General features: G+C 39.9%; 1 protein-coding gene and 1 non-coding gene across 2 annotated transcripts; one reads left to right on the top strand and one right to left on the bottom strand.

Annotated features, from left to right (window-relative positions):
* Nucleotides 1-9,162: 9,162 nt before the first annotated feature.
* Nucleotides 9,163-9,265, bottom strand: LOC126002214 (U6 spliceosomal RNA). The gene has a single exon (XR_007492979.1). It is a non-coding gene; the product is annotated as a U6 spliceosomal RNA (small nuclear RNA).
* Nucleotides 9,266-32,082: 22,817 nt separating this feature from the next.
* On the top strand, nucleotides 32,083-63,593 carry LOC126001715 (dehydrogenase/reductase SDR family member 2, mitochondrial-like). The gene is made up of 8 exons (XM_049768968.1): nucleotides 32,083-32,219; nucleotides 40,458-40,635; nucleotides 41,409-41,510; nucleotides 42,654-42,724; nucleotides 61,495-61,546; nucleotides 62,692-62,826; nucleotides 63,152-63,207; nucleotides 63,482-63,593. Exons 1-8 carry the CDS (start codon nucleotides 32,083-32,085, stop codon nucleotides 63,591-63,593), a joined length of 843 nt encoding a protein of 280 aa, XP_049624925.1.
* The last annotated feature ends 8,496 nt before the right edge of the window (nucleotides 63,594-72,089 follow it).

Raw genomic sequence — 72,089 nt, 5'->3', positions numbered from 1 at the left:
GATGGTGAGGCTCATATGCACACAGCAAGAGGAGTGAAGCTTTATTCCCAGTATATGCTGTATATATTGTATAAAATGTAAACCAAAGGTAAATCAATACATTTTAATTTCAGTTTTCATAATAATGCTAATGAGGGGCCTGAACAGTGATAGGGCATTTGTCTTGCATGCGGCTGACCCAGGACAAGGACGAACCTGGGTTCAGTCCCCAGCATCACATATGGTTCCCCTCGCCAAGAGCGATTTCTGAGCACATAGCCAAAAGTAACCCCTAAGCATCACCGGGTGAGGCCAAAAACAAAACAAAAAATGAAACAAAACAAAAAAAGAATGCTAATGAGAATGTTTATTCAATTTAATTGTAGTTTCAGGAATTTGAGGAAATTTGTATGCCTCCTCCCCCCCCAAAAAAAAAGTTAATGGGAAAATGTGGTGAACCATACAAAAATCAGAAACATCTACACATACTGGAGCAATGTGCATTATCCTGCATAAAATTAGAAGGAAAAATATAAGACAAAGCACAAGTCACTTACAAAAATTGATGCACCAGACTTAATAGCCAATTTTATTAGACATCTTATAACACATATAGCTAACAGCACGAACACCGAACAGAATAATTTCCTAAAAGAGAAGGAAAGCAAATGGAAGTATAAAATGGGATCAAGGGACTTGCCCAGACCAGTTACTGAATTTATGTATTTAGTTCAGTCCTATGACCAAATCCCCTCGAAAAAAAAAAAAAAAAAAAACTCAGAGAGCAGTAAGATTACAATAAAAAATAAAATCTTTTTTGGCCAAAGAGATATAGTACAGGGGATAATTTATTTGTCCTGCACATATTTTGACCCCTGTTTGATCCTCAGCACCATATGTGGTCCCTTAAGCACCACCAGGAGTGATCCCTAAGCACAGAGCCAGAGTAAGCCCTGAACACCTTCAGGTATGGGCCTATCCCCCTCCCAAATTAATTATTTAAAAAATCAAAGTAAAATTAGATTTTCCTTATAGTTTTTCTCTTTATAGCAACTGCTATTAACATGTGTGCTGCAAAAAAAAAAAAATAGAAAGCCACTGAATTCATTTACCTACATATGTGTCTTTATTTATATCCCATCTCTAGGTACCTCATTTTCTTTGCACCAGAATATATTGTAGACATCTTTCCCTTTCAGTACTAACAGATCCATCCTTTTTAAAAACAGGTGTATTTTATTGATAAACTTCAATTTAAGGGCCCGGCGAGATAGTACAGCGGTGTTTGCCTTGCAACAGCCGATCCAGGACCAAAGGTGGTTGGTTCGAATCCCGGTGTCCCATATGGTCCCCCGTGCCTGCCAGGAGCTATTTCTGAGCAGACAGCCAGAAGTGACCCCTGAGCACTGCCAGGTGTGGCCCAAAAACCAAAAAAAAAAAAAAAAAAAAAACCAACTTCAATTTAAATTTCCTACCAATAGATACTTAAGTTTGCTTTTAAGCTATATTATTAAACAATTGGGGGGGGGGGGGGTTGAGCCGCACCTGGCAGTGCTCAGGATTACTCTTGGCCCTGGGCTCAGAAATCATCCTGGCAAGGTCAGAGGACCATCTGGATGCCAGGGATCGAACCTGGTCAGTCCTAGGTTGGCCACATGAAAGGCAAATGCTCTACTGCTGTGCTATCTATCTCTCCAGTCCCTTATTAAACAATTTTAAATTGTTCGTTAATAAACAGTAGCTTACAACCATCTTATACATAAATTTATGGAAAATTTTAGCAAGTGTATTCACAAAGTAAATCCCAAGTAGTGACATTTCTCATTAGAAACACTTAAGAATAAGCAAGCACTTAAATATTCAATAGAAGCCACCAAATTGCTGTCCCTAAGGTTACAACAATATAAAATTCAATCAAAATACCTAAAAGTTTCAATTTCCTCCATACTTATGGCAAAGTTGGGCATACTGAATCATTTTTTATCCAGTGTAAAAGTTAAAAGACTATATCTTATTGATATTTTGATCTACATATTTTTACATATGACTGAGATATTTCCATAATTTAACAGACCATTTATATTCTTCCAGTGAACTGTCTGTTCTTATAACTTGCCTATTTTCTTCTGAGTTGTTTTACTTGCGCTTTCATTTGCATGTGGGCTATTTTGCAAATTAAGGTAATTAGCCACTTTATCATATGTTCTGCAATTACATTTTCACAGTCTGTCTTGTCTTTTGCCAAACAGTTTTAAATTTTTACACAGTGAAATTTATCAATCTGTTCATTTATAGCTTCTGGGAAGAGATATTTTAGTTTTTACTTTGTGACTTGGAGGTCTAAGTGCTTTTCTAAGAGGTTGAATAAAAGTAAAATGAATGGGGAGAAGTGGACTTGAAACATTTGCAACTTAAACTCAGAATCAAGAATTTTAAAAAGTGACCTTTGGGGTCAGAGAGATAATACTGGGGGTAAAGCACTAGCATTGCATGTAGCAATACTTGCAACCATAGTTCAAATCTCAGCACATGCACATCTGGTTTTCAGAGAACCACCAAGGCTCACTCCTGAGCAAAGAACCAAGAATAAATAGCCCATGAGCACTACTGGGTGTAGTCGCAAAACAAAACAAAAATATTTAATAAATATTAAAAGGTGGTTGGAGTGTTATAGCTTCTGACCTAGCAACCCAGATGTCGTCAATTTAGGGGCAGCTACATCCCAACAAAGTCTGTTGGATCCTCACTTCAGGAGAGCTCTTAAGTTTACTGGGAAGCAGCCCTCACTGGCTATGAGATATGAAAAAACTCTGGACACATTAAGGAAGATTAACCATGAGGTAACTGGACTTCAGAATTACCTGGACTTTTGGAGATTTTCATCATAGAGTATTTATTGAGGTGGCAAATTAAGGTAACCAGGACAGAATGCCCCACTGGTGATTTACTTGACTGGTTTGAAAACCCCATACAGCAGTGAGGATGGTTGAGTCTAGTCTCCATTTTGTATTCAAGAGAGGAACCCAGTGGAGCCTGGAGACCGCTGAGTGCTATAGAGTCAAGTCAGGTGACTCTCTGGATTCACTTTTCCTATCTTGGCTGACACAACAACCAACAACCAACATCCATGTAAATTCTGTGAGCATGGACCTGTGGGGCAGAAATTTGTAAGGAAAGTTACATGCACACCTCAATCCATTCCCCCTATCCAAACTTTGCTATTTTAAATGTTGCCAAACTTGGGTTATGTAAGCTAGAAATGAGTCCTACTGTGGTTTGTTGTTTTTTTTTTCTGTTGTTTGCAATTCTCTTGCTGAGTTATTCTGATTCTGTTTTCTACTTTATTAGCATGGGTACTCACAAATAGATCTAATTTGATGATTGGAAGATAAGAACTGAGATGGGATGCCGGAGAGACAGCATGGAGGTAGGGCACTTGCCTTGCATGCTGAAGGACAGTGGTTCGAATCCCAGCATCCCTTATGGTCCCCTGAGCCTGCCAAGAGCGATTTCTGAGCATAGAGCCAGGAGTAACCCCTGAGCACTGCTGGGTGTGACCCAAAATCCAAAAACAAAAACAAAAAAATAACTGAGATGGCAGAGGAAAAATTCTAGGCTAGTTCTATGGACCATTCTGTTAAGATTGCTGAGTAGAAACATGATCTTTTCAAGTCATTCTACATACAGCAGTGAAAAAAGTGGCCTACCAAAAATATCCTATTTACAATGAAAATCACTTCAGTAAATTTTACGTGTGTTAATGGTAATACAAGTTATCATACTATATTTTACTTCATTAAAGGCAAACAACTTACAAATGCCATAACAGCTAAAGAAAAATGGAACAGCAACTTAAAGATAAAAACATTGCCACTGGCACAGAAGGATACTGACTATTTCTAATGGCTCTAGAATCTCAAAAAAATGATTAAAAAATTAGTAAAAAGATTCAAGAAGCAAGTAATAGAACAGCAAACATACTGCCCAACAAAAGCAAATGTAGGAAGTTGATGAAAATCTTTTAATACCAGTATGTACAATTACAATGAATTAAAAAACAATTGGAAAAAAGTGGGCAAGCAAATCAGTGACCCAGGTTGAGACTGGTGGGGTAAAGGACAAGGGATTCTTGTTCTCTATCTCAGCCTGCAGTTAGATGCCTTCCTGTTGGATCAAGAGTTCTCAACATTTTATCTACCTCATCATTAAACCCATAAACTATGTAAATATGGCTTAGAGGCTAAGATCCAACAGCCTGGAGGTATCCTAGTGCTGATGACCACTGACTCTGTGTGAATAGGCAGTTGTTCAACTTCTCTAAGGTTCCATTTTCTTTTTTTTTTTTTTTCTTTTTTTTTTGTTTTTGGTTTTTGGGTCACACCCAGCAGCACTCAGGTTATTCCTTGCTCTATGCACAGAAATCGCTCCTGGCAGGCTCAGGGGACCATATGGGATGCCGGGATTCTAACCAATGACCTTTTGCATGCAAGGCAAAATGCCTTACCTCCATGTTATCTCTCTGGCCCCACCATTTTCTTATGCTTAAAGGTAGATACGGTATAAGCACAGTTCAGTAGGCTGGAGCACATGCTCTGCAACCAGTAGGTTCTGGTTAGGCCCCAGCATCATATGGTTCCTCAGTAGTGCTGGATGAAACCTAAGTACAGAGCCAAGAGAAGTTCCTCACCCCAAAGTGTGGCCCCAAAACCACACACTTAAAAAAGAATAAACATGCAAATGCATGTGTAAATAAATAAAAAGCAACACTACCTACCTCAGTAAATTTTTACAGAAATAAAAATGCCCAGCAATTTCTTTTGATAAGAAAGAATTCTTATCCACTGCTGGTGGGAATGCTGCCTGGTCCAATCTCTATGGAAAACAGTACAGAAGGTTCTCAGTAAACTAAAAATTGAGTTGCCATACAACTCAGCAATTCCTCTTTTGGATTTCTATTCCCAGGACAGAAAAAGGATGTGTGCGCACTTCTATACTTTGCAGCAATCAGTACAATAGCTTAGACTTGGATTCAACCTAGATATCTGTCCAACAACAGGCAAGTGGATCATGAAGATGTGGTACATATAATGGAATATTACATAGCTGTAAGGAAGGATAGAATCATACAATTTGCAGCAACATGGATGGAACTGGAAGATATTATGCCAAATGAAATAAGCTAGAAGAAGAAAGATAAATACAGAATGATATCATGTATATGTAGTATTTAGAATAACTGCATGAAGAAATGCAAATGGTCTAAATGGGAGTTGTCATGAATACTCTTGACCCCAGAGTATGGTGAGGATAAGAAAAGAAACTTAGTGGAGAGGAGAAACACAAATATGAGTGGATGGAGGCCAGGGGCCAAGCAATCTCAGGTGCACTGTTGGAGAAAAAAAAAAAAAGGACAGAACTAAATATCCAACTCAAAGTCAAAACAATGGAACAAAAGACTCAAACTCTAACCATCTAAACTTTAAATAGGCCTATTAAACTGGAAGACTAGGGAGCAAAGGGTGGTAGTTGGGTTCATGGTGAAATGAAGAGAACACTGGTGGTGGGATTGGCCATGATTCATTCTTTCTCTGAAACCCAACTGTAAAATCACTCCACGCATAGTATCTCCAACCCCAGGAGAATGAGTCTAAGACAGAGTTGCACGTGAAATAATCTAAAGTAGGCTGAGGTTGAAACACATATAATCTGACCGTCTTCTACTTCCTTTCTACATTAAATTGCCTGCCAGAACTGTCATTTTTATTGAGTAGAGCCCACCTTTGGGTGGGGCAGTAATGACAGATAGCTCAGGCTATTCTGAGCCAGTCCCACCCATGTTTACATGTAAGACAATCTCTGTTTGGGGGTAAATCCAAGTTGTAAACAAACATACAAATGAAGCAGGGATGATCTTTATTTTAGGTAAAGTAAGGTGTAGTCTAATACCCAACTATGAAGGATTTTGTTAATCTCAATGACTTCAATAAGATTATTTAAAAAAAAAATAAAACACCTAATAAATCTAAATTTGATGCAAGCACACACACAGGACTCATTTATAGTGCTCTCTTTGGAAAGAGAGTATTTGTAACAGAAAATACCATGGGCCATGCACATGAATTATTTCTCCAGCTAAATTGCAGGCTTTGACCATGGGTCTGAAACCACAGCCTATTAGTGCCATAAAAGGATCAACAAAGATGTGATTTTTTGTTTGTTTTTGAGCCATACCTAGTGATACACAAGGTTTACTTCCTGGCTCAATAGTCATGGACCACTCTTGGATATGCGATTATTTTAAAAGAGAAAAAAAAGAAACATGTATTATAATATACAAACTTCACTCTACAGATGCATCATCTTGTCCCTCTGTCCTTAAGGTTCTAGATAACTGATTGTGCATGAGAAAAGAGGCAAGAATGAGAGGTAGACAACATGTCAAACCAAGGAGGTATTTATACAAATTATTATATTATTATTATTATTACTACTATTTACAATAAGTTGTCCCTTGTACATGTGGTTCTCTCCAGAAGAAATACTACCTGTCCTGAGTTTTGAGAAAAAAGTAAGAAAAAGTCCAGGTGATGAGGAGATAGTAAGCATGAAAATGCAAGAAAACTGTTAAAGTAAAAGTGGCTTGTGAAGGCAAACGGGAATTAAGCTAGAGAGGGTAGTCAGGACAAACGAATAAAATGCCAGTGTGAGAAGTCAAGAAATTTAAACTTTATCATCTAAGTCCATGGAGAGCCATTGTGGATTTAATGATGAAATGGACTTGAAAGATCCCTCCAAAATGGTTTGTAATTAAAGCAACAAAGATATTACAACCACCCTCAAAGTAAGTAAAATACCCTCAATCTAGTAAAGCAGCAATAATATTTGGAGAAGATCAAGAAAAAAGAGCAGATAAGATATCAGTGTCAGAAAAAAAAAAAGATATCAGTGTCAGATTATACTTTATTTCACCCATAACAAAGATTATCTTTGGTTCCTTTGTACCTATTTGTTTACAACTTGGTTTTACCTCAAAACAGAGAGTGTCTTACATGTAAACATGGGTGGGACTGACTCAGGTTAGGTGAGCTATCTTATTTGCTTATTCTGTCCTTACTCCTCCACCTGGGGGATGGTCTCTGTACTCAATAAAAATGATGATTCTGGCAGGCAACTGGCTCTCAATACAAGGTAGAAGATTGCCAGACTACAGTATGTGTTTTACCCTCAGCCTAGTTTGGTTTATTTCATGTGCAACTCTACTTTAGTCTCATTCACCTGGGATTGGAGATACAGTGCGTGGGGTGATTTTACAATCATGATCAAATGCAATGAAATGAGAATGAGAATCTTGACTAATTGAGGATTCTGATTGTACAGCTGAATGAATAGTGAACTCACATGTTATCAGAAAATACAAGAGAAGGAACAAAGGATCAAACAATATTGGAGAAATTCAGAAAGAATTCTTATTATGCTGATAAGAAAAGATACTCAAAAGGTCTTTGTTGATAACAGAATGGGACTTGGTATTTTTCTACAGGAATCTTAGTTCAATGTGAAGTTCAGTGACTCAAAACTAAAATTTGGAAAAGGTCTTGAGGATCTCATAGGTTTGTCATGGGAGGAGAAGAAAAAGCTGGCCTGATTGTGGCAGCTGCCCAGATACACAAACTCTTGCGTAATCTTAAAAGTAGTTTCTTTAACAGGACTCTTTCTAGGCATCAGACAAAGCAGCTGAGACACACACCAAGGTAAGAATCCACAGATATACATTTTTTCCAAAATCCCCATGAGCCTGAGATGAATGTCCAATGGACACGAGAATGTTCTCAAGAAGTAAATGCATAGGCTTTCTAAGAGATGAGCAGAAATGAATATGGGAATACAGTAATAACTCTGTATTTTTAATAGCTGGAAATATAACACTGATTTCAATGGAGCTATTTGTTCTAGATATTCTTTATTGTTGAGATGATAACTGGAACAATGTCTTTCCACTTAATCGCTTATAGAACTCTAGCATGATCTCTGTTCATCATCATAACAGTATCTTCCATGTAGGAGTTCGTGTTTGGTATTTAAATATGTGACCTCACTTACTCCCAAACTAAACCCTTTGTAGCTAAGGGTTACTAGAAGAAATGTTAAGGATGGAGCAAACCAGGCTCAGCTTTGTCACAGTAGGGACAAAGTTTACCTTTGATTTGTGCTGTCTCTGCCTGAAGCAAGGTTCCTGGCTTTCAGCAGGGATTGAAGTTTTCCAATGGACTCAATAACACCCAGATAGCATGACCAGTATATAGTGGAGTTAATATTGAGCACTTAATTTTGAATAAACTTGATGAGATACCAAGATGGAGGGAGAATGTTTACTTCCTCTGAGTAACAGAGAAGCTAGTTCAGGTATGTTCTCTTGGACAAGGACAAGGAACCTTGCAGGACAGGAAAGCCATATATATAGATAAACTGTCATTGATGTTAACATTTTATGGGCTTTGTTTTACTTAGGGGCCACACTCGATGGTGTTCAGGGTTTACTCCTGGATCTGTGTTCAGGGATCACTCCTAGAGGGCTCTGGGGAGCTATATGGGGTGTTGGAAATTAAAACCTTATTGACCTCGTGCAAGACAAACACCCTACCCATGGTACTACAGCCTGGCTTCCAAATGACTTGGGGGGGGGGGTTTTGGGGCCACAACTCTGCACTCAGAAATCACTCCTGGCAGGCTTGGGGGACCATATAAGATGCCGGGGATTGAACCTGTGTCTGTCCCATGTTGGCCACATTCAAGGCAAATGCCCTACCACTGTGCTATCATCTGGCCCCATCCCAGGTGACATTATTTTTAATTTCTTAATTTTAAATACAGTGATTTACAAAGTTGCTCATAATACAGTTATTTCTGGCATTTAATGTTCCAATATCAAACCCACTACCAGTGTAACAGTCCCTCCACTCTCTTCACCAGTTTCTCAATGTCCCTGAAGCCTACTTTGGCAAATATGAATAATTTACTTAATATTGCTTAGTGCAACTAAATGGCAATGGAATTATTGAAAAACTTCATTAAAAGAAAATTTTCATATCTTGAAGTTGTCTGAAGGTTTACTAAGCTGTTTATTGCAAGCCAACCATTCTAATATTGGTTTTGTTTATTGAGTTTATGTGTGTGTGTGTTTTTTTTAATATGAAATGCTTCACAAATTTGTGTGTCATCCTTGTGCAGGGGTCATGCTAATCTTCTATCGTTCCAATTTTAGTATATGTGCTGCCGAAGCGAGCACAGTTTATATGATTTTTTTTTCTTTTTTTGGTTTTTGGGCCACACCCGGCGGTGCTCAGGGGTGACTCCTGGCTGTCTGCTCAGAAATAGCTCCTGGCAGGCACGGGGGACCATATGGGACACCGGGATTCGAACCAACCACCTTTGGTCCTGGATTGGCTGCTTGCAAGGCAAACGCCGCTGCTATCTCTCCGGGCTCAGTTTATATGATTTTTAAGATGACTTCACATCTAATTATTTTGTATTCCTACTGGAAAGTCAGTGTTACAATTATGAGAGTATCTGTGTGGTCCAGAACTTTGAGGATCTGTGGAACTGGGCAAATGAGCTCATATGGTGACAGTAGTGGTTTATAGGCATGACTTCCAGGTATTCTGGAAGTACTGGGGTACCAGTGGAAGCAGCTTATTCTGGCTCCAAACAGTCCCTGGAGATGTAAGCCACAAAACCAGGATACCTGAAGCTTTTGGTATCTAGGAGCCTCTGCAGAGATTAGCGGAAAAGCAGTGAAGCTGTATCATTGGCATGGCAGCAGTTGTTGGAGGGTCTGCCTTACCCAAAACAGCTGCCAGGGCTTCAGCAGGGCGGAGGACTTGCTCTTCTTCTCCCTCCTAAGGGACTCCAGTGTGATCAGCTGCTAGGTCAGTATATCCATGAGTTTTACTGTTAGTTTTGCCTCTCTTTCAAGAATTAGATAAGTTTATGGTGGTGACCACTTGGGCAGACATCGTTGTTGGCTATGGATTGTGGGTGTGACTGCCAGGATTTCTGGAAGTATAGAAGCCTGCAGGGTGAAACAGGGGTTGGGGTGGGGGGTTAGGTGGCCCACCTAGCTCCAAACAGTGAAGGTGTTTGGAAGGTGCCAGCTGACATTTTGGAGCAGCAATTCTTTTTTTCTGGGGTGGGGGGGCCACACCCGGCAGTGCTCAGGGGTCACTCCTGGCTCTACACTCAGAAATTGCTCCTGGCAGGCTCGGGGGACCATATGGGGTGCTGGGACTCAAACCACCGACCCTCTGCATGCAAGGCAAACGCCTTACCTCCATGTTATCTCTCCAGCCCAGGAGCAACAATTCTTTAGTCATCCATAAGCTCAAAGATCAAGGACGTCTTACCCCTTTCCCCATTAGGTGGAGCAATGAGACAAGTCGGTAGGATTAATTTTGAACTCAACCTTTCCTGTTGAGATGTCAAGAAGTGTGTGTCTATAATCTTTGACTTCTTTATTGCCATTGACCCAGAGGGATATGTGAAGATTCTGGTTTCCACCAGTAGAACAGTCTTACATCTGACTAATACAAATAAATAAATAACACCATATGCCAGGGGTCTCAAACTCAATTTACCTGGGGGCCGCAGAAGGCAAATTCGGGGTGAGACAGGGCCGCATAAGGGGTTTCGCTTACCGAATATTCACAATAAAAAATCGCATTAGTAAGAAAAAAATCGCAAAAAATCGCATTAATCATTTGCATACCCCGAACGAAACTGCTCGGGGTATGCGAATGTTTAAAGCGATTTTTTTTCTTACTAATGCGATTTTTATTACGATTATTCCATAAGCGAATAATCACGAATACTGCGATATTTGAAGGCCGGCCGCGGGCCACAAAATGTACGGAGGGCCGCAAATGGCCCATGGGCCACGAGTTTGAGACCCCTTCCATATGCTTTTATGAAGTCAATCTCCAGATTATTTTCCCCTCCAGAAAAGTCCAAGATGTTCTCTCTTGGACATTTCTCTCTTTGTCTCTCTGCCTCTCTCTCTCCTCTCATCATCATAATACTTTTCAATAAAAATTATTTTACTATTGACTTAAAAGAATAAAATCAATGTCCTCTGTACATAAAAGATTCAAAAAAGACAACTTAAACAATTATAAAGACTGCAAGTAGATTGGTGATTGCTTTGAGGCAGAAGAGTTTGTAAAAGGCAGGGGGATCTTTCAGAGCATAGAAATGTTCTCAGACTGAAAATGAGATTTTACTTGACTTGGTACAAATTATTAAAAACCATTCGAGGAGAAATTTAAAATTAAAAAGTAAAATATATTTTTATAAATACAGGTGTTTTATTAAAAATATTTCTAGAGTTTCAATTTTCATATTGCTCTCTCCACAAAATCATCTGACTGACATGTTCAAAGTTGTTAGATTATACCCTGCTTTATCCAAAACAAAGACTCCCCAGATTCCTCTTTCCTTTTGACATATAAAAGACTAGATTAGCTTGAGATAGATACTTTTGTCTGTCACTGGACCCTCCCCCTCACAGTTGTGGATTGAGATGGTCAATAAAGAGAGATCTGGGGCCAAAAAGATAGCACAGCGGTAGGGCATTTGCCTTGCATGCAGCCCATCCAGGGCAGCCGGTGGTTCAAATTCTGGCATCCCATAAGGTCCCCCATGCCTGCCCAGAGCAATTTCTGAGTGTAGAGCCAGGAGTAAGCCCTGAGCACTACCAGTTGTTACCTAAAAACCAAAAAAGTAAAAAATAAAATAAAATAAAGAGAGGTCAGTTTGGCAGACTGGAAGAGCAAAAGGCTAGAACCCACCCACCCTTGTATCGGTGCTTTTCTCCCATATGAGTGCCTTGGTTTAATAATTCTCAAGGCAACCCTGCTTCAGACCTGTTCTGGGGTTAGATTACTGTGAGTGGAGCCTTACACAAAGTTCTTAAAAGTCTACTGTGCTGGAGAAGTGACCCAAGTGTTAGAATATGCCTTGTGGGCCCGGAGAGATAGCACAGTGGCGTTTGCCTTGCAAGCAGCCGATCCAGGACCAAAGGTGGTTGGTTCGAATCCCGGTGTCCCATATGGTCCCCCGTGCCTGCCAGGAGCTATTTCTGAGCAGACAGCCAGGAATAACCCCTGAGCAACGCCGGGTGTGCTCCAAAAAACCAAAAAAAAAAAAAAAAAAAAAGAATATGCCTTGTATGTAAAAGGGCCTGAGGTCATTCACCATCACCATTCATGGTTGCCGAAGCACTTCCAGCTGTGGCCCCTACAGCGCCATAAACCTCACATGCCTTAGAGTTAAGCTCAAAATGGAATCTTTTTTTTTGTTGTTTTTTTGTTTTTTTTTGGTTTTTGGGTCACACCCGGTAACGCTCAGGGGTTACTCCTGGCTATGCGCTCAGAAGTTGCTCCTGGCTTGGGGGACCATATGGGACACCGGGGGATCGAACCGCGGTCCGTCCAAGGCTAGCGCTGGCAAGGCAGGCACCTTACCTTTAGCGCCACCGCCCGGCCCCTCAAAATGGAATCTTGATCTTCTATTACAACCTATATCCTCAGAATGAACAAACTTCTTTGGTGCCAAAAAAAAAAAAAAAAAATTCTAAGGGGCTGCATTGATAGCACAGCGGGGAGCCCTATGCCTTGCATTTGGCCAACATGGGCTCAATCTGCAGCATCCCATATGGCCCCCAAGACTGCCAGGAGTAATTTCTGAGTGCACAGTCAGGAGTGACCCCTGAACACCAAGTGTGGCCAAAAAGAAAAAAAAAAAAAAACCGGTTTAAATCTAAGTTTCTAGGAGGCCTTCTTAAATGATTAACGGCTGATGGCATCTTACTTTTCTCTGTTTTATGCATAATGTGATTTTATGCTTAATGTGGATATGACCTGGCATTAGAAATTAAGTGTTTTAAGCTGCATTCTAATGTTCTAAATTCAGTTCTGTGCAAAGTGGGACAGTGGATATTTTCCTTATGGACTTCACCCTTCTAAACCCTTCTATGGACTTCAGTTCTTTTTTGTGGGAATGGGGTACAACTGGAGATTCTCAGGGCTTATTCCTGTTTTTGACTCAGGAATTACTCTTGTGCTCAGGGGACCATATTGGATGCTAAAGTTGAACCTTAGTCAGTTGTGTTTAAGGTAAGAGCCCTACCCTCTATGCTATATCTCTGTCCTCCATACCTTAATTCTTTTTTGCTTTGTTTTTACTCAATGTATTAGTTTACAATAAGATACTGGAGGGAGTAACTAGACCCACGTAAGATTTTCTTTTGCCAGGAACAAATAGAAACTCATTAAAGCAATGTGTGATATGCTGGTGTGAGACAATAATTTGACTTGCCAGTGAAACCTGTGCAAAGGGTTTTTTTTGGGGGGGGGTACAATATTTATTTAGGAGTGTGGCAAATGAATCATGTTTATACTAAATAAAACTTTATCAATAATTTAAAGAAAGTCTTGCTTTAGTCATCCACATTATTGGAACATTAGCTTAACACTTCTTAGATTTTGTAGAATACACAATTTAAAACTATTCTCTTTAATATTGTCAAATGTATTAATGGAATTACAATTTCCCAAAGCAATATGTTCTGTTATATGACTTTAAAGCCAGCAGGGGGCACACAAACATTTTTGTTTCATTTGTTTTTTTTTAAATATATAAAATCTTTATTTAAGCACTATGATTACAAGCATGATTGTAATTGGGTTTCAGTCATAAACAGAACACCCCCCTTCACCAGTGCAACATTCCCACCACCAATGCCCCCTTTCCTCCCCCACCCCTGCCTATATTCGAGACAGGCATTCTACTTCTCTCATTCTTTAATGTTGTCATGCTAGTTGTTATTGTAATTATTTCCCTAACAGCATTCACCACTCTTTGTGGTGAGCTTCAAATTGTGAGCCAGTCCTTCTGGCCCTTCCAGCCCTTAACTCTATTGTCTCTGGCTACTTTAAGTCAAGACTGACCAACAGACACACCAAACCTCTACACGAAGATGGCACTAAATCCCATGACAATTCTCTCTCTCAATGTCAATGGACTAAATGCACCAGTTAAGAGACACAGGGTGGCTAAATGGATCAAAAATTAAATCCATTTCTGTAAAATAATTGTAATTTACTTTGACCACAATAAAAATTAAAAAATATAAAAATGTAAAAAAATAAATCCAATCTTCTGATGCCTACAAGAAACACACCTGAATAGTTAGTACAATCATAGAGTCAAAATCAAAGGCTAGAGGAAAATCAACCAAGCAAACAACACCCTTAAGAAAGCTGGAGTGGCCATACTAATATCATATGACACAAACTTTAGACTCAGATAAGTTGTAAGGGACAAAGATGGACATTTTGTAATAATCAAGGGATATGTACAACAGGAAGAAATCACACTCCTAAACACATACCAATGAGGAACCAGCAAAATATTTAATACAATTGTTGACAAATCTGAAAAAAAGATATCAATAGCAACACAATAATTATGGAAGACCTCAACACTGCCCTGTCATCCCTTGATAGGTCAAACAGACTGAAACCCAACAAAATATTCTAGCTCTGAAAAAAGAAATGAAAGAAAGTGGAATAGTAGATATATATAGGGCACTCCATCCCCAGAAAATTAGATACACATTTTTCTCCAATTCACATGAGCAATTCTCCAAGATAGACCACATGCTGGCCCATAAAACTTAAATCCATATAGTCAAGAGGATAGAAATTATGCAGACTACCTTCACTGATTCAAGGCACTGAAATTAGGCCTAAACTAAAAAGGGACACAGAAAAAAAACTTTAACACCTGGAAATTAAACAACTTACTGCTGAACAACCAGTTGGTCAGAGATGAAATCAAAAAAGAAATTAAAACATTCCTGGAAACAAAAACAAATGACAATAAAGACACAGATTATCAGAATTTATGGGACATAGCAAAAGCAATACTGAGAGGAAATTTTATAGCTTTGCAAGCACACACCAGGAAGGAAGAAGGGGCCTACTTGAATTGCTTAATGACACAGCTTATAAAATTAGAAAATGATCACCAAACAGAACCAAAAATAAGTAGGCAGAAGTAAATAACAAAGCTTAGAGCAGAAATCAATGAAGTGGAATAAAAAAAAATCTGAAAGATCAATGAAAGCAAAAGTTGGTTCTTTGAAAAAATAAACAAGATTGATAAACCCCTGGGAAAACTCACAAAGAAAGGGAGAGAAAGAAACTTGATCAACTGGATTAGAAATAAAAAGGGGGAGAGCACTACAGATATTGCAGAGATTCAAAGGATAATCAGAGACTACTTTGAGAAACTCTGTATCATGAAATTTGAGAACCTATGGAAAAGTTTATAAATAAGTCACTTAGATAATCTGGGTTTTATCTAGGAACTAACAACTTCAATTTCTTCCACTAAAGCTTTGTTAGATTTGAATTAGAAATAGATACAAAATTATGTATGTTGTATTAAGCATGACTCTGTTGCCTAAAGAATTATGAGAAAAGAATTTTAAAGCATATAGGTTTTCAAGAAGATATCACAAAAACCTTCTAAGAACTTGTGTATTTGAGATTAATACAGGCACAACTGTGGGTCTCCAGTAAACAGTGTATAGCATACCTTAGACTTTGCCAGTCACATACTAAATAAGCTGTTATGGTCTCTTTTGCCATCTGTCATGTGCCAAGGTTGTACCTGGAGGTATACTTACTCCAACACCTTTGGTCTACCTTGTAATGTTAGTCATTTACACCAAATAAACTTCTTAACTGAGGGAAATAGGTGTTTGGAATAGGAGTTTCTGATGTTATACCAGAGCTTTTCAAACTAGAGAATCTTTTTTTGTTTGTTGGTTGGTTGGTTTGTTTTGTTTTTTTGGGCCACACCTGGCGGTGCTCAGGGGTTCCTCCTGGCTATCTGCTCAGAAATAGCTCCTAGCAGGCACGGGGAACCATATGGGATGCCGGGATTCGAACCAACCACCTTAGGTCCTGGGTCTGCTGCTTGCAAGGCAAATGCCGCTGTGCTATCTCTCCAGCCCCCAAACTAGAGTATCTTATCCTCAGAATCTGTTGCTGTTGTTTACCATTTTAATGTGTTGTGGTCCAGCTATCTTGGAGAATGTTCTTGTCCATTGAAGACTGTGTATTTAACATTTAGAAGATGAACAGTTCTATATAGCTATTTATATCTTTCTTCCATTTTTGCTTAAAATCCAGTATATTCTTGTTGAGTGTTAGTCTGGATGATCTATCAAGAGGTTACAGAGCAGTGTTGAAGTCTCCAACTATTATTGTGTTGCTGTTGATGTCTTTTTTCAAGTTCATTAGCAGTTGTTCTAAGTATTTTTCTGCCCCCTCATTGAGTGCATATATGTTTAGGAGGGGGATTTTTTTTCCTGATGTACATATTCCTTGACTATTAAGAAATTGTTCTCCCACTGTTTGCAAATGACATGATGACATGATACTCTACTTAGAAAACCCTAAAGACTCTACCAAAAAGCTTCTAGAAACAATAGATTCATATAGCAATGTGGCAGGCTACAAAATTAACACACAGAAATCAATGACCTTTTTATACACCAATAATAATAGGGAAGAAATGGACATTAAAAAAACAACCCCATTCACATTAGTGCCACACAAACTCAAATATCTTGGAGTCAACTTGATCAAAGACGTGAAGGACCTATTTAAAGAAAACTATAAAACCCTGCTCCAAGAAATAAGAAAGGACAAATGGAAATGAAAACACATACCCTATTCATAAATTGGCAGGATTGACATTATTAAAACGGCAACACTCCCCAAAGCATTGTAAAGATTTAATGTGATCCCTCTAAAGATACTCAATGACATTATTCAAATAAGTGGATCAAACACTCCTGAAATTCATTTGGAATAATAAACACCCTTGAATAGCTAAAGCGATTCTTGGGAAAAGGAATATGGGAGGCATTACTTTCCACAACTTTAAACTGTATTACAAAGCAATAGTTATCAAAACAGCATTGTATTTGAATGAAGACAGACCCTCAGATCAGTGTAATAGGCCTGAGTACTCAGAAAATGTTCCCCAGACATACAATCATCTAATTTTTGATAAGGGAGCAATAAATCCTAAATGGAGCAAGGAAGGCCTCTTAAACAAGTGGTGTTGGCACAACTGGCTAGCCACTTGCAAAAAAATTGAACTTAGATCCCCAGCTAACATCATGTAAAAAGGTGAAATCCAAATGGATTAAAGACCTTGATATCAGACCTGATACCATAAGGTATATAGAGCAACGCAGGGGTAAAACACTCCATGACATTGAGACTAAAGGCATCTTCAAGGAGGAAACTGCACTCTCCAAACAAGTGAAAGCAGAAATTAACAGATGGGAATATATTAAGCTGAGAAGCTTCTGCACCTCAAAGGAAATAGTGTCCAGGATACAAGAGCCACCCACTGAGTGGGAGAAACTATTCACCCAATACCCATCAGTTAAGGGGCTAATATCCAAAATATACAAGGCACTGACAGAACTTTAAAAGAAAAAAAAACCTAATCCCATCAAAAAATGGGGAGAAGAAATAGGCAGACAATTTGACAAAAATGAAATACAAATGACCAAAAGGCACATGAAAAATGCTCCACATCACTAATCATCAGGGAGATGCAAATAAAAACAACTATGAGTTACCATCTTACACCACAGAGATTGGCACACATCACAAAGAATGAAAACAAGCAGTGTTGGTGGAGATATTGAGAGAAAGGAACTCTTATCAACTGCTGGTGGAATGCTCTCTAGTCCAACCTTTATGGAAAACGATATGAAGACTCCTCCAAACACTGGAAATTGAGCTCCCATATGATCCATCTATACCACTTCTAGGGATAGACCCTAGGAACTCAAAGATACAATACAAAAATCCCTTTCTTACACATATATTCATTGCAGCACTATTTACCCTAGCAAGACTCTGGAAACAACCAAGATGCCCTTCAACAAAAGAATGGCTAAAGAAACTGTGGTACATATACACAATGCGATGTGCAGCCATCAGGAGAGATGAAGTCATGAAATTTTTCTATACATGGAGGTACATGGAATATATTATGCTGAGTGAAATAAGTCATAGGGAGAGAGAAAGACGCAGAATAGTCTCACTCATCTATGGGTTTTAAGAAAAATGAAAGACATTCTTGCAATGATTTTCAGAGACAAAAGTGAGGAGGACTGGAAGTTCCAGCTCACTTCATGAAGCTCACCACAAAGAGTGATGAGTGTAGTTAGAGAAATAACTACATTGAGAACTATCCTAACAATGAGAATGAACGAGGGAAGTAGAGAGCTTGTTTAGAGTACAGGCAGGGGTGGGGTGAGGAGGAAGGAGATTTGGGACATTGGGGATGGGAATGTTGCACTAGTGAAGGGGGATGTTCTTTACATGACTGAAACCCAATCATAATCATGTTTGTAATTAAGGTGTTTAAATAAAGATATAAAAAATAGGGGCCGGGCGGTGGCGCTAAAGGTAAGGTGCGCCTGCCTTGCCTGCAGTAGCCTTGGACGGACCGCAGTTCGATCCCCCGGTGTCCCATATGGTCCCCCAAGCCAGGAGCAACTTCTGAGCGCATAGCCTGGAGTAACTCCTGAGCGTTACCGGGTGTGGCCCAAAAACCAAAAAAAAAAAAAAAAAAAAAGATATAAAAAATAAAAGAAATTGGGGCCGGAGAGATAGCATGGAGGTAAGGCGTTTGCCTTTGATGCAGGAGGTCATCAGTTCGAACCCCGGCGTCCCATATGGTCCCCCGTGCCTGCCAGGAGCAATTTCTGAGCATGGAGCCAGGAATAACCCCTGAGCAGTGCCGTGTGTGACCCAAAAACCAAAAAAAAAAAAAAAAGAAATTAACCTCTCTGTCTCATAATCTTTTTAAGCCTAAAGTCTATGTTGTCTAATATTAGTATAGAACTTTGGAATAAATTCAACAGAAACAACATAAGAACCATTGGGGCCCCAGAGAACCAGTAAAAAAAAGTCCTATGAATAAGCAACAGTCAAATTCATCATTGCTGAGAAGTTCCCAGAGCTGAAGAGTGCTTATACCTATATCCTAGATGCCCAAAGAGGATCAGCCTAAAGAGACTCAAATAAAAATACCCCAAGGAGGGGCCGGAGAGATAGCATGGAGGTAAGGCGTTTGCCTTTCATGCAGGAGGTCATCGGTTCAAATCCCGGCGTCCCATATGGTCCCCCGTGCCTGCCAGGAGCAATTTCTGAGCCTGGAGCCAGGAATAACCCCTGAGCACTCCGGGTGTGACCCAAAAAAAAAAAAAAAAAACACACACACAAAAAAAAAAAATACCCCAAGGAACATCCTCATCACAATGATGAAAACCATAGATAGAATAGAATACCTAACACAACAAGATAAAATATGTAAATTACATACAAAGGAGCATCCTTAAGATTTACAGCAGATGTCTCATAAGCAACCCTCCAGGCTCCAGGGCAGTGATAAGATATATGAAGGAAAAAAACTCAATGAAATGAATACCCCACCAAGGATACTTCATCCATCCATACTCTCATTCAGGCTTAAAGGAACAATACACAGCTTCACAGATAAACAATGTCTCAGAAAGTATACAGACTCAAAACTAAACTAACTTTAAAAGAACTGATGGCTCTTTTAAGGCAAGACAAACCCTACAAACACACCAAACACCTACAAAAATGGCACAAAATTTATGACAATAACTCTCAATGTCAATAGACTAAATGCAGCAATTAAGAGACACGAGTGGCAAAATGGATCAGAAAATTTAATTAAACATTCTAGCGCCTGCAAGAAATACATTTGAATTGTCATAGCAAACACAGACTCATAGTCAAAGGTTGGGAGACAGTTCTTCAAGCAAATGACTTCCATGCTTCATTCCTCACCAAAGCAGACAAATGGGGAAGAGATGACAAAAGCAAGAAGACAAAAGCAAGAAAGCATTGGAACTATTCAATGTCCCAGTTAGCTTTTCCAGGTATTTAAATTTAAGTGGTTCTTTTCTGCTCTTAGCACTCATCCATAGGTGGTGTTAGCAGCTGGGGGAAAAAAAATACCTTGAAACCCATGAAGTGAAACAACTTACTGACTGTTTCCTTAGACTCTCTCAAAACTATCAAGGTCTCATGATTAAAAACTATGAATAAAAATTCCACCTGCAGGCCAGAGCAATAGCATAGCAGGTAGGGCATTTGTCAGCATGCGGCTGACCTGGGTTTGATTCGTGGCATTCCATTTGGTCCCCCAAGTCTACCAGGAGTGATTTCTGAGCATATAACCAGGAATAACCCCTGAGCACTTCTGAGTGTGGTCCCCTCCCCACAAAATAAAAAAAAAAAAAAAACTAACAAAAATTTCACCTGCTTTTTTTTTTTTTATTTAAGTAACATGATTATAGTTGGGTTACAGTCACAAACAGAACACTCCCCTTCACTAGTGTAACATCCCCCCCTCCTAATGTCACCCGCCCCACTTCCCATCCCCTGCCTGTATTCGAGACAGGCATTCTACTACAGTTATTTGTTTTTAAGTTCAGTAAATTGTTTTTTTTTCCTTAAAGGATAAGTGTTAAAAAAAAAAAAGTAGTAAAGGTGTGACAGTGGCAATCGCCATTGTTTGCATAGACACATAAAAATATGGAAAAAATCCTTGGCCTGATTACAAGAAGGCCTCACCCCAGAAGTTTATTGGCATAAGACAGACTCTGGGTTCCAGGCATACCAGTCTGTCCAACCCGAGTCATTCTTCGTGATCCCAGTGAAACTTTTTCACACTTAAGCTGTTGTTGGTATCAGGTTCCTATATTTAAAGATTTTGGATTCTATGCATTTTTTTTTTTCATCGAAGTCAGGTTGATGTGGAGCATCCTCTAGTTTCAGCACACCATTAGATGTGGAACGATCTGCCCTGCAAGCAGGCTGTTGCTGAGTTGTCTGGGTGTTGAGAGCACTCTTTGGAGTAAGTCAATGCCAGAGCAGTGGTAGATCTTCCCTGGTAGAGGTTTGGATCATGGTAATGTTATAGACAATTGTGTTTGTTTCCATAGATGGTATCCATTGTTCAGGAGTGTATGGGCAATGACCATTCTTCTGAGGCCTAAGCCAAATCATGATGCCAGTGTTCAGGGTATAAGGCCTAACAGCATTACCAAATTTGTGTTCCCATCGCTATTAGATAAGAACTTGTTTGCATATGTATTAATTTCCCATTTTAATGTGCCTATGCAAAAGAGAAACAATGCCACAAGGTATTGTTGGTGCATCTGGGGGCCAACAAATGAAGTCCAACATTCCCCGTAACTTGATTCAAACATGAATTCTATACAGAGATACTCTTCTACCAGTATTGCTTATGAAAACAGATCTCAAAGGAGGAAAAGCTAACAAACAATCAAATAAAAAAAAACAGTGGGCAAAATTGTCACTAAATAAGAGAATATTCAAAAAGAATTATAGATGTTAAGGGAATACATCTGAGAAATACAAAGGAGATACATGTGTCCCTTTTATGTTTTAGAAATAGTCAAGAAGGAGGGTGTTGTTTCCGAGACACCACTTTGGTCTGTGATTTGGCCAAGTGAAGAGTGCATGGAACCATGTCATTCCCGTGTTGCCTGCTGAAGCTTCCTCTCTGCTCCCCCTGCAGGAACAGGGAAGCCTGGGGTCTCCTTTAAAGTGCTCCTTGCTGGAAGCTATTTGCTGGGAACCAGAGCAAGTGGCCAGGGGTAACCCTGGGGTCTGGGAGGAAGGAGAGAGAAGGCTGTGGGGGGCAGCCGAGACTGCATCTTCCCCTAAGCTTGGTCAAAAAGCCTACCATATGGAGCCATGTCTTCCCCGTGTTGCCTGCTGAAGCTTCTGACTCCCTGAGAGGTGTTAGCTTCCTAATTGCTGGAAGCCAGAAGTTCACAAGTCCCCTCTCACCCCCTGCAGGAACGGGGAAGCCTGGAGTCTCCTTTAAACTGCTCCTGGCCAGAATCCACTTGCTGGGACCCTGAACAGGTGGCCAGGGTAACCCTGGGGACCGGGAGAAAGGAGAGAGAAGGCTATGGGGGGCAGCCGAGACTTCATCTTCCCCTAAGCTTGGCCAAAAACCACATGAAGCCATGTTGTCCCGTGTTGCCTGTTGAAGCTTCAGACTTCCCCCAAAACATTACTGTGAAAAATATGCAATCCACCTTGGCCAAAACCAAAATCATTAGTACAAAAAAAATGGTTAAATGTGGGGTAATAGGAGTTGGGAGTGAGGGAGTAAAGGAATAACACGAGCTTCTGGGTGGCGTTCTGAATATGACAAACAGACTAAACACAATGGTATCTAAATATCCAAAACCTTCAGGCTCCCAGGAAGAAAAGAGCTTCTTTAAGAGCTGGAAGGCTGGAAGTTCAAAGCCCCCACCCAAACCCTCCCTCAGAAGCCGGGTTGGATATGAGGAAAGCCCAGGGTAACCTTTAAGCTCCTCGTTGGGACCCACCTCACTGGCTTGCCCAGGCATGTGGCCCAGGGGAAGCCCTGGAGTTCCGGAGGAAGGAGGTAGCAGGGTGCTGGGGTGACCCAAGTCCCACACCCTTCCTAGGCCTGGTTAAATGGCCTTTGGCATGGCGGAGGCCTGCCAAACCCCATGCTGGCAGAAACTCCCTCACCTGACTTCTTAAGAATTATTTTCTCAGAATATGAGATCTTCAAAAGGTAATTATAGCTTAGTTTACTAAACTACATCATAAAATATATATTCCAGTGCCTTACTTTCTCTCTCATAGGATCTGAGAATTTGAAGCCACTGGCATTAGACCTACTTCCATTTCCTCTACCACTTTTGGTACAACAGCTTCATTCTCTCTTCTCCAACCTGCAGCACATCACTCTCAGCTGATGGCCTTACTTCCTATTTCCCTGATATTAAGCAGTGTAAGAGACCTCCCACAAGCTCCCACTACATTTCTACACATTGACATAAGGGTTTCCAGCTAAAATCCTGTTCTCTCATGTTCTAGACCCCACCTCCTCCTCTATTTTTTTTTCATTTCCAGTATTTTTTTTATTGAGACCATTGTGAATTACAAGTCTTTCACAGTTGTATTTCAGGCATAAAGTGACAGCAAATTAGGGCCATTTCCACCACCAGTGTTGACGTTCCTCACCATAGTTCCCAATATGCATTCCATACCTCCAACCTTATCCCCGTGCACTACTAGTATAGCAGGTTCATTTTGTATTTAGCTCATTATAGTTTGGGTCTCTTGATTCTATAGTTGTTGGCTTTGGCTTGGGTATTTAGATCTGAAATCCCCCCCCCCTTTTTTTTTACTCAGTGCTCTTGAAACCACTTGGTCCCTGGGTCCCATCCACTATTTTTTTCTTCTTTCAATTTGTAGAAGGATATATTTAAAAAATATGAGGCAAGGGACTAGAGAGATCACACAGTGGTAGGGCACTTACCTTGCATGCAGACAATCCAGTATAGACAGTGGTTCGAATTCCAGCATCCCATATGGTCCCCCAAGCCTGCCAGACACGATTTCTGAACACAGAGCCAGGAGTAACGCCTGAGAGTTGCCGGGTGTGACCCCCCAAAAAAAACAAAACAATATATTTGTAAATATATATATGGCTTAACAAAATGATTCAAGTTCTAAGGTTCTATGAAAAAGGTGGGAGCCCCTATCTAAAAGATATACACAAATGGGGGCAGATGTGGCAAGATTATTTTTTCTTTTTTGCATAGGCACAGTAAATGTTGGAAATGTTGGAAAATTAAAAAGGATATTTCTTTGGTCTAAGAGATACAGATCCTAGGATGGAGTGTCTTCTGATTTCATCTCACTGTTAGATGGTGAGGTGGGGCAACTTGCCCTTAGATTGAGCTGCTGTTGTTTCCTGTCATCAGGTGTCATATGACTCTACCCTGGAGCAAGTTGGTTTCTCCAGGGGATTTTGGTTCCTGGTGCTGGTGCAGGAAATTGTGCCAGTTCTAATGTTGGGATCCGGGGTTTGGGATGGATGGTTGATGTTCAATTGATTGAAGCCTAAGTCAAGCTTCTATGACTAATGTTCAGGGTGAGAGTCACCTATGCACTATAAAATGTATGGGTTCTTATCCCTATTAGATAAGAACTTCTTTCTATACATAAGATTTCCCCATTTTAGTGTGCCTATGCAAAAAGAAACAATGCCATATTATATTACTGCTGCATTTGGAGTTAAAAATAACAAGCTATATAGTCTCCATGCCATGGTTTTTTGTTTGTTTGTTTGTTTGTTTTTGTTTTTGGGTCACACCCAGCGGTGCTCAGGGGTTACTCCTGGCTGTCTGCTCCGAAATAGCTCCTGACAGGCACGGGGGACCATATGGGACACCAGGATTCGAACCAACCACCTTTGGTCCTGGATCGGCTGTTTGCAAGGCAAACGCCGCTGTGCTATCTCTCCGGGCCCCATGCCATGGTTTTGTTCTATGATCATATCCCAAGCAAGACTTTTCTACTAGAATTTCCTACTAAACAGATTTTAAAGGGGGGGGTATGGGAGAGACTACCTCTACATATGGAGATAAACACTAATAATTATAAGTATCAATGACATGTGTCTACAGAAACATACAAAGAAAATATAGATATCTCGTTTAAGTCTTTTGAGATAGGCTTATGGGAGATAAAATCCAGGGCACATTTTCATCTCACCCCGTGGGCTTTTGGAGACTGAGAAATGATTTGTAACAATCAGGGATCAGGTAATGTCCTCAATCTGGGGGTCCCTGTGGAGCTGAATCAGAGGCAAGCAACAGTCCAACGTGAGGGGAGGTGGGAGAAAATGGGCCACACAGAATGCATCAGCAGGAGCTGTTGCTGCAGCTTCTTTCTGGAGTAAAAGCTGTGGGGCAGAGAGGGTGTCCTTTCACTTTGGGAGGCAGGTGGCAGCTTGCTGGGAGGGGAAGGTCCTGGTTCCTGAGGAATTAAGAAATAAGGGTAAAGAGGGTTAAATAGAGAGAGTTCATGGATCATGGTTGAGGGGATGAGAGGATAGGAGGGGTTTTGTAAGGAGAGAACAAAGGGAGGAATAATATAAAACAGGGATTATATACAATATAGGGAGGGGTTATGTACAATACAGATAAGACAAGCATAGAGAAGTCCACCACATACACCTTCACACCCACTTATAGACAGATATTAGAGATCTATTCATAGGTTTTAGTCAGAGGACTGATCCTTTTGAGATGGGTCAGAGTGCTTTAAAAAATGGGGTTGGCACATCAGGGGGAAAGCATTCCATTTTCTAGGCACTTTATCAATGGTGGGGTTAAACTTTGCTAAATGGAGTTTTTGGGGTTAGATTATGCATGGAAAATAGACATAATTTTCATGTCTAGAGTATTAAGCAATATGGTAATTAGCACTATAAGAGGAGTCTACCCCATGTAGTATTGTCTACAGATTCTTTTGTGTGTGTGTGTGTGTGTGGAATTTGAATTTGTCTTTATTGGGGGTACAGGGTTTAGATCACTCAGGGAAGTGTCCTTTTATTCTTCCTGAGATTGTTTTGTGATTTTTTTCTTTTTCTTGGCACTGCCACTGCTCTTACTGATGCAACCAACTCTTCAGGGTTACTGAGTGGGTCTGTGAGTCTTGTGCGTCCAGATTCCTTACCTTTCCGAAACTGACAGCGTGGGCATTATGATAAAATGTAATGTAGTTTGAATTGAAAGGAAAAAGAGAAAGAGAAGAGAAAGAAAAAAAGATAATAATAATAATTTGCAAAAACTTACTCAATGAACAGGGCTTGTAACAAAAGTTTACGGTTTATGCAATTGCCTATTTCAGGGTCTCTGTGGACATAAGCTTTAGATCTAATAGCTGATGTAGTCAAAAGGAAATTAATCAAATGGAGTATTTTGTCAAGACATTGTGATAATGAGCACTGAATTTGGAGTCTAATATGATAGAGCACTGAAATGCAGAAATTAGGGCGACCAACCTATATCTCCAAGGACCTCTGTGGACAAAAAAGTTGAGGAGTTACGTTATACATAATAAAATTAAGGCTCTAAAACATACTAATAGCAAGCACTGCAGTGTGAGTCTCTGGCTTCTAATTACATTCTGCACCTGTTTCTGTGGATAAAAACTTTAGAACATTATTATAGGCCCTTTGTAGTGAGAGATTGATTGAACCCTGTTCTACGTAAACAGCTGTTTCTTTTTGCAGGTTTCTTTGCAGTATAAAAGAGAGTAAAGGCCTTGTGTTTCTCCTCTTCCACTGGATTGCTTCTCCTCACTACACCCTGGCACCTATGGTGTTCAGAGGATATCCTTTAGCCCAATGTGTTTCTTTGTAGAATTATTCTAAATATCACATATAAATGATATCATTCTGTATGTATCCTTCACCTGGCTCACTTCATTTAACATAATATTCTCTGGTCCATCCATGTTGCTGCAAATTGCATGATTGTATCATTTCTTACTGCTATGTAGTATTTCATTGTATATATGTACCACATCTTCATGATCTACTCATCTGTTGTTAGTCTTAAAGGAGCTAAGTACATGAAGTGAACATAGAAAGCCTCTTCACCAAATGGTATTAGTAAAATTGGATAATTTTCTCATCTGAGAAAATTAAATTGGAGTTATACCTTACACTATTCACAAAAGTAAATTTGAGGTGGATTAAAGACCTAAAGATTAAACCTTAAAGATTATTTAGAATCCACTAAATACATTAAAGAAAATATAGGAAGAATTGTCCAGCAAAGTAACCTCAGAGGTGGCTTTAACAAGATGACCACAAAGGCAAAGATAACAAAGACAAAAATAAACAAATATTAATGCATTAAATTAAAAGGTTTCTGCACATGGGATCCAGAGTGATAGCATAGCAGGGGGGACATTTGTCTTCCACGTGGCCTAGTATCCCATATGGTCCCCTGAGTCTGCCAGGAGTAATTTCCAAGCATAGATCCAGGAATAAACACTGAGTGCCACCAAGTATGGCCCAAAAACCACACACATACACACACACACACACACACACACACACACACACACACACACACAGCTTCTGCACAGCAGAATAAGCTAAAATTAAAAAGATTTCCTCCATAATGGAAAAAAAATAATTTCATACAATACACCAGATAAATTTCTATAAAATACTCACAGGTTTCAACATAAAAAATATCCAACAACCCCATTTTAAAAATGGGGAAAAGAGATAAATAGACATTCCCCCCCAAAGAAGACATACAAATAGCCAATAGGCATATTAAAAAATGCTCATCATCAATTATGTTTGGAAAATGCAATCTTAACAACGAGATATTATCTCACACCATTGAGAATATACATATCAAAAAGGCTTAAACAGCTAATGTTGACTAGATTATGGTGAGAAAAGAATTCTTATTTACTGTTGTCATCTGGTTCAACACCTATGAAAAATTCTAAATTAAGCCCCCAATATAAGGATATCTTAATTTAGGATATTCTCAAAAAAAATTAGGAATAGAATTCCTATGAGGGTCAGTGATACCACATTTTGGCACCTATACTCCCAAAACAAAAACATTGACTTAAAATACTATATGAAACTCTGTTTTTCCAGCATTTACTACTACAATAGCCAAGATGTGAAAACAACCCAAAAGCCCAACTATTGATAAATAGATCAAGGGGCTGTGGTATGTACACAGAGAAATACTATGCAGCTATAAGAAGGATAAAAGCATGCACTCTTACATGATTTAGAACTAGAGGGTATCTGCTGAATGATGCTAACCAGAAGGAAAGAGACAGGTACAAAATGACCTCTTTCATTCTATACCTATCTATCATATGTGGACTATAAAGACATTCAGTAAGAGAGCAATAAAGGGCCAAGGGCAACAGAACTGAACAGTTGGTCCACAGAACTGACCTTGGGAGTGTGGGTGGAGGGAAGATAGGAGAGGCCTTTGGAACATTTCTGGAGGGAAGTGGATACCCTAGTAGTGGCTGTGATGTTGAAGTAATGAATGCCTAAAACTATCATTAACAGTATTATAAATCACTTTACCTCAATAAGGGTAAATAATAAAGTGCCAGAAAATGAGGTCAGAATAAAATCATGTTTCTCCTATTAAAAAGAGCACAAGTGAAACTCTATAGGCCTCCCAGGGTGGACAGACCCAAAAAGTTACTCAGAAATAGAAGGATGTTTTCGGAATCTATATGTGTCATTCTGTTGTTACAATGGTAGCATTGGGAAGGATACCCACAGCAAATAGTGGGTCTGCATACGATCAATGACCAAAACATAATGCTAAATTTTTATTGTACATGCTTTAAAATTCAGAGTAATGCTGAACTTAAGAGTTATTTAAAGGCTTATGATCAGATTCACTGCTACATGAGCTCTTCCAGCTACATTGATATGATTCTTCCTGAAAAAAAAAAAAAGCAGATTGGGTACAATCCAGTCAAAACTAACTACTGAAATTGAAATTAAGTAACTGGAACTGATAGTCCTAATTTTTCTTCACCCCTGAGCAGTATTTGACACAGCTGGGAACTTTCCTCTCCTTGGTACTCCTTAACTTGATTTTGAGGCTGCCAAATTTCTGGATGTCCTCTTAGTTCTCACCTTTGCACACAAGATACAAAGGGCATATTATTAATAGTATCTTCCACAAATTCATCCATATGCCTTTTCCTGGGGCCGTAGTGATTAGCACAGTGGTAGGGCATTTGCCTTGCACACAGCCAACCTAGGACAGACCTGGGTTTGATCCCCAGCATCCCATATGATCCCCCAAGTCTTCCAGGAGTGATTTCTGAATGCAGAGTCAGGAGTAAACCCTGAGCACTGCCAGGTGTGGCACCAAAACAAAACAAAACATAAAACATATGCCTTTTCCCCAAGTATTCTTGTCTCAGTCTCTCAGCCTTGCACTTTTTCCAGACTAATTACAACTAAACAAGACCTTTATCACTGTCTACAAGTTCATGGATAGCTGTATCATAATAAAACATAGATATCATTATACTATATTATATTATATTATATTAATTATATTATATTTATTATATTATATTATATTATGTTATGTTATGTTATGTTATATTATATTATATTATATTATATTATATTATATTATATTATATTATATTATATTATATTATATTATATTATATTATATTATATTATATTTATTATATTATATTATATTATATTATATTATATTATATTATATTATATTATATTATATTATATTATATTATATTATATTATATTATATTATATTATATTATATTTATTATATTATATTATATTATATTATATTATATTATATTATATTATATTATATTATATTATTTATATATATAATAAAACATGGGTCTCTATCTCTGGTTTCTCGTCTTTGGCATACCAATTAAATATCTGGCAGTTGGGGAACCCTTCATTCCTCAGAAATGGTGACCAGTCACCAGAAAGACCAAGCATGTGATTAAATGGTTAGATCTCTGAGTTTAATCCCCCAATCTCCAAGAAAGGTAAAGTAGCTATAGATTGTGTTCAATCGTCAAAATAAGTAATTTACTAATTGTGCCACACAATAAAACCAGCATAGAAGCATCTAAACAGAGAATTCAGGAGTTTTTAGAATGATGAGCACATCCCAAAGAGGGATGAAAATGGGAACCACTACCCCAGCCTTGCTTTCTGTAACTCTTCCGTTTTTTTAGTCACTGAGTTACAACCTTTAATAAAATTGGTAACCCTTTTAACTGTGAGTAAAAAAAAAATGTTAGTATATAAACTTGTGAATGTCAACGAAGTGTTTTTCTAACTTTCATAAATCATTCTAGCAAATTACTGAACCAGAGAAGAGGTTCATGAAAGCCATTGGTTTATAGCCAGTTGATCAGATTTCTGGTGAATCCCAGGACCTGTGAATGGTATCTGAAGAAGGGGCAGATATTGTGGGACTGAGTCTTGCATTTGTGAGTCCGCATTGACTCTGAGAAATTCATGTCAGACTTAATTTAGTAATATTAATTGACATTCAAATTAGTTACTGGTGTAGGAAAATCATACACACAGTATGATTTTTTTCACTCTTCCCAAAACGATTAAGCCAATAATGTTTCCCAGAGATCTGTCTATTGGAAGAAATTGCCTTACCATTGTCTTTCAGATTCACTACTGAGACTGTAATATAGTAGGTACATTAAATTTACACCAACATATCTTGTTTACTTACTCAGAAACCAGAGCTAAGATATTGCAAGTTGAATATATACATGTACAAACACACATGCACTCATGTACACACATACATATCACAGTTGCTTCTAACAGAAAAATCTGACTATGTCAATATGCGACCCTAACACTTTTCTTATTAAATTCCAATGGCTCCCTTTGTCCTCTATATAAGCTATGCCTTATCATCCCATACCAACCAATATCCGGCTTTTGGTAAATCTTTAGCTTCATCTCTACTTCTTTCCTGCCTCCGACTTAATGTTAAAAAAAAATGACTAAACTCTTTGCAATTTCTCCCTCTTCATGCTGTATCTCTACTTTTTTTTTTTTTGCTTGACTTCTGATATTCATCCTCTAAAGAATTCATTCATCCTCTAAAGAATTAGCTTAGGGAAAAAAAAAAAAGGTGGGCACAGAATGCTTAACTTATTGCTTTGCCTAATCAGAATCTACTTTGCCAAAAATACTAACAATGGTTTGGGCAAAGAAGCAAGATGAAACCCTTGAGATTTAGGAATAAAATGTGTCTAGAATGACACTGACAAAAAGTTAGACACTAAGTGGAGGGGGAGATCTTATAATCTAGTTTGAATCCATGGCCTCTGGGAGGCAGCTATCATGGATGAGTAGATATTGTATGAGATACATTTCTGAGAAAGAAAAAAGTGATTATAAATTTGTATATAAAGTTTGCTTGCAAAGCACTTTCAGCCTTGATATTTGCCTAAGATTTACTAAATTTTAAATGCTTAAGTAAGGGAATTGGATTTATGTAAATACACTAAGTTCATAGCATAGATTTGTGGAGATATGAGCAGACTCAGAATCCTAAATATCAGGAAAACACATCTGCCATGCAAACAAAACCTCATGTCATTCAAACACAGAAAAGTTCACTTTTTTCTCAAGGATGATTGCTTTTAAGTAAACATAGTAAGGCATGACTGAGAGCACAGGGGAGAGTGACTAAAGGTCCCTATGAGACTCCTGAAAAAAAAAATTTTGTAGCAATCTCATTTCAGTTTTTTATTCATTCAACAAGTATCTGTGGAAGAGTTATTAAATGCTAGGAACCTGCTGGAAGAGATTAGTGCAACATAAATGCTTAGAGTGAGTGAAATCAATGCTAGAATAGAGGAAAGGCCAAAAAAGATAAGATCCCATGGAGAAAACAAGGAGGCAGCTTTCAGAGAGTCAGAAAGGACCTACTTAAACACTGAAAATAAAAACAATTCCAGAAGAAGAAGCTAAAGCATGAATGCAGTTAGATCAAAACCGAGTAAATACAGTAAAAAACTAAGGGGACAGTCCCACAACAATTCAGAGGAACCACAGTAGTGTGGGTGTTTGAGGAACTCTAAAATTTACAAAGCCATTTCTCACCTTGACATATTGGTCATCTTACAACAGTTCTGTAAAGCAGATGTCTCTTATCCTAGGGGTCTCATGGACTAAATATTTGTTGAATATGTGTGAGGATGTGTCAGGATTTGGTTCTAGATCTAAAGAAAAATAAACATTACTGTGGGTTGCAACAGAAATGATTTCACAGAGAAATGATCCATGTCCAGAAATCTATGGAGGGGCTTGAGCAGCCGGCACCAGGTTCAGCTTTTGAGCATATTCCCAAGTTCGTGTTTCATGCCTGCTATGGGAGGGAGTACTTACCTGACTTGGAAGAGGCTTATGGGCACTGCTTATTGGAACTTGCTTTTCTTTCCAGAGGGTACCTGGGACCACATTAACCTAGAGAAAGACCACACAGAAACCACTATGTTTAAACTCCTGACTTGGACTTGGAGGGGATTCCAGACTATAACCCCCCTCTCCAGGAGGATCACCAGAAGTGCAGCCAGTAGCACCCTCAAATTTGCCAACAAAGTCGCCGTACTAACAGGGTCTACAAACGGGTGAGTGTAACTCTTTGGAGATCTGAAAATTATAGGTGTGTCTGGATTAGGTTTACCTCACTCTTAGCCCCACTCCACAAAGCAGAGCTGCTAGGTTTAAGCGTTGATATTTTATTTCTAAATGTGCTCCTAAGGAGAAACAATGAGGGATAAAAGAGAGAAGTTAGGACAGACTATATGAAGCCTCCTCCCATCCCACCCCAAACCACCTGGACTTAGATTGTCAGGTCCTCTAGGTATGAAAGATAAAAAGGGTAGCAGTTTTTTGCATAGGTGCCGCAAAAGTTGAGGAAATAGAAAAAAACAAAAAAAAAAAAACAAACAAAAAAAAAACAACATTGTCCTAAAGGTTGTCCTTATCCATGAAGCATCATGCCATAAGATCAACTATAGGCATCAGGCAGACTGATTTGTCTAACTCCAATGTCTCCAGGAAAAGTTCTCTTCATCACAGAGGCCACAGTCAGGCTTCAGTAATATGATCTTGGGTTTTACACTGATCCTATATCAATGTCAGAGAGTCATGAAACATTAGACACTCACCTAATGGATGGAGTGGCCAAGAAAACCACCCAGGAAGCAAGTCCTTGCTGTTCCCAAGTTGTCATCAGGGTTGCACAGGAGACCACCTGGGTGCAAGTCAGTGCCAAAGCAACTTTAAGTAAGGCCTGCCCTGATAGAAGGTCAATTCCTGATGATTGTGCAGAAACCATGACGGTTTCAAAAATGGGACCCAAGGTTCAGGAGTGAACAGTTCATGTCCAAGCAACTGAAGCCTAAGTCAAGTCACTATGACAAATGTTCAGGATGAAAGGTCCCACCGCAACACAAAAATTTCAGAGTTCCTACCTAAGATTACCCCATTTTATTGTGCTTATGCAAAAAGGAACAATGCCACATTGATAGTATTGGTGTATAAGGGGGCAATTATGACAGCTAAACAATTCCTATTAGCTGCTTCTGGCAAAAACACAGAACCCAAGAGATAGTTATATATTAGAAATTTCTACTAAACAAGTCCAAAAGAGGAGAAAACTACATCTATATAAGGAAGTACACAATAAAGAGTTATACATATTAAAGAAATACACCTAAAGAAATATAAGAAGAATAAAATGAAGAAAGAAATATAAGAAAAAAAAATATATATATATATATTCCCCCCCCCTTTAAGTCTCTTGAAATAGTGTGAGTGAGATAGAATCCAGAACACAGCTTTAGCTGGGAACGTGGTCTTGTGGCAGTCTGAAAAATGGCTTGCAGAAGTCACCAATGTCCTAGAGCTGAGGCTCTCTCAAAAGCCAAATTCAGTTGTGAGCAGCGGTCCATGGAGAAAAGAGGTAGGAGAGAAGTTGGGCAGGGAGAATGTTCCAGTTCCTGAAGAGTGAAGAACTGAGGGTAAAAAAGGGTTAGATGGGGGGAGTGGTGCGACGGTGTAGAGTGGTAAGGCAACTGCCTTGCTGGCATTAGCCTATGATAGACCGTGGTTCTATCCCCCAGTGTCCTATATGATCCCCCAAGCCAGGAGCTATTTCTGAGTGCATAGCCAGGAGTAACCCCTGAGCATCACCAAGTGTAGCCAAAAAAAAGGGGGGGTTGAATAGGGAGTGATAACAAATCTGGGGTGAGAGAAAGAAGTAAAACAATAGAAAAGAATTTCTAAAGTGGTAATCAGGGATGGGAATGAGGAAGGACTATATGCAACATAGATGTTATGTACAGTAATAGGCAGGCATTAGACTGACAAAGGTAACCATGCTTGTGCAAGAGAGAGAGAGGGGAGAGAGAGAGAAACAGAGAGAGAGAGACTGAGAGAGAGAAGATGGGTCAAAGAGCTTCAAAAAATAAAAATCTGGCAGGTCAATTAGAAAAGTTTTCCAATTCCTAGGAATCACAACTGGTGAGGGTAAACTTGGCAGAAAAAAAAACTTCATAGGTTAGATTGTGCATAGAACATTCTCAAAATAATAATTTTTCCAATTCTTTAATACTAAGTAATGTGGTAATGAGCACCATAAAAAGTCTATATCATGGAGTATTGTATTACAGGTCTAGAGCATCCAGGTTCTTTTCTTGTGGGCAATCTGAGAACAAAAACATTTTGACAGGAATGAAATTCAAACTAGCTTGAATTGAAAATAAGTTGTAAAAACATACTCATGAATGAGCCTTTAGTAAGACTCTATGGCATACAGATGCCTTCTCCAAAGATATATGTGGACAGATACATTAGATTATATTATCAGGCATAATCAAATAGAAAATGAATAGCTTAAGATATATAATATTTGTTAAGACATTATTGTAATGAGCACTGTCATAGGAGTCTAACAGAATAGCGAACTGGTAATGTAAAATCAAAGCATCCAATCTACTTATCAAAGGGCCTCTGTGAACAAACACATTAGAAAGTTATTATAAACGTATTAGTTTAAAGTTAAGACACTAAAACATTCTTCTAGTGAGGCACTGTAGTAGGAGTCCAAGGCTTCCAAACACATTCTGCAGCTGTTTTCTGTGGGTAAAAGCATTAGAACATTATTACAGGCACCTATAAAGGGCAGTTAGTTGAAAACTAATTTTATCTAATATACTTTAATTTAAGCAGCTGTATTCATTGCTATAGGTCTCTTTGAAGTATAAAAAAGAATATAAGCTGCTGGAGATTTTACAAATGAGTGGAGATTTCTGAAACTCTTGATCATCAAATTTAAACCAGCATTGTCTTGCTGCATTTTTACAATAGGCTATGCAATGACCTTTATACATTTCACCATAATGGTTCTAAACAGAGAATAAGTTGTATTCTTCAGTGTTGTTCTTAGAATCCATAACATACTGTGACAAGTCATGGTTTTCTAAAGGGAACCGCATGCAGGTCTGTAGGTTTTTCATTTGCTTGACATTGTAGGAAAAATTCTTCAGATGTATTAGAAGCACAGGTGGCAATTTTCAAATTTCTGTCATTCTTAAAGAATCCCACTGTGTGTTTCAGTGACTAAAATAAAGCCTATTATAGTCTCTCAGTTCATATTTTTTTGAAAAATAATTTAAGGCAATCTTGCAATGTGCATTTATCTGTAGATGTCAATAACAAAGATAAATGCATAAAAATCTCAAATGTCCAAGATTCTTCATGACAGGTGAGGCACTGGACTGAGAATTTGAAGTGACCTTGGAAAAGTATAACAATAATAGACTCATTAAGCTGCTTCTCTCAGCCTAAATGGTCAGCAGCTTTTAAGTCAACAAGATGATCATTATTTTATTTTTCTCTTTTTGTCTTTTCTGCCTATTAGCTTTATTCAGATCTTCATGAAGACCATTCATCATAAATAGAAGTAGCTCATGTGGATCTTGTTGACTGTTCCCTGAAAATTGGTCATTTAGCTTCCCAATGGTTATCTTAAAGTTTTTTGGGTTGATATGTGCTGTGCTGTCCTATCTATGAGGCTTTCATAATTTTACCAAATTCTTCTGCCGCTTTGCATTTATGTCCCAATAGATTTAACCTGTTAATATCATCCTTGTAATTGTCCTGGTTAAAATGATTGGTCAAATTTCAAATATTACACAGGCATTGTAATATTGTGCTCATGTAACAAGTGTTTCCTAAATTATGAAGTCCAGTGAGAGCCATAGCAGTTCCTTATCTATCAAGGTTCTGGAGCCAGTCATTTCCAATCCCTGTTGTCTCTGCCTCAATGTGAGGTGTTGGTTGTTGTTCTGATTACCTACGAAGGTTGCTGTGGTTTCCTACTCTCATCCTCTCAAGTAGTCTGTGTTGGGTCTGGGGGAGGCATGCAGTCTTTGGTTTTAAGTGTTCCTTTTCATGTATCAGTGTCTGGCTTTCATAGTTCGTGAAAATCCTGCTTCTGACAAGGCACAGTGGGACCCAAAGTTTCTTGGCAGGGTTGCCATCTGTAGAAACATAAGCATATCTCTTTCCTCAAATAAGGAGCAATCCTTATTCATTCATTATCCTTATTCATTCATTCATTATCAATTTTTACTCAAATAGGTGACTTAATTGTTTTTTGTACCTGTGTATCCTCTTGAAAGTGTATTCTTGCAGGTGTGTATGGCTCTCCTTGGGGTAAACTCAAGAAGTTTAGTGAAAATGGTGTTAAGGATATGGGGCCGGTGAGGTGGCACTAGAGGTAAGGTGTCTGCCTTGCAAGCGCTAGCCAAGGAATGGACCGAGTTTCAATCCCCGGGCGTCCCATATAGTCCCCCCCAAGCCAGGGGCGATTTCTGAGCGCATAGCCAGGAGTAACCCCTGAGCATCAAATGGGTGTGGCCAAAAAATGGTGTTAAGGATAAAAGGTTCATTGATCACATGCCCCTTTTCCTGTATTTTTTTTATTTTGTTTTTGTTTTTGAGCCACACCCAGCGGTGCTCAGGGGTTACTCCTAGCTGTCTGCTCAGAAATAGCTCCTGGCAGGCACGGGGGACCATATGGGACACCGGGATTTGAACCAACCACCTTTGGTCCTGGATTGGCTGCTTGCAAGGCAAACACCACTGTGCTATCTCTCCAGGCCCTTTTCCTGTATTTTAATATTTGAGTTTTGAGGGGTCTGTGAGCTCTTTCAACCATGCCTTGTCCTTGAGGGTTGTATGGAATCCCAGTGATGTGTTTCAAACCACCATTCATCCTGGATGGGCTGCATGTGAAGCAAATGCCCTATCACTGTGCTTTCTCTCCATTCAGTACCCTCTGTGGCTATTTTTAAACCATTGCCTGGTAGGGTATATTCATACAAACATTGTCATTTTCTGCCCAAAGAAATGGCCAGCAGAATAACACCCATATAGTGAACCAAATATGTCTGGAGAAACTTTATGTGAGCTGGATGTAAGACCACATCAACAAAATATTGGGGCCGGCGAGGTGACGCTAGAGGTAAGGTGTCTGCCTTGCAAGCGCTAGCCAAGGATCAGGACCACGGTTCGATCCCCCGGTGTCCCATATGGTCACCCCAAGCCAGGGGCAATTTCTGAGCGCTTAGCCAGGAATAACCCCTGAACACCAAACGGGTGTGACCCCAAAATAAAAAAATAAAAATAAAAATAAAAATAAAGGGGCCAGCGAGGTGGCGCTAGAGGTAAGGTGTCTGCCTTACAAGCGCTAGCCAAGGAAAGGAACACGGTTCGATCCCCCAGCATCCCATATGGTTCCCCCAAGCCAGGGGCAATTTCTGAGCGCGTAGCCAGGAGTAACCCCTGAGCATCTAACGGGTGTGGCCCAAAAAACAAAAAAAAAAAAATTAAAAATAAAAATAAAATAAAACAAAATATTGATGCATTGTGGGCGAGTTAGCCATACCCTGAGGTAAAATAGTCCCTTGGACTTGCCGCATTGGAGCTGTATTGTTGGGAGAAAGAACTGAAAATGTGAACTGCTTTCTGTTTTCAGGATGTATGGGATTGTTATTTAAAAAAAAAAAAACAGTCTTTCAATCAATTGCCACCACAAACTAGTCTTTCAGAATTCCTGCTGGGGAGGAGAGGCCAGTTTGCAATGGTCCCATGAGAAGTATGCTTGCATTAAATCTAATAAATCCATTAAAGCTAATAAATCCATTAAAAGTCACCAGCTGCTTAACTTCTTTTGAATGACAAAAACAGAAGAATTCTAGTCATAAAGTGATATTTCAATGTGTCCCAATTTAAACTGTTCCTTAATCAAGTTTTCTAGAACCTATAATTTTATAATGTTCATAGACCACTGGGAAATGTAAATGGGCACGTTAGATTTCCATTGGATAGAAATAGGTGCTAGACAATGGACCCCAGTGACCCCAATTAAAAAGGTGAAGACTGGTAAACTGGTAGGCTGGTAGACTGGGAAGGGGTTGGATGAAGAAGGTGATACCCCAACCCCCCATTATCTGTGCAAATCATACCCCCAAGAACTTCAAAGAAATTAAATCCATGTATAGTAGGAAAGTAGCTTTTGGTTCTTGGGACAAATGTATTTGGGGTGTCTTGTGCTTTGTCAGACAAAAGATGAAGACAAAGCACCATCTATTCCCTCTAGGCCATACAGTATGTCTTGCAAGACCCAACTATGGGGTCAGTGTTGTAAAGATATCACAAATAACTGCTCCTTAGTCAAGCATGACTTCAAACTTCTTTCCCTGAATTTCAAGGGTTAACATTGGGTGCTCTTCTTTTTTTTTTTTTTTTTTTTTTTTTTTTTTGGTTTTTGGGCCACACCTGGCATTGCTCAGGGGTTACTCCTGGCTGTCTGCTCAGAAATAGCTCCTGGCAGGCACGGGGGACCATATGGGACACCAGGATTCAAAGGGTGCTCTTCTTTAAGCTTAGATGTAAAGGCTATTAAAGGATTACTGGAGGCCTGGGGGGGTTGTGCTCCCAAAGTCTTCAAACCTGATGCTATGAGAGTAGCCAGGCATAGCATAAGAAAGTAATAAACTAGGGCCAGAGCAATGGCGCTGGGTGTAAGGCATCTGCCTTGCAAGCACTAGCCTAGGACTGACAGTGATTCGATCCCCCAGCATCCCATGTGGTTCCCCAAGCCAGAATCGATTTCTGAGCACATAGCCAGGAGTAACCCTTGAGCATCACCAGGTGTGGCTGGAGGAAAAAAAAAAAAAGAAAGTAATAAACTTTTTTTTTTGGGGGGGTCACACCCGGCAGTACTCAGGGGTTACTCCTGGCTATCTGCTCCTGGCAGGCACGGGGGACCATATGGGACACCGGGATTCGAACCAACCACCTTTTGTCCTGGATCGGCTGCTTGCAAGGCAAACGCCACTGTGCTATCTCTCTGGGCCCAAAAGTAATAAACTTTGAGCTACGTTCTCTCCTTTTTCAAAAGTCCAGTTAACATGGTCATTACCAGTATTATTATTTTTATAATTTTAATAATTATAATTATTTTTCAAGCATGATTAGAATCTATAATTCCTAGATGAACAGAAATACCACTAATAGCCAGACTCATTCTCTCCATTATCAAGCCTGAAGGGATTGGCCCAATTAAGCCAGATCTTAGTTCGTAAGGGCATTGGGCTGGTTTTATAGTCACAGTCTCAGGGCAGGAGATGCACAGACAAAGCTTCCTGTAGTAGCAGACTGTAATTAGTCTATGGATTATAGCTCCCTTGGCCCAGGCCAGGAAGCTGAATTATTGCCTAAAAAGTTCCTCAATTTTGTGGGGCCTGGGTTTGGCCCATTACCCATTTTTCCAAGACTTGATTAGGTCTCAACTTTGAGAGTGCAGGTCCAGGAAGACTCCTGCAGTCTCTGCCCAAATGTCCCAGTTTGCCACAATTAAAGCATCTGAACTGAACTTGTGGGTCTGGGGTTGGACTTTTTCCCCAGTTACTTGAGACATAGTAAGATGAGAAACAATCTCTGACCCAATGGAATCATTTGCCATACCTTGGACAAAGTTCAGGTGGTTTCCTTGGATGGGGAATATTGTTTTTCACCACTGTATCCTCTAGAAGTATAGTCATTGTCACATCCTTAAATCAAATAGGAACTAGATTCTTTATTCAAGGTGGAATTATCCACTTGAGTAACCACAAAATCACCCCAGTTGAATCACCAGTTGAAGATAGGGTCCCTGTTTGGGCACCAGGTGTAGTAGAAGTCTCCTGCCCTGATCCCAAAGGTGATTGGTGAACATGGGTCTGGAAGCAATGCTGACACAGGAAATTATCCACACAAGGTTATGGAGATAAAACAAGTTCAAAACTTCCACCACAAGCTCTCTGTAAACAGGCAAAGACATCAACATGCAGACAGACTAGCTGTGGAACCAACACTGAAAGTAGCCTCCCTTACCCAAGGGAAGAGTAGGACCACTCTCACGATTGGAGAACAGGCAGGAATAGGAGGCCAAATCAGAGGTATTTCCCACTCCAGGGGATAAGCACAAGTAAAGAAGAATTATCCTGAATAAAGTAAAAACTGGTTGCTACAACATTCAGTGGTTTCACAAAACTGAGACCATGAATCCCAGGTCATGGCCTTAAAAAACCAAAGCCTGGAAGAACTAAGGCCCTCTTGTCACAGTAATAAGTTAAGTAGAAGGGTAAGCCAAGTTCTAAGGGATACAGGATATCCCACATATGCACAGGCTGATGAGTGATGGATTTCTTTTTCTCTCTCCAGGTTTCTGATCATTCTTAAGGAAGGCTTAAGGTTAGAAGTTTCAGATTGGGAAGTACACTTTCCAATTGTCTCCTTTCTGCCCGTAGGATTGGTCTGGCCTGTGCCCGGCGTCTGGCCCAGGAAGGAGCCCACGTGGTAATTTGCAGTCGAAAGAAGGATAATGTGGACAAGGCTGTGGCCATGCTGCAGGGGGAAGGGCTGAGTGTGACTGGCACCGTGTGCCACGTGGGGAAAGCCGAGGACCGAGAACGGCTAGTGACTACGGTGAGGCACTGGAATTCTGTTGTGGACACTGAGGAGAGAAACCCTTAAGGCACTATTTGAATCGTTAGCTAGTGCCACCCATTCCCTGCCCAGGAGTCCACAGTGCCAAGAAAGGGGACACTGAGGAGGAGGAGGAGGAGGAGGAGGAGGAGGAGGAGGACATAGGGACAGTTCCAGGGTGGTGCTGAGGAGGAGGCCTGACCTTTACAACCACAGAAGCTCTGTGAAACCTCAGGCCAGCCCCTTCCAAAGGTTCTCCAAGAAGGGAAGGGAAGGACTTGGGAGAGGCTGTAGGAAAGAAAATTCTGATGTAATAGAGTTCTCAGGGAAAGGGAGCTTCAGGAGATAGTACAGATGTGAGCTGTTCTGGGAGTATTTAGGGAGAAACTCCACCTCTATTACCTGGCCCCTCAGAACCTGTTTCCAAAAACAGGACACCATCCCTCTCTCTGCAAGGCTCTCTCAGGTTTGCACTGGCGTTGCTCTTGGTCTTGACAAAAAAATCACCTTTTTTGTTTTGTTTTGTTTTGTTTTTAGGTCTGACCAGGTAACACTCATGGATTACCCCTGGCTATGTGCTCAGAAATCGATCATGGCTTGGGGAACCATATAGGACAGAGGGGGATCAAACCACGATCCTTCCTAGGCTAGTATGCGCAAGGCAGACGCCTTACTGCTTGCGCCACCACTCCGGCCCCCAAAATCACCTTTTGAACAGCAGATCTATGTGGGTCCCCAGACTCTGGATCTTGATTGTGCACTTCCCCCCACAGGCCCTGGAACACAACAAGGGTGTGAACTTCCTGGTGTGTGTGGCAGGTGTGAACCCTTTGGTTAGAAGTACTATGGGGACCAGTGAGCAGATCTGGGACAAGGTAAGTTGGGGGAACCAGTGTGGAGCAGGACTGCCAATTGAACTCTCTTTGTCCACTCCCACATGTTCCCCTCTTCCCTCACAAACTCATAGCCTTCTTTTAGGAATAGAAGTAGGACTGTCTAATGCAGTTCTAGACCCACATTCAGGATCCCTGGTTCGCAGAGAGTATACAGCCTCCACTCAAATAATTCCCCTAAGTGTGGCCCAAGGTAGGATAAGGCTCTCTTCCTTGCCCAGGGATATAATTACCATGGCTCTGTACCTGAAACACAATTGGTCTCACTGTCACGAATGCTTTAACTGAGTAATACTAACATGGTGGCCTGAACCAAGAAAAATGTGGGCGTTGGTTTCCAAGGTTAGATGTCCAAGATCAAGGCCTGGCAGTGATTTCTGATGAGTATCTTGAAACCTCCCTAAAAGAAGCTATTCTCAGCTTCATGAGCTGCAGGTGAGTTGCACTATCTTCTGGATGAAGTGTTCCTGTCCCTAGTATCACTTGACCTGTGCCTTCCTCTTCCCCTGCCCTCTCTCTGTGTGCAAGTTTTTGTGTGTTTTGCATGAGAGTGGGCACGTGTGTGGCCATCTGGATGTTTGTGCATAACTTCGTATATGCACATGTGTATCTACATGTATGTGACTAAGTGTGTGCGTGTGCGCACAAGTAAGGAGGTGCGTGAGTATTTGTGTGTACCTGAGAAGGTGTGTGAGTTTGTTTGTGTGTGAATGTGTGTGTCTAATTTCCCCCTTTCATTAGGCCAATGTTCATATTGGACTAGGCCCTTTCCTGTTGATCACATCCCCAAGCATCCTCTTTCTACCAGGTCACTTTCTGACATCCTGGGCTTAAGATGTAGCATATCAATTTGGGGGCACACAATCCATCCCACAAAACAAGAACTCCACAACTCAGCTGACAGATGCCCTCCCAACCAGCTAGGACCAATGCATAGAAAGAGCTCAATCTGAACCCCATAGACCTGCATCCTCAGGAGAGTCCACCCATGCCTGTCAGAGCAATACTTATCATACTCACCTATGTCAGGTGACATCACCCCTATGTTCTAATGAAAAGCCTTGTGTAGACAATGAGATCAATTTTGACTAATGTTCCTCTCCTGCCCATATGCTCTGATTCTAGATCCTGGAAGTGAATGTGAAGGCCCCGGCCCTGCTTCTGAAACAGCTGCTGCCTCACATGGAGAACAGAGGGTGAGAGTGAGAAGGGATTGGGGCGAGTCATTGGTGTCCATCATTGGATGGAATACTGAGTAAAGGGGAGGACTGACTGAGGCAACATAGATCTTTCTACTGGGAAGTCAGCTAAGGAGAGTCAGTAAAACCAGAACAGCAAAGAGTTTTTCCTCAAACTCTGGGTCAGAAATAACAGCCAGAGAATTCTGCCTGGGACGGTCTCCCTCTCAGTTGGAGAGTCCAGGACATCTGGAGCAGGACAAGAGACCACTGAGAACACCTCTGGGGCTGCAGAAGCTCAAGGCACAGAATTCTGATGCTAGCACACTCAGCTGTGCCTCTGATGGGAACAGCCAAGGTCATCATCCCGCTCTGCTTTTGTCTGTGGACTTTTTCCTAATCCTGTGGCCACTCTGCCACTCCCACTAGACAGTAGCCAACCAGAGCACATGCTTCTCTTAAGCTGCCCAGGGGGGCAGAGGCCCACTCCTTTCTAACCAGGAGTTGGGGCTGTGGCTGCTGTGGTGCTCTGCACTAACACTGGTGAATGGGACTTTCTCTGACATTCCTCCAGAGACCCATTTGATTTCCTGAGCAGGAGCCATCTGGCAGTACCCTGGAAATGTTTTGGCCTCTGGTTTGTCATCAGCAGAAATTGTCTGTTGTCTTGAAACTTTTCCTCAAAGGCTTCTAACGAACCATTCAAAAACCCAATTCAATTTTATTAAGTTGGGTTGGTCTTATATTTGTTCTAAAAAATAAGTCTCTGAGAAAATCCCAGTGCTGAAGGCCAGCGCTTCCTAGTTACCGTATATTCTGGCATATAAGATGACTGGGCATATAAGACAACCCCGACTTTTCCTATTAAAATATAGGGTTTGGGAGGCCAGAGTGGTGGTGCAAGCAATAAGGTATCTGCCTTGCACACGCTAGCCTAGGATGGACTGAAGTTCAATCCCCCGGCATCCCATATGATTCCCCAAGCCAGCAGTGATTTCTGAGTCTATAGCCGGGAGTAACCCCTGAGCATCACTGGATGTGGCCCAAAATAAAAACAAAAAATGGGGTTTGGGCTATATTCATCATATATGACTACCTCTTCTTTAGCACACACCAAATAGAAATTAAAATGTAAGAGAAAAAGAGTAGAATCCTCAAAGGTTAACAGTATATGTTTAATAAGGCTAAACTTTGGAGTGGCAACAATCATTGTACATTTGTCATTTGTAGTGAGTGACTATGATTGTTTAAATTGTGATCTGCATTGAGAGCAGGAAGAGGGGCGTCTCCAAGAGCAGCTGACTGGGGTGCTGTGATTAATAGGACAGCTAGAGGGAGACAGAGTGCCTCCTCTGTGTCGCATAAAAGCTGAACAGAGGACTGAGCACCGGAAAGCTGCATACCCAGTGGCTGGATGAGATAACTCGGTAACTCAGCTCCTCTGTGTGCCCTGAAAGATGAATCAGGACAAGCAGAGGACTGAGCGATCACGCCTGGCAGCTGAATAGGATGCATGAGTAAGAGGGAGGCAGATCACTTGTCCCTGAAGCTGGAGTAAGTTTCAGCATGCCGTACACGGGCACATAAGACAACTCCCAACTTTTAAGAAGTTTTTCATGAGTTAAATAGTCGTCTTATACACCAGAAAAGACGATAACTCTCTCATCCTTGCCCTCACTCCCTATTTAGAAAGGACAAATAAAGTTTCCTGCATCTCAAGTATGTGCTTTGCAGACAAATTTTTTTAGCTTCTCCAATACTGAATTTTTGGCTTCGCCATTGACTTCAGCAAGTACATTCTCAGTACCTGGCATAGGCTGGGCTGTTTCTAGCCCTGTGACTCTTTGTGAAGCACAAACTTCTTCCAGCCCTCATTCAAGCAGAGAATGTATAAATTTGGACCATATTTTTTGAAGGACAAACCTCTCAAACAATACCCTGGCTACCAGTAGTATTTGAAGAACCCACATGTAGTATAAGAAATGACTCAGAAACCAAAAACAGAGTGCCTTGGGGAAAGTGACCTGGGACAACCCGCCGCTGCCTCGATTTACCTCGTGGACCTGGAGAAGACCCCCCCCTTCTTCACAGGAGCCCCTTTTCCTGGGCGCCGCAGGATTGGCCGCAGCCGGTCGAGCTGCACCTGGTTTAAGATTGAAGGCATCTTGTCTTATTCAATATGAAGTTGTTCTGATAAAGGGAGAGACGTGGCAAAAGCTGGCTCCCTGTGTGTGACACCAGGTGGGGAAAATCCGCAAAAGTACACCGGCCCAGTGGGGCTCAGCTGTGAAAGACTGTGAGTGTGACCTGTCTATGTCTGTCTACTGTCCTCTTGCGTGAAACTCTTGCGAGTGGGGCAAAAAGAGCCTCCAGAAACCTCGCTCGCCCAGACGCCATTTTCAGGGAGGGACTTCAGAGCATAAAAACCGGCTAACCTTTGCAAAAGCTGGCTCCCTGTGTGTGACACCAGGCGGGGAAAATCCGCGAAAGTACACCGGCCCAGTGGGGCTCAGCTGTGAAAGACTGTGAGTGTGACCTGTCTATGTCTGTCTACTGTCCTCTTGCGTGAAACTCTTGCGAGTGGGGCAAAAAGAGGCTCAGAGGAGCACGGCCGCTCCGCTTCGCTACGCGGCCGTGCACTCTTTCTAAGGAAAGAACTCCATTGCAACAAGAAGGAAAAATCACACTAAGAATGGCGCTATATCACAGAAGCAAACATTTCTCTCTGGACTGTCTTCTCTGTTGCATGCTCGGGCCTAAGATTTGACCCAGTGTGAGGCTTCATCCACGGAGGACTCCCCTCCCTTAGAGGCAAGTCAGCCCATCCAGAAAGGGAGGAGCCAGAGGAGTGTGCTGCCTACATCATATAGACAATGAATACCACCACAACACGTAGAAAAACCCACAATACAAGTGTGACAATGGGGAAACAACGCAGGCCAGCATCAGACATAGAGAATGAAGATGACAATTCTGAGGACCAGATAATGACTGAACAACTAATCAACCTCTCAGATAAGGACTTTAGACTAGCAATATGGAAGGTGCTCAACAGACTCCAAGAAACCATGGATCGAGTTGAACAGAACACTAATAAGAACCAAGAAAATATGAAGGCAGAAATGACAAAACTCCAAACTGAAATAACATGTCAACTAACAGGACTGAAAAAGTCAGTAAACGAAGTGAATGACAAAATGGATAAGCTCTGGGACAGGGTATCAGAAGCTGAGAATAGACTTGGTGCTGTGGAAGATGAGATACATAACAATTCCATACAGCAGGAGAGATTGGACAAAAAACTTAAAGCAAATGAGCAGACAATGGAAAAATTAGTCAAAGAATGGGAACAGACGAAAATAGAAGTCTATGATAAGATCAACAGAAACAACTTAAGAATCATTGGAGTCCCAGAGACCCAGGAAGAAAATTTCCAGGAAGAATCAATGGTCAAGAACATCATTAAAGAGAAACTTCCAGAGCTAAAGAATATATGTGATCAAATCCTGCATGCCCGAAGAGTACCAACCAAAAGAGACCCCAGAAAAACCACCCCAAGACACATCCTAGTCACAATGACAAATCCCACAGATAGAGACAGAATTCTGAAAACAGCAAGATCAAAAGGGGAAATCATGTTCAAGCAAGCTTCCCTGAGATTTACAGCAGACCTGTCACCAGAAACGCTCAATGCCAGAAAGCAGTGGTGGGATATTGTGACAAGACTGAATGAAATGAATGCTTCACCCAGAATACTATACCCAGCAAAACTCACTTTCCGGTTTGATGGAAGAATACATGGTTTCACAGACAAAAAACAGCTCAGAAACTTCACAGACACAAAACCAGTCTTAAGAGAAAAACTGAAAGACCTAATCTAAGACAAGACTACCCAAAAGACACACCAAATTTTGAAATAAAGATGGCGTTAAATCCCAGGACAATTCTTTCTCTCAACGTCAATGGACTAAATGCACCAGTTAAGAGACACAGAGTGGCTAAATGGATCAAAAAACTCAATCCAACCTTCTGCTGCCTACAAGAAACGCACCTGAATAGTCAGAACAAACATAGACTCAAAATAAAAGGCTGGAGAAAAGTTATCCAAGCAAACAACACCCATAAAAAAGCTGGAGTGGCCATACTAATATCAGATAATGCAAACTTTATACTCAGGAAGGTTGTAAGGGACAAAGACGGACATTTTATATTAATCAAGGGGTACGTAGAGCAGGAAGAATTCACTCTCCTAAACATATATGCACCGAATGAGGGGCCAGCAAAATATTTAATACAACTGTTGACAAATCTGAAAAATAATATCAACAACAACACAATAATTGTGGGGGACCTTAACACGGCTTTGTCAACACTGGACAGGTCAACCAGACTGAAACCCAACAAGAATATACTAGACCTGAGGAGAGAAATGGAAGAAAGAGGCCTAGTGGATATATATAGGACACTCCATCCCCAGAAACCTGGATACACATTCTTCTCCAATGTACATGGGACATTCTCCAGGATAGACTACATGCTGGCACATAAAACATACCTCCATAAGATCAAGAGGATAGAAATTTTGCAGGCTACCTTCGCTGACCACAAGGCTCTGAAATTATTTGTTACCTCCAAAGGGACTCAGAAGAAACACTTTAACACCTGGAAGTTAAACAGCCTCATGCTCAATAACCAGTGGGTCCGAGATGAAATCAAGGAGGAAATAAAAAGGTTCCTGGAAACAAATGACAATAAAGACACAAACTCTCAGAACTTATGGGACACAGCAAAAGCAGTACTGAGAGGAAAATTTATAGCTTTGCAAGCACACATCAGGAAGGAAGAAGGAGCTTACCTGAGTAGCTTAATGACACAGCTAATAGAACTAGAAAATGCTCAACAAAAGGACCCAAGAATAGGAAGACAGAAGGAAATAACAAAGCTGAGAGCAGAAATCAACGAAGTGGAAACTCAAAAAACAATCCGAAAGATCAACGAAAGCAGAAGTTGGTTCTTTGAAAAAATAAACAAGATTGATAGACCACTGGCAAACCTAACAAAGAAAGAGAGAGAGAGAAACTTGATAACTCGTATCAGGAATGAAAAAGGAGAGATCACTACTGATATGACAGAGATTCAAAGGGTAATCAGAAACTACTTTGAAAAACTCTACGCCACTAAAAATGAGAACCTGGAAGAAATGGATAAATTCTTGGACTCTTATAATCTTCCACGGTTGAAGGAAGAGGATGTAGCATATCTAAACACCCCCATCACCATTGATGAAATTAAAACAGTAATCAAATGTCTGCCGAAAAACAAAAGCCCAGGTCCAGATGGATTCACTAATGAATTCTAACAAACTTTCCAAGAGGAACTACTGCCAATCTTGGCAAGACTCTTTCATGAAATTGAACAAACAAAAACACTTCCAAATAGCTTTTATGAAGCCAACATCACCTTGATACCTAAACCAGACAGAGACGCTACCAAAAAAGAAAATTACAGACCAATATCACTGATGAATGCAGATGCAAAGATCCTCAACAAAATCCTGGCAAATAGGATTCAATGCCTCGTTAAGAAGATCATCCACTACGATCAAGTAGGTTTCATCCCAGGAATGCAAGGCTGGTTTAACATCCGTAAATCTATCAACATAATACACAACATCAATAACAAGAAAAATAAAAACCACATGATCATATCAATAGATGCAGAGAAAGCATTTGATAAGGTCCAACACCCATTCTTGATCAAAACTCTCAGCAAGATGGGAATGGAGGGAACCTTTCTCAATATAGTGAAGGCCATCTACCACAAGCCAGTGGCAAATATTATCCTCAATGGAGAAAAACTGAAAGCCTTCCCTCTAAATTCTGGCACAAGACAAGGCTGTCCTCTCTCACCACTCCTATTCAACATAGCACTGGAAGTACTTGCTATAGCGATTAGGCAAGAAAAGGATATCAAGGGAATCCAGATAGGAAAGGAAGAAGTCAAGCTCTCACTGTTTGCAGATGACATGATACTCTACTTAGAAAACCCTAAAGACTCTATCAAAAAGCTTCTAGAAACAATAGACTCATATAGCAAGGTGGCAGGCTACAAAATTAACACACAAAAATCAATGGCCTTTCTATATACCAATAGTAATAAGGATGAAATGGACATTAAGAAAACAACCCCATTCACAATAGTACCACACAAACTCAAATATCTTGGAATCAACTTGACTAAATATGTGAAGGACCTATACAAAGAAAACTATAAAACTCTGCTCCAAGAAATAAGAGAGGACACACGGAAATGGAAACACATACCCTGCTCATGGATTGGCAGGATTAACATCATCAAAATGGCAATACTCCCCAAGGCATTATACAGATTTAATGCCATCCCTCTAAAGATACCCATGACATTCTTCAAAGAAGTGGATCAGACACTTTTGAAATTCATTTGGAACAATAAACACCCTCGAATAGCTAAAGCAATCATTGGGAAAAAGAATATGGGAGGAATTACTTTTCCCAACTTTAAACTGTACTACAAAGCAACAGTTATCAAAACAGCATGGTATTGGAATAAGGATAGGTCCTCAGATCAGTGGAATAGGCTTGAATACTCAGAAAATGTTCCCCAGAGATACAACCATCTAATTTTTGATAAAGGAGCAGGAAATCCTAAATGGAGCAGGGAAAGCCTCTTCAACAAGTGGTGTTGGCACAATTGGATAGCCACTTGCAAAAAATTAAACTTAGACCCCCAGCTAACATCATGTACAAAGGTAAAATCCAAATGGATTAAAGACCTCGATATCAGCCCCAAAACCATAAGATATATAGAACAGCACATAGGCAAAACACTACAGGACATTACAGGCATCTTCAAGGAGGAAACTGCACTCTCCAAACAAGTGAAAGCAGAGATTAACAGATGGGAATATATTAAGCTGAGAAGCTTCTGCACCTCAAAGGAAATAGTGCCCAGGATACAAGAGCCACCCACTGAGTGGGAGAAACTATTCACCCAATACCCATCAGATAAGGGGCTAATCTCCAAAATATACAAGGCACTGACAGAACTTTACAAGAAAAAAACATCTAACCCCATCAAAAAATGGGGAGAAGAAATGAACAGACACTTTGACAAAGAAGAAATACAAATGGCCAAAAGACACATGAAAAAATGTTCCACATCACTAATCATCAGGGAGATGCAAATCAAAACAATGATGAGATACCACCTCACACCCCAGAGAATGGCACACATCACAAAGAATGAGAATAAACAGTGTTGGCGGGGATGTGGAGAGAAAGGAACTCTTATCCACTGCTGGTGGGAATGCTGTCTAGTTCAACCTTTATGGAAAGCGATATGGAGATTCCTCCAAAAACTGGAAATCGAGCTCCCATACGATCCAGCTATACCACTCCTAGGAATATACCCTAGGAACACAAAAATACAATACAAAAACCCCTTCCTTACACCTATATTCATTGCAGCTCTATTTACCATAGCAAGACTCTGGAAACAACCAAGATGCCCTTCAACAGACGAATGGCTAAAGAAACTGTGGTACATATACACAATGGAATATTATGCAGCTGTCAGGAGAGATGAAGTCATGAAATTTTCCTATACATGGATGTACATGGAATCTATTATGCTGAGTGAAATAAGTCAGAGAGAGAGAGAAAAACGCAGAATGGTCTCACTCATCTATGGGTTTTAAGAAAAATGAAAGACACCCTTGTAATAATAATTTTCAGACACAAAAGAGAAAAGAGCTGGAAGTTCCAGCTCACCTCAGGAAGCTCACCACAAAGAGTGATGAGTTTAGTTAGAGAAATAACTACATTTTGAACTGTCCTAATATTGAGAATGTATGAGGGAAATGTTGAGCCTGTTTAGGGTACAGGCGGGGGTTGGGTGGGGAGGAGGGAGATTTGGGACTTGGGTGATGGGAATGTTGCACTGGTGATGGGTGGTGTTCCTTTTATGACTGAAACCCAAACACAATCATGTATGTAATCAAGGTGTTTAAATAAAAAAAAATTAAAAAAAAAAAAAAAGAAACCAAAAACAAAAAAAAAAGAAGAAGAAATGGGAAGAAGAAATGGAACTCAGGCTTATGGATACCAGACAGCACTCCAGCCATTTGAACTATCTCCATAAATTGAGCCAAGTTTATTTAAATTTCACTTTCGTTATGTTTTTAAAAAGTCGAATATCAGTAATGTATGTAATACGAAAACCTTTTCGTATTGTCTTTAACAAGTCTCTTATATCGAATAATATTCTCTCTTGGCACTGAGTACATAAAACAGACTAAAACAGGAGGCCAGAGTGATAGCACAGTGGGTATGGTGTTTGCCTTACTTAGAGCCAAGCCAGGTTCAAGCTCAGTATCCAATATGGTCTCCCAAGCACCATCAGGAGTAACTCCTGATGCAGAACCAAGAGTAAACCCTGTGGACTGCCGGGTGTGGCCCAAAAACAAACAAAAATCAGACTAAAGCAGAGAATCTGGTTTGAATTGTGGATTAGGAATATGGTGTCACCCATTCAGCCTCTGCCTGAACCTCTGCTGGTAGGTACTCCTGGTACAAAACTAGCTGCACAAACAGAAAACTAGTAAAGGATGAATTTAGTCTGCAACTGGGAGTCAGAGATGAACCTAGCTCCAAGCTTGTCACTCACTACATATTCTTAGTAATTAACTCCTTGGATTTTCATTTTCTTACCTAGTAAATGGGTACAATAATGGAAGTGGAATAGAAGATGAACTGACATGATGAAAAATGTCAAGTATCAAGCAAAGTGCACATTATAAGACTATGCATATTTGCTATAGTTAATAATAAACATAATCTTCAAGTGAATATTACTAGAACACATTTTCACTACCATAATAGAAAAATAATATTGAAATTAATATTAATATTTATGATGTAAAATCATTATACAAGTCTAATTATGTTATCTTAAATAATGATATATGTATGGCAATAAGTTCTCATACTTTATAGTTACATATTAATATACTATTAAATTATCTTGATAATTGAGATTAATAATATATCTGATATATTGAGATTATGATATCAATACTATAATGATATTGATATTTTACTACTATTATTCTTAGTTGTAGGACCTGGACAAGTTAAAGACTTTTTTTTTCCACCTTTATAGACAAGGCAGGGGTTCATGAAAGAAACTCCATTTTAATTTGGACCCTGGAGGATTTCTAAGATTTGGGCAAGAATGCATGAGAGGGAAAATGGCTAAAAATGATAGAAGGCTCAAGGAGAGCCTCTTCAACAAGTGGTGTTGAGACAACTGGTAGCCACATGCAAAAAAGTAAACTCAGACCTCCATCTAACAGCATGCACAAAGGTCAAATCCAAATGGATTAAAGACCTTGATATCAGACTTGAAACCATAAGGTATATAGAATACACATAGGTAAAACACTCCATGACATTGAGACTAAAGAAATCTTCAAGGAAGAAACAGCACTCTCCAGTCAAGTGGAAGCAGAAATAAACAGATGGGACTTGACTATATTAAGCTGATAAACATCTGCACCTCGAAGGAAATAGTACCTAGGATACAAAAGCCACCCACAGAATGGGAGAAAGTATTCACACAATACCTAACAGATAAGGGACTAATATCTAAGATATACAAGGTACTGAACTTAACAAGAAAAAAAATCTAACCCCATCAAAAAATGGGGAGACAAAACGAACAATTTCTCAAAGAAGAAATACAAATGACTGGAGCCCGGAGGTGGCGCTAGAGGTAAGGTGCCTGCCTTGCCTGCGCTAGCCTAGGACGGACCGTGGTTCTATCCCCCGATGTCCCATATAGTCCCCCAAGCCAGGAGCGACTTCTGAGCGCATAGCCAGGAGTAACCCCGGAGCGTCACCGGATGTGGCCTAAAAACGAAAAAAAAAAAAAAAAAAAAAAAAAGAAATACAAATGGCCAAAAGGCATATGAAAAAATGCCCCACATCACTAATCATCAGGGAGATGCAAATCAAAACAACTATGAGGTACCATCTCATCCCACAGAGATTGGCGCACATCACAAAGGACAAGAACGAGCAATGCTGGTGGGGATGTGGAGAGAAAGGAACTCTTATTCACTGCTGGTGGGAATGCCGTCTAGTCCAGCCTTTATGGAAAACAATATTGAGATTCCTCAAAGAACTGGAAATTGGGGCCAGAGTGGTGGCGCAAGTGGTAAGGTGCCTGCCTTGCATGTGCTAATCTAGGATGGACTGCAGTTCAATCCTCCAGCATCTCATATGGACCCCAAGCGAGGAGCGATTTCTGAACGCAAAGCCAGGAGTAATCCTTTAGCGTCACCGGGTGTGCCACCCCAAAAAACAAACAAACTAGAAACTGAGCTGTTATATGATACAGCTATATCATTCCTAGAACACAAAAATACAATACAGAATGCTTTCCTCACACCTATATTCATTGCAGCGCTATTTACAATAGCAAGAAACTGGAAACAACCAAGATGCCCTTCAACAGACGAATGGCTAAAGAAACTGTGGTACATATACACAATGGAATATTATGCAACCATCTGGAGAGATGAAGTCATGAAATTTTCCTATACAAGGATGGCCATGGAAACTATTTTGTAGAGTGAAATAAGTCAGAGGGCAGAGATAAACCGGAATAGTGTCACTCATCTATTGTTTTTAAGAAAAATAAAAGACATTATTAAAATAATGCCGAGAGATAGTAGAGATGAGTGCTGGAAAGACAGGCTCACAGTATGAAGCTTACCACAAAGAGTGGTGACTGCAGTAAGAGAAATAACTACACTAACAACTATCATGACATGTTAATAAGAGAGAAGTAGAAAGCCTGTCTTGCAGGCAGGGGATGAAGGAGGAGGGAGTGAGGGGCATTGGTGGTGGAATGTTGCACTGGTGAGGGGGGGTGTCTTTTTATGACTGAAACCCAGCTACAAACATGTTTGTAATCATGGTGCTTAAATAGAGATATTATAAAAAAATTAAAAATAATAATAATGAAAAGTAAAACAAAGTCAAATTACTTCTTATACCTCAAATAATAATAATGATGATAATAATAACAATAATAGACACTCCTCCAAGGAATTCCAAGGGTTCAGAAAAAGCTTCCCAGAGCTAAACAAGGCCATACAGCTTCATTATTCTCTACACAATTAGTTTTCCTTGTTTTTATTTTTTATCCCAAGTTAAAATAATATGTGAAACCAACTTCGTGTCCTTTAGATATATCTTAATTAATTTCATAATTATATCTGCTTTTCCTCAAAGGATTTTGGAATGTTTTTCCTACATATTCTGTTCAGACTTCCAATGCTAATTTGGTACCATGCAAGTCTTAAAAAGGAAAACCATATCTTCCACATCCTTCTCTTCATTTTCCTTTTTGGAGATTTCTTTTTTTTTTTTTTAATTGGGCCACAGCTGGTGACCCTCAGGGTTTATTCCTGGCTCTACACTCAGGAATAGCTCCTGGCAGGCTGGGGGTGGGGGGTGCACGGTGAGGAACCATATGGAACCATATCAAACCTGGATCTGTCCTGGGTCTGCTGCCCTACCACTGTGCTATCGCTCTGGCCCCCTTTTTGGAGATTTCCAATGAATGCCCCTCTCATGCCCCTTGGCACTTAGGTTGTCCCTACCCAACTCCCACTCTTCACCCCTAATCCTTTTTTTGGTTGAGGAATATTTCAAATAGAAAATTTTTCTCTCTTCTCTCAACTAGCTAGCTATATAAAAACAAACTTAATTCTAAGGCTAGCATATTCATATTCAATATTAACTCTATACATTATCCTTCCCAAATATACTTGACTTTGAAAAAAATCCTGAAATTACTTTTTTTTTTTTTTTTGCTTTTTGGACCACACCACACCCTGTGACACTCAGGCTATGCACTCAGAAATCACTCTTGGCTCCAGAGACCATATGGGACACCAGAGAATCAAACCAAGGTCTGTCCTAAATCAGCCATGTGCAAAGCAAATGCCCTACCACTGTGCTATCGCTCCAACCCCTGATAATTGCATATTTTAAAGATTCCTATTATTTATTTATCTATTTGATTATATTTTGATTTGTGGGGCCATATCTCTCAGTGCTTAGAGGTTATTCCTAGTAGTGTTTGGGACCAAGAATTAAACCAGAGACTGGAGGGTTGAACATGTTTTGCATGTACTCAGCCCTTTGATCTGTCTCTCTGGCCCAATTTCAGAAATTCTGACCAGAAGTAAAAATAGATTTGTCAGATCCTGATGAGGCAGTGAGACATATGTATACTGTGGGAATATGGGATGTTCCAGAACTATGGAACTGCAAGTACAAAAAGTCAAAGCAGATATGTGTTTTGTATATTCAAACAACAGCTAGAAGTCTCTGTGACTAGAACAAGGAAGGCAATAATAAGAAATGAGATAAGAAACACAAGTGGCCTCTGCTTTGTTTACACAAGAGGCCAGGATAGAAACCAGCAGCTCATAAAATAAACAAAAGGTAGTTAAGAACAGCAGTGGGAAAAAAAAAAAAAAAGAACAGCAGTGGAGATGGAGAGAAGTAAAGTGTATTGTTTGTTTTTTGCTTTGGGCCCAGGAGCATTCAAGGCTTACTCATGGCTCTGCACTCAGAAATTAATTCTGGCAGATTGGGGAGACCAAATGGGTTCCTAGGGATTGGATTGGTCACATGCAAGGTGAACACCCCACCCATTGGGCTATTGCTCTGGCCCAAATTTGTAATAAAGTTTAAAGGAATAGCCAACTAGATTACCTGATTATTTGTTTGGATGTGGAATTTGAAGAGGGATAAAAAAACTCTATATGATGTGTTTTTGAACCACTCAGCTGTAATCATGAGAAAAGCTGGGCGAAAGATTTGTGGAAAGGGCACAAGTCAGGAGCTTTACTTGTCGTTTTTCATTTGAGATGGCAGTAGACAAACTCATGGAGATCTCAAGCAGTTTGGTAAAGATACCTGTCCTGGGAACATTATTCTGAATGCCATTAGCAGGTTTGTGGTTCTTGAAAACAATGCTGCTGGATGAAGCCATCAAGGGGATAAGAAATCTAAGGAGGGTACGGAGAGATAGCATGGAGGTAGGGCGTTTGCCTTGCATGCAGAAGGATGGTGGTTCAAATCCTGGCATTTCATATGGTTCCCCGAGCCTGCCAGGAGCTATTTCTGAGCATAGAGCCAAGAGTAACCCCTGAGTGATGCCGGGTGTGGCCCAAAAACCAAAAAATAAAATAAATAAATAAATAAATCGAAGGAGTTCCAGGACACTAGTGTTGCAAGCAGAAGGAGAAACACATGTAGAGGAAGGAAAACTAGGAACCAGAACAGTATAAGAAAGCATTTCATGGTTTAAAGGGAGATCAACAGATTTAGAATGCTGGCAGGTCAAGTCAGACAAAAATGGGAGCTGAGAATTGAATTTAGCCACATGAAGACCTGGTGGCCTTGACAAGAACATTGTCACTAGGGTCATGGTGGCCTCACTAAGATTTAGTAGATTTTTCCTGAATTGGTGTTTCTGTATTACTATATGCCCTTTAGATCATTTCCAGAGACCAAAGGATTTTTTTTTGAAATAATGTTCTTAGTTGTGGTTAGTAACCAGTTATGGTTCTTTCACTGGAGAAAACTATGTTCAACTCACACTACCACTCCAGAACTTTCCTTTAAGGCCAAGTGTCAGCATTTTATGGTCACTTCCTGTCTCCTCTTACCCAAATTATTCTCTGAACCAACTCCAAAAAGGCCATAATACTTTCCCCGCAGCTCAGTGAATGTTTTTGTTCAGAGTCAAATTTTCCTTACACACACACACACACACACACACACACACACAGAGAGAGAGAGAGAGAGAGAGAGAGAGAGAGAGACAGAGAGAGAGAGAGAGAACTTAGAAAAAGGTTTATAACCCTAAAATTACTTTATAAAAATATTAATGAGCTAAACATTATCTTAAGACGTTAGGACAGGGGCAGCAGATAGGGCATTTATTTTGCATACAGCTGGCCTGGGTTTGATCCTCAACAGCCCATCTGGCCCCCCATGCACCACCAGGTATAACTCCTGAGCATCACTGGGTGTGGTTCCCATAAAACAAAACCAAACAAGACAATTGAGGCCAGAGAGAGAATACAGCAAGTAAGGCCTTGCCTTGATGAGGCTAACTCAGGTTTGATTCCCCGGCACACCATATGACCCCCAAAACCCTACCAGGAGTGATCCCTGAGGATATTTACCAGAAGTAAGCTGTGAGCAGAGTCATATGTGGCCCAAAATCAACAAAGTTAGGACAATAATAGTACCCTTGACTCAAAATGGTCAGGATATGAATTAGGATAGTCCAACACTGAAGGGATTTAAGAATACCACATATCAATATGACAGTGAAATTATGTAAATTATTCCTAATGGGAGATGACTTTTTGTCATGTTCTACAAAGAAAAAGTATTTCAAATGTTGTTCATTCCATTTAAGTTATCAGTAAACACTGGGTGGTCTGGCTCACACACACACACACACACACACACACACACACACACACACACACAAAAGGAAAGAAAAACTATATGACAAGGAAACAATATGATTTTTAGGTCAATTTCATGATTTACTAAGTTTTTCATTTTTGTTGATCAAGTTTATACTGGTAGGAAAGTTTTAATTCTAGTAAAAGCTAGGAATCAAGAAGTTATTTGCTTGGTAACATGAAGAGATGGGTGTTAGACATTGCATGACTGAAACTCAATCATGAATGTTTTGTACCTTTATATCTCACAGTGATTCAATTAAAAAAGTTTATTTTTAAAAATGTATTTGAAGGAGCTGGAGCAATAGTACAGCTGTTAGAGCATTTACCTTGCATGTGGCTGACCCAAGTTCAATCCCTGGCAACCCCTCTGGTACTCTGAGCCCACAAGGGGCTCAACAGCGCAGTCAGGAGTAAGCCCTGTGTGCCACCAGGTGTGGCCCAGTCCCCCTATAAAAGAGCTATTCACAACACAAATTTACAACATATTATACAACACAAGTTCAGCTCATCTACTGCACATACCATCTACATTTTATTATTTTTTGCTTCTTTTGTTTTCATATAGCACCAGGAAGTACTCAGGGCTTAGTCCTAGCTTTGTGCTCAAGATTCATTCCTGGCAGGGTTAGGAGAACATGTGGAATGCCAAGGCCCAGACCTAGATCAGCTGTATGCAAAGCAAATGTCCTACCCATTGGACTCTTAACTGCATAATCCATATTGTTAATCCTCTTTATAGACAATGAAATAAATATATCTCAGAGGTTGTAGATAATAGTGAGCAAATGTTGCATAACAGCTCTTGGATGGGCTGGATAGTGGTGGATGGTGATGGAGGGGTGAGAGGCCTTTCTCCTCCAGCCCAGGACCACATGTCTGCAACCCCTTCCAGCTGTCCCGTCTGAGGTTTCAGGGTAGTGGCGAGGAAATCCATAGACAGGTTTCAGGAGATATCATCTTTCTTCAAGGCCCTACCCACCATGGGTGGCCTAACATAACCTTTTACTCTGGAACCCTATTCAGCCCTGCATTGTACATTGTCTCTCAGCCATCTCTCCTCCTGCTCCTTCCATCCTCCAAAATCTTCTAATCAATCCTCCCTGCCCCTCAGGCTAAACCTTTTGTTACCTACCAAAGACTTCTCCCAGAAATGGGCAGGTCTTATTTACAGGTAAGGTTACAGGAAGAATGGAGAATGGGCTAACAAGCAAGAATATTATATTATTTTAAATGTAAAATAAAATAAAACATACAAATGTAAGTGAAGAAAAAGTAGAAAAATGAAATAATAAAGAGCAAAAAACAGTGAGCAAAAAACTCACTCTACCATGGACACTTTTGTGGTGAAAGAGCAGTTAACTATTTCATCCAAACTATGGAAATTAAAATAATATATAGTCAACCTAAACTAAGAAACTAAAAAAATTTACTTTAAAAAATGTAACATTTTTGGGGGCCGGAGAGATAACATGGAGGTAAGGAGTTTGCCTTTCATGCAGAAGGATGGTGGTTTGAATCCCAGCATCCCATATGGTCCCCCATGCCTACCAGGAGCAATTTCTGAGCGTGGAGCCAGGAGGAACCCCTAAACATTGCCGGGTGTGACCTAAAAACAAACAAACAAACAAACAAAAAGAAACATTTTTGACAAATTGAACATGGATAAGATCAAGGGGAGGGAGGAGAGACAAGGTACAACTAACCAATATTCAGAATAAATATAAAGGACATCATTATGAATGCTGAAAACGTTAAAGGGCCCTACAAGAATGAAAATTCCAAAGAGAAATAACCAATGTTCAGAATAAAAATAAAGGACATCATTATGAATCCTGAAAATATTAAATGGCCCTAAGAAAATGATAATGTTACCATTTTTACTGTATTTCTTTACCTCTTATCCTTAAAAAAAAAAGAAGTGCTTACTAAACCTTCTGCTAGTGCTTAAATGAGTTCATTGGTGATTTAATTTTAAAAAATATACTTGCTACTGAACTTTTTCTTCTTTCTCTTCCATCTCTTTAGTTTTTCTTTCAATTTTCTATTTCTTTTATAACTTTGCTTTTGGTCTTCCTAAAACAAATGTATTATGATCAATTATGACAACTATGTGATGCATTTTCTTTAAATAAATTAAATTCATTTGGAACAATAAACACCCACGAATAGCTAAAGCGATCCTTGGGAAAATGAATAGGAGAGGCATTACTTTCCCCAATGTTAAATTGTATTACAAAGCAGTAGTTATTAAAACAGCATGGTACTGGAATAAAGACTGACCCTCAGATCAGTGGAATAGACTTGAGTATTCAGAGAATGTTCCCCAGACATACAATCAACTATTCTTTGATAAAGGGGCAAGAAACTCAAAATGGAGCAAGGAAAGCCTCTTTAACAAGTGGTGTTGGGACAACTGGTTATCCACATGCAAACAAAAGCAAACTCAGACCCCCAGCTAACACCATGCACAAAGGTAAAATCCAAATGGATTAAAGACCTGGATATCAGACCTGAAACCATAAGGTTTATAGAACAACATGTAGATAAAACGCTTCATGACATTGAGACTAAAGGAATCTTCAAAAAGGAAACAGCACTCTTCAAACAAGTGGAAGCAAAGATGAACAGATGGGAATATATTAAGCTGAGAAGCTTCTGCACCTCAAAGGAAACAATGCCCAGGATACAAGAGCCACCCACTTAGTGGCAGAAACTATTTACCCAATACTCATCAGATAAGGGGCTACTCTCCAAAATATACAAGGTACTAACAGAACTTTACAAGAAAAAAACATCTAATCCCATCAAAAAATGGGGAGAAGAAATGAACAAACACTTTGACAAAAAAAGAAATACAAATGGCCAAAAGGCACATGAAAAAATGCTCCACATCACTAATCATCAGGGAGTTGCAAATCAAAACAACTATGAAGTACCATCTCACGCCACAGAGATTGGCGTACATCACAAAGAACAAGAACAAGCAGTGCTGGTGGGGATGTGGAGAGAAAGGAACTCTTATTTACTGCTGGTCAGAATTCCATCTAGTCCAGGCTTGCTGGAAAACAATATGGAGATTCCTCCAAAAACTGAAAATTGAGCTCCCATATGATCCAGCTATACCACTCCTAAGGATACCCTAGGAACACAAAAACATAATTCAAAAATCCCTTCCTCACACCTATATTCACTGCAGTTCTATTTACAATAGCCAGATTCTGGAAACAACCAAGATGCTCTTCAACAGAGGAATGGCTAAAGAAACTGTGGTACATATACACAATGGAATATTATGCAGCCATCAGGAGAGATGAAGCCATGAAATTTTTCTATACATGAATGTACATGAAATCTTACGCTGAGTGAAATAAGTCAGAGGGAGAGAGATAGACACAGAATAATCTCACTCATCTATAAGTTTTTTTTTTTAAAAGTAATGACATTATTGTAATAATCCCAGAGACAATAGAGTTAAGGGCTGGAAGGGCCAGAAGGACTGGCTCACAATATGAAACTCACCACAAAGAGTGGTGAATGCTGTTAGGGAAATAACTACACTAACAACTAGCATGACAATATTAATGAATGAGAGAAATAGAATATCTGTCTTGAATACAGACAGGGGTGGGGGAGGAGAGAGATAGGGGAAATTGGTGGTGTGCATGTTGCACTGGTGAAGGGGGGTGTTCTGTTTATGACTGAAACCCAACTACAATCATGCTTATAATTATGGTGCTTAAATAAAGATTTTATTTTTAAAAAAACTAACCTAAAATCTTTGAAAAAAAAAGTAAAATAAGAAAATGATAATGCCAAAGAAGTCTTTGTATCAGATATAACCTAAAATTGCAATTAAACAAGTAAATTCTTTACAATGATATAATTTACAAAACTAAAAAGATGGAAAACTGGATCTTCTCTATAACTTAAATAATTATGGTCTGTAGCCAAAAATTTTCTTGTAAAAACAAAAGAAACTCAAAGCACAAATGGATTTACAGACATAAGTAGAGAAACATCACTGAAGACCTTTTAAAAAATAGAAATATTTATGTCCACGAGGTCCAGAGTAATGTCTCTTCCTCTGCTTTCGACCTATATTTTCAGCCATAATCATGGATCTCTGCCTTCAATTCATATATTCCCCACCACCCCCACAATCTTCTCCATCTCTCTCTTCCAGGCAAAGCTCAGTGATCCTGGTCTCCTCAGTTGTAGCTTATAACCCAACTGTTGTAAGTATGACTGTTGGGGGCAGGGGTTGGGTGGGAGGGCTCAGTAGTAGAGCAACTTGCCTTACTTGTGTCAAGTCCTGGGTTTTATCCCCAGCACTGAAAAAAGAAAGTAATTGTAATTGTCCTTGGCACCAGATTTAGCAAGAGGGAAATTATTTCCATTTCATCTGGAAAATTGGGTGCATAGAAAAACCCAAGGTTTGGGACTGGGGCAATAGCAGAGTGGGTAGAGTATTTGCCTTGCATGCTGCCGAGCTACTCCGTATCCTACATGGTCCTCCTAGTATCTAGAAAGAAATTCTCAGCACAAAACCAGAAGTAACTCCTGAGCACTGCCAGATGTGGCTCCCCCAAAACATACCCAAGATTTGACAATTACTTTCTCAGAACTACCCATATACAAAAGTGATTGTTTTCTCTTCCCAATTAGGGTAGAGTATACAGTACAATTAGTGGAAACTATCCTCTCTCTCTTTCTCTCTCTCTCCCTCCCTCCTTCCTTCTCTCTCTCCCCCTCTCTCTCCCTTTCCCTTACTCTCCTTCTCTTTCTCACACACACACATGATCTGGAGTGATTGTTTTTTTTTAATATGTTTAAATTAACATCCACTGACATCACTTAAACCCCTGACACCCTTTCTCCACCTTCTTCCCCTCTGGTAGTATTTGTTTTGTTGTCAGTATCCAGTTTTTCCCCATTCATCAATTTTATTCATTTCTATTGCATACTTTGATGCAGTTATCCACTATTTCTTTCTCCTAATTTATTTTACTTGACATCATTTCCTCAAGTTCCTTCTTCCATTTTTTTAGCAAATGGCAAGTTTTCATCTTTTTAATAGGTTATTCTTATTCCATTGTCTATTTATGCCACATCTTCTTTATGCAATCACCTTTCAATAAGACACTTTGTTTCCATAACATGGCTACTATATAGATAATTCTAACATAAATACTGAAGGGGTATAACTCTCTGAGTTATTGATTTTATATTTTTTGGATAGACTCATACAGGTGGAATTGCTGGGTTCTATGACAGTTCTAATTTTAAATCCTGAGATCTTTATAGAAAAGGGCATTCAAGCAGATATTGGAAGACCCAGGTCTCTACCTTTCCCCCAATTCTAGTCTATTTCTTTCCATAGGAATTAGGAGTCTACAATATCAGTAAAACTGCCATATTAGGACTCACCAAAACTCTGGCCAAGGAACTGGCTCCAAAGAACATCCGTGTGAACTGCATAGCACCGGGACTCATCCAGACAGACTTTATTAAAAAAGCAGTGAGTACCAAAGCAGTTCCTGGACCCATCCCCACCCCCTATCACTGCCTTGTCCCTGGAAAGACTCTGGTTAAAGAGATCTATACTCTTTGATCTGGAGGCGCAGCCTCACCCCTATCCCTCCTGGATTCTGAGCCACAGTTTGGGTGCTTAGCAGTCTCTACCTAACATTGAGAAGAATGGGAGTCAGTTCTCTGTGGGAAGGGTCCCTCCCTCACCTGCCTCACCATTAAACAAAGTCATACCACTTGAGGGTCTAGGTCTGTGGGATACAGCTGCCAGGAAGTGTCTAAGTAGCACTGACTATTGGTCTGTCTTTTAGATTTCTGAAGAACCAGCCGCATGGAACATAATTAAAGAAAGAGAAGCAATTCAGAGGTAGGTTGTTGGCAAGACAGTGTCCTTCATAGATTTGGGGCAACATGACTTCAAATATCCCTTGGTGCCCTCTGAAGGTTCTTACTCCTTCCTCTTTCTGAGTTCTAGTGGGTTCCCCAGTCCAGTGATGAGCTACCTCCCAGAAGAGATGGTCCCTCTCCTCCCATCGCCCCTCTCTCATCCACATGGGGGTCCTGACTTGACTCTGTCCCACAAGGGCCCAGGCTAAGGGGGATAAGACCTCATCTCAGCCCCTCCTCTTCTTCCCATACAGAGAGGGGGTACCTGAGGACTGCTCAGGATTGGTGTCCTTCCTGTGCTCCCCTGATGCTGCCTATATCTCAGGCGAGACCATCGCTGTGGCTGGCTTCTCCCCACACCTCTGAATGACGTGTGCGCAGGCTTTCCTTGAAGTCGAAGACTTGTGTGACTAGGGACCACCCTGTTGAAACACTTGTATTAATGATGAATTTGTGATCTAAATCACACTGTAAGTTAAAAATAGAGTATGAGATAATCAAGAGCATCCAAAAATAAAACACAATCTATAGCATAGAACTATCATTAAGTTTTGCTTGACCCTTCCCCAATCACCCCTATGATTAATATCTTTATTACCATCCATAGCCAACAATGGTCTGATCAGTCAGGGGATTAAAGAACCTCAGGGGAAAAGTCTAAGTCAGTGTTCTTCAGCTGTTTAACATCTGCAGACCAACACTTGTCTACACACTGGTTATAAGTGCTTTTGCAGAACATTGCTTTTCAAATTCTTCAAACCTGTGGACCATTTGTCAACCACTAGTCTAGGCCACCCCATAGGTAAGCAACTTGGAACAAAATATATACTGGCCAAGCCTGCAAAGAAAGCAGAAAGGGCTGACGCTGTAGCTGTGGGCATTGCTAGGTACCCTAATAATTTCTTAGTACCTGCTCCCTCCAGCACTGTGTACTCCTGGAAGTGCAGGTGTGAGCAGGAATAGAAATGCTTCTCAACCAAGGGTGGCTGGGGCTTGATTCATGCCCAGCATCTCTACATGATTTTTTAGAATGTTAAAGCAAGGCAGGACCACATCACTATTTTGACAACCTACATACAAATATTGACCTAATCTTATTCTTCCACTTTTCTTGACCTGGGTTACAGTTTTACTGGTATTAGCTTTGTAATATCTATTTCAACTCTAACTTTACATGTTATGTATTTTTATATACTATATTTCTCAATTAAAATAATTAAATCCAATAGGCTGGAGCCTGAGAGATAGCACAACAATAGGGTGTTTGCTAGCACGAAGTCGACCCAGGACAGAATCCCACCATCCCATATGGTCCCCAAGTCTGCCAGGAGTGTTTTCTGAGTGCAGAGCCAGAAGTAACCCCTAAGCTCTGCTGGGTGTGACCCAAAAAATAAACAAAAAAAATCCAATAGGCTTGAGAAGGACCTTGAATTTAATTTGTTGTACTATAAATAAAAAGTTTCAGGGTTGGATATATAGTATAGAAATTAATGTGCATACCTTGCATGGGCAAACCCCAATTTAGTTCCTGGTTCAACATGGTCTCTAGAGTATTTCTGAGTATAACCATGGAGGCAACTGAGAACCGCTAGGATTAACTGAACACTTTCCAGCACACAGGACCCAAGCAGCACCATATCCTTGGGTCTCACATTGAAGCGAAGGCATGGTTGACCAAGAATCACTGAAGAGGCACCCAGGCCTCCTGAGTATTGCTTAACTAAATAAACTTATTTTATTTAATATCTAAATAAAAATTAAAAACTAAATGTTTGTCTTAATGAACAAAATAGCTGAATTAACTCATTTTAAAATAAAAGGTTGATGGGCCGGAGAGATAGCACAGTGGTAAGGCATTTCCCTTGCATGCAGCCAACCCAGGATGGACCTGGTTCGATTCCTGGCATCCCATATGGTCCCCCAAGCTTGCCAGGAGCAATTTTTGATCACAGAGCCAGGAGTAAACCCTGAGCTTTGCCAGGTGTGGCCCAAAAATCAATATATAAATAAACAAACAAACAAACCTTTAAAATAATAAAATAAAAGGTTGAACATTTGGGGCCAGAGAGATAGCATGGAGATAGGGCGTTTGCCTTGCATGCAGAAAGATGGTGGGTTTGAATCTCAGCATCCCATATGGTCCCCTGAGCCTGCCAGGAGCGATTTCTGAGTGTAGAGTCAGGAGTAACCTCTGAGCGCAGCCGGGTGTGACCCTAAAACAAAAACAAAAGATTGAACATTTGAAAACATGCAAGTTGCAAGTTATAAGTCAGATTAAGAAGATAGTAAAGGAGTTAAAGATACATACTTTTCATGTTGCTAAGCCCAGTTTGATCCCCAGTACATGTCCCCACAAGCATTGCCAGACCCCCAAGCATTATCAAGGTGTCCCAGGTAGCCCACGTATCTCAAGGCCTAAGCAACACTGCCCACTCAGACCCTAGAACTGAACTGTTGGACCTGTTATCTTCCCCAACTCTATAAGACACTGTCCGAGAGAGATTTTTTTTTTTGCTTCACTCAGAAACATAGCAATCAGAACTTCAAAATAATCATGGGGAGGAAGGCAGAGAGATAGTGCATGGCTATTACACATGCCTGACCTGTGTTTGATCCCCAGCATCCTATATAGGTGCCTCTAGCTCTGCCAGAGGTGATCTGTGAGTGTAGAGCTAAGTGTAAGCCTTGAGCACCACACCAGGTGTGGGCCCAAAACAAAAACAAAATAAATTTATCATCATCAAAGGAATTGTACAAGAAACTTGCCTGTGAGCCACTGGAGACAGCACTCCTGTAACTTCCCAAATAATGTGCAAGAACCCATTAAAGTATATATCATCCCCAAATCACCTCTACCAATTGCCCTCACACACTCCCAGGGATGGTAAGTGCAAGCCATTGCAGATAACTTGCAGGTATACACAGAAACTAGCTTTCCCCTATGAGTCTGAGTGAAGATATACAAACTTAAGCAGTTCAATGAATTCCCCTAAGGAAAACAAAGAGACTCTAAGCAGCTGTTCTGGTTTTGTGGAATTAAGAGAAAATATATAATTCTAAGAATCTCCACTTCAAGAAAAAGAAAGTATGGAGTAAATGCACTCATATAAAAGATCTGAAAAAAACTCAGAATCCCTAACAAGATTGATAAAAAGTCTGCCAGTAAAAATAAAAAGTATCTTCTCCAAATGCAAAATCAGCATCCAAAATTTCAAGTAATCAATAAAAAAAAAACCCAAGGACAACAGAATCAAAGAAATATAATAATATTCCAGTAACCAATTGCGAAGAAGTGAAGATTGAAATTTTGCCTGATGAGTAATTCAAATAATTCTTTTAATATAGCTCAGATAGGTCAGATAGCTAAAAGAAAACAAAGATAGGCATCTTAATTAAATAAGAAGACAGAGCATGAAAAAGTTCAACAGAGATAGAAATCACTAAAAAGAGCCAAGGAGAAAATTTGGAGCTGATGAATATTAAAAAATGAAATAAAATTGCACTAGAAAATGTCACCATCATATTTGTTCAAGCAGGGAAAAAACTCATAAAACAAAAATATAGGTCATTTGAAACTATCCAGTCAGTAGGAAAATAGAGTGAAGAAAAAAAAAAAAAAACACCATGAAGTAGGACTGAAGAGATAGTACAACTAGTAGAGTGCTTGCATTGCATCTGGCCAAGCTAGGTTTGAGTCCCAGAATCCCATATGGTCCCCCAAACTGCCATGAGTGATTCCTGAGTTGCAGTCAGGAGTAATCCCTGATCACTGTCAGGTATAGCCCAAAAATCAAAATAAAAATCAGAAGAAACAATATATGTATATAAGAAACTAGAAGGAGAACAGAGAAAGAGGATGAAAGTTTATTTAAATCAATATTTGGCTAAATAAACAATTTGTTTAATGTATGGCCATTCAGGTACATAAAGCTCAAATGTCACCAAACAGGTTGAGCCCAAAGAGAACTTTACCAATATAAATCATGGGTAATCCAGTCAAAAGTCAATTACAATATATTAGAAAAAAATTTTAAAGAAACTTAGGGTCAGAGACATAGTGTAGCAAGTACAACCTTCCAAAGGACTGCACTGGGTTTATTACTTGCATCCCACACCTGCCAGGAGTGATTCCCAAGAGCAGAAACAGGAGTAATCAACCCCTCAGCATCACTGGTTGTGGGCCAAAACAACAATCACCACCACCCAAAACAAAACAAGAATATTCTAATTAGGTTGAAGGCCAGAGCCATAATACATTGAGTAGGGTGTTTGCCTTGCATGAGGCCAACCTGGGTTCAATCCCCAGAATCCCATATGATCCCTCAAGCACTGCCAGGAGTAATTCCTAACTTCTCCCCACCACCAGGTGTGCTCCCTCAAAAAAAAAAAAAAAAAAAAGACCAAAAGTTAAAAGACAAAAGTATTAAAATATAATTATATTTTTAAAAAGCTTTAACAGATACACAATATTAGAAGATATAAGTTGTGAGGCTGGAGTGACAGTACAGTGCATAGGGAACTTACCTTGCACATAGCCAACCCAAGTACCTCCTGGTCCTCCAAGACCCATCAGGAGTGATCCCTGACTGCAGAGCAGGAGTAAGCACTGAGTATCACTGAATGCAGCCTCCAAATAATTTCTTTCAAAGTGGGCCATAGAGATAGTAGAACAGGTAGGACCATTTCTTTGCATGCAGTTGACCCAGGTTCAATGCCAATATTCCATATCATCCCTTGAGCACCAATAGGAATGGTTCCTGAGTATAGGACATTGAGTAACCCTTGAACATCACAGGATATGCCCCCAAAAAAACAAAAATATACATATACAAGTTGTGACTATAAAATATAATGGAGGAGGATCCAAATAGATAGTACAGAGGGTAAGGCACTTACATGGAATACAAACAAACAAGGTTTGACCCTCAGAACTGATTATGGTCCATGAGTCAGCTAGGAGTGATCACTAGGTGCATAGTTAGTAGTAAGCCCTGAGCAGGACCTGATGTGGTCCCCTCAAAAATAAAAATAAAAACAAAAAAAGTAATAGAAGGCTAAAAAGATAGGGCTTGTTTTTACATTTATCAAGCTTTAGCAACTTAAAATAGGAATTACTCACAGGAATTACAAAGCAAGAACCTAAGATAAATATACAAATGATAAAGAAAATTTAAAAGATAAAGAAAAATTAAAGCAATATTATAAAAATTAGTTTAACTATAAAGGAATATGGCAAGAAAGAAAGGGGGAAAGGAACACAAAAGAACTGTATCATTCCTATAAGTACTTTAAATTGATTAAATTATAAAATCAAAAGCACAGAGATGCTAAATATTAAAACACATGTAAATGACCAAATTATATGCTGCCTACATGAGTCTTGTTTAGCTAGCTTTAAGCATACACATAAACTGATGATAAAAGCATGAAAAAAATAATCCCAGAAGCCAGAGAGATAGAAAAATGGATTGGATGTTTGTCTTGCATATGACCAATTTGGGTTCTATCCCAGTGTCCCATCTGGTCTTCTGAGACTGCCAGGAGTGATCACTGTGCTCAGATCTAGAAGCACAGCCAAAACTCAATAATAATAACAATAACAATAATTTCATACAGATAAATAGCAAAAAGAGCATGGGTGCTATACTTAAGTCAGACAAACAAAACAGGCTATAATTCAAAAACTAATGAAAAAATATAATTACATAATAATAATGGGATCCAATTATTTGGTGAGCATAACATCTCTAAAAAGCATATGCATTTAACATAAGAACACCTTATACATTGTGCAAGTGTTAATGAATCTGAAGGAAAAAGTAGAAATGCAATAGCAGTAGAAGACTCAATCCCTCGTTTTCAAAAACAAATAAACCACACACAAAATCAATTAAATATTATTGGGCTTCAGCTACTTTCTAGATCAAATAGATCTAATAGAAATATGAAAATATTCCACCCAACAAGAACAGAACACATATTCTTCTTAAGCACACACACAATGTATTGTCAGGAATAGATCAAACATTACATAATAAACAAATTTAAAGTTTTAAATACTTAAATCATATCCAGTATCTTTTTTGATCATAATCACACGAAACTAAGCATCATTCACAGGAAGAAAACAGCTAGTAACAGGGAATGATGGAATGGACTGGATGTAACATAAGGATTCATGGAGGGTCTTGGGAACTTTGGTGTTGGAGAAGTGAAGTAAACTATATCCATCAAAATCCTAAGTAGCATAATGTAATCACATGACCCAAACTACAATTATTTATATAAATTTCTAAGGAGCAATGTGAAGGGTGGGAGGGTGCCTTGACACATTGATGGAAGGATTCTGATCCAGTCTTGGATATGGAATAAGAATATTGCATCTCTGAAACTATTATTAAGAGTATTTTCTCTTAATTTTAATTTTTATTGAAGCTATTGTGATTTAAAAAGTCCTTCATAGTTGATATCAGATATACAATGGATCAGGACCAGTCCCACCACCAATGTCAACCTCCCTCCAGCAATATTTCACCCCCCTTGCTCCACTGACTGATAGTATAACTCCCATTTTAAGTTTAGATTGTTCAAGTTTGGGTCTTCTGATTCCATTGTTGTTGCCTTTAACTTGAATATTTAGTTCTGTCCTTTTTTAAAACTATCAATCCACCTAAGACTGCTTGGTCCCTGGTCCCCATTGTTTCATATTTCTGTTTCTCCTCTTCCACTCAGTCTTTTTCTTCTTACTACATAGATGATTTTATATTCTATTATGTGGCGCCTAATCTAAACATACCAGTGACTTTTATGCAAAAAGTCCTTTTTCCAAGGACCTCAGCCTCTGTAGGCCAATTTGCAGAAACTTATAGAGGCCACAGTTTGGAAAAAGACGAGAAAAAAAGACTTTATTGAGTGTGGACTGACACCTGGATGACGACCTTCAGTCCCCAACACGATTCTGGCTTTGGCTAAAACGGATTTTCAGGCTAAGATGACCTTAACTGCTTTAAGCTCCCAGATGGCTGCGACAACAGCTGCAAGAGACGACCTGTGAGAGGTGGCAGCATTGAGAGGTGACCGACCACTTCCTCTGTGAGATATAGCCATAATGTTCCTTCCCTGCGGACAGGCAAGTGGGACGCACGCTCCAGCCCAGGGCCTGCATGTGAGGCCCCAGGGTTCTGCAGAGCTCAAGCCACTTAAAGAGCCCGGGCACCTGGGGAGTTGCTCACAGTTTATCCAAGTCTGGACAACTTGGTGATGGTGATGGTGATGGCGTGGGGGGAGGGGAGGAGGACAAAAAGAACACGCCAGCATAGCCCAACTAAAAAGTTGATTTTTAAAACCTCCTGCATCTTAACTTTGTTTCAGGTGTAATCCTTAATCCTAGTTGTATCATTGTCTTGCTGGTTTAAATGTGTTTTATATATTTCCCTAATTAATATTTCCAATTGCATAATGGTTTATGGTGTGTCTTAATGTGGTAGCCTGTTTTCAAACTGTAATTTTCTTGCAGAAATGTTCTTGTAATTTTGTTTAGGGAAGTTTGATGAAAGGAACTAAGGATGTTCCAGTAGAAAAGTGCTTGGTTAAATAGCATTAAGAATTTTAGGGGGCCAGAGAGATAGCATAGAGGTAGGGCATTTGCCTTGCATGCAGAAGGATGATGGTTTGAATTTCGGCATCCCATATAGTCCCCCACCCCCAACATACCAGGATTGATTTCTGAGCGTAGAACCAGGAGTAACCCCTGGCCACAGCCGGGTGTGACCCAAAAAGAAAAGAAAAAAAGAATTTTAAACTACAGGTGTATTTTACAGAGAAGCTCTGTTTATGGAAAAGGCTGATATTTAATTATACATGTTAAACTTTGTTGCGCATTCCCACCTTTAGTTGGCAGAGGTCACAAAAACAAAAGCTTTGTAACCTCTCTTTTTTCCTTGTTTTTAAACAAAGAACACGGAGATTAACCCCCCCCCCCAACTTCCTGTCTATCTTACCTGGATGGGAGGGATGTGGTTTGGTAACAAAAGGGTTGCCTCAGAAGTGAGAGAAGGAAACTCAGCAAAGAGGCAGGAGAGAAGCAGCAGGCAGAGAGGGGAGACACAGGTTGGGTACAGAGAGGCTGCTTAGCTTAGAAGCACATGACGGTTAGGGCCTTATTAATAAAACTTCATGTCTCCTGAAATCTGACTGCTATGTATCATTTCTTCACCATTATCCCGAACCTACAGCCAGGCTGAAAGGGGCTGCAGGGCAGAAAAAGACCTCACCATCCATCCATCCATGCACCTCCAGGACTCTATAATTAATAGTTAATACACAGTCATCCATTTACAAAACAGGGAACTCAAACCTCCATCTAACACCATGAACAAAGGTCAAATCCAAATGGATTAAAGACCTTGACATCAGACAGGAAACCATAAAGTATATAGAACAACACATAGGTAAAAACACTCCATGATATTGAGACTAAAGGCATCTTCAAGGAGGAAACAGCACTCTCCAAACAAGTGGAAGCAGAGATAAACAGATGGGACTATATTAAGCTGAGAAGCTTCTGTACCTCAAAGGAAATAGTCCCTAGGATACAAAAGCCATCCACAGAATGGGAGAAACTATTCACCCAATACCCATCAGACAAGGGGCTAATATTGAAAATATACAAGGTACTAACAGAACTTCACAAGAAAAAAATCTAACCCCATCAAAAAATGGGGAAAAGAAATGAACAATTTCTCAAAGAAGAAATACAAATGGCCAAAAGGCACATGAAAAAAGAAAATGCTCCATGTCACTAATCATCAGGGAGATGCAAATCAAAACTACAATGAGCTACTATCTCACACCACAGAGACT

The sequence above is a fragment of the Suncus etruscus genome, chromosome 2 (genome assembly GCF_024139225.1).
Source record: "Suncus etruscus isolate mSunEtr1 chromosome 2, mSunEtr1.pri.cur, whole genome shotgun sequence".
NCBI lineage: Eukaryota > Metazoa > Chordata > Mammalia > Eulipotyphla > Soricidae > Suncus > Suncus etruscus.
Note: the sequence above shows the minus strand (reverse complement) of the source record. Positions and strands in the feature narration are given on the sequence as shown.

Bases quoted from the DNA above. Each gene is read 5' to 3' on its own strand.
- LOC126001715 (XM_049768968.1), top strand. From the start codon at position 32,083: ATGTTTAAACTCCTGACTTGGACTTGGAGGGGATTCCAGACTATAACC. The intron at 42,725-61,494 runs GTGAGAGTGAGA...TCTCTCTTCCAG, and splicing joins CCTCACATGGAGAACAGAGG to GCAAAGCTCAGTGATCCTGG. The intron at 63,208-63,481 runs GTAGGTTGTTGG...CTTCCCATACAG, and splicing joins GAAAGAGAAGCAATTCAGAG to AGAGGGGGTACCTGAGGACT.